Source organism: Camelina sativa, chromosome 12 (assembly GCF_030686135.1).
Source record: "Camelina sativa cultivar CO46 ecotype springtype chromosome 12, ASM3068613v1".
In the NCBI taxonomy this organism is placed as follows: Eukaryota; Viridiplantae; Streptophyta; class Magnoliopsida; order Brassicales; family Brassicaceae; genus Camelina; species Camelina sativa.
The window spans coordinates 18,572,447-18,643,666 of record NC_141891.1 but is presented as its reverse complement, the minus strand read 5'-3'; the positions used below and the strand labels follow the sequence as shown (position 1 = coordinate 18,643,666).

The 71,220-nt window shown below is 37.7% G+C and overlaps 6 protein-coding genes, 1 long non-coding RNA gene, 3 other non-coding genes and 1 pseudogene across 12 annotated transcripts in view; 5 read left to right on the top strand and 6 right to left on the bottom strand.

The window, feature by feature from the left end:
- The window catches only part of LOC104773047 (salicylate/benzoate carboxyl methyltransferase-like), a 2,613-nt pseudogene extending 221 nt beyond the window's left edge, over positions 1-2,392 (bottom strand). The window contains exons 1-3 of the transcript XR_015575252.1: positions 2,321-2,392; positions 1,504-2,122; positions 1-282 (exon numbers count right to left, since the gene is read on the bottom strand). The exon at positions 1-282 is cut by the window's left edge and continues 221 nt beyond it. The product of XR_015575252.1 is annotated as a salicylate/benzoate carboxyl methyltransferase-like (transcript). The remainder of the gene's footprint in view (positions 283-1,503; positions 2,123-2,320) is intronic.
- Positions 2,393-10,633: 8,241 nt separating this feature from the next.
- On the bottom strand, positions 10,634-14,447 carry LOC104773048 (salicylate/benzoate carboxyl methyltransferase). 2 transcript variants are annotated; one of them, XM_087479877.1, is made up of 4 exons: positions 13,982-14,447; positions 13,119-13,772; positions 12,605-12,674; positions 10,634-11,081 (listed from the first exon to the last, which is right to left on the bottom strand). In XM_087479877.1, exons 1-4 carry the CDS (start codon positions 14,045-14,047, stop codon positions 11,026-11,028), a joined length of 846 nt encoding a protein of 281 aa, XP_087336003.1. In that variant the 5' UTR covers positions 14,048-14,447; the 3' UTR covers positions 10,634-11,025. The 2 variants fall into 2 exon arrangements, with proteins under 2 accessions (XP_087336003.1, XP_010495898.2); XM_010497596.3 differs by lacking the exon at positions 12,605-12,674.
- A 9,993-nt stretch (positions 14,448-24,440) lies between these two features.
- On the bottom strand, positions 24,441-24,764 carry LOC104773053 (uncharacterized). Its single transcript, XM_010497602.2, has one exon. It carries the CDS (start codon positions 24,762-24,764, stop codon positions 24,441-24,443), a length of 324 nt encoding a protein of 107 aa, XP_010495904.2.
- Positions 24,765-26,999: 2,235 nt separating this feature from the next.
- LOC147930716 (uncharacterized) lies at positions 27,000-31,615 on the bottom strand. The gene is made up of 2 exons (XR_015574390.1): positions 29,207-31,615; positions 27,000-27,440 (listed from the first exon to the last, which is right to left on the bottom strand). It is a non-coding gene; the product is annotated as an uncharacterized LOC147930716 (long non-coding RNA).
- A 161-nt stretch (positions 31,616-31,776) lies between these two features.
- LOC147930714 (uncharacterized) lies at positions 31,777-35,793 on the bottom strand. The gene is made up of 4 exons (XM_087476996.1): positions 35,661-35,793; positions 33,028-33,121; positions 32,426-32,744; positions 31,777-32,304 (listed from the first exon to the last, which is right to left on the bottom strand). Exons 1-4 carry the CDS (start codon positions 35,791-35,793, stop codon positions 31,777-31,779), a joined length of 1,074 nt encoding a protein of 357 aa, XP_087333122.1.
- Positions 33,232-33,336, top strand: LOC147930715 (small nucleolar RNA R71). Its single transcript, XR_015576784.1, has one exon. It is a non-coding gene; the product is annotated as a small nucleolar RNA R71 (small nucleolar RNA).
- A 2,201-nt stretch (positions 35,794-37,994) lies between the features above and the next one.
- LOC104773054 (uncharacterized) lies at positions 37,995-38,516 on the bottom strand. Its single transcript, XM_010497603.2, has one exon. It carries the CDS (start codon positions 38,514-38,516, stop codon positions 37,995-37,997), a length of 522 nt encoding a protein of 173 aa, XP_010495905.2.
- A 919-nt stretch (positions 38,517-39,435) lies between these two features.
- On the top strand, positions 39,436-39,540 carry LOC147930713 (small nucleolar RNA R71). Its single transcript, XR_015576776.1, has one exon. It is a non-coding gene; the product is annotated as a small nucleolar RNA R71 (small nucleolar RNA).
- A 12,108-nt stretch (positions 39,541-51,648) lies between these two features.
- Positions 51,649-54,157, top strand: LOC104773049 (nitrilase 2). Its single transcript, XM_010497597.3, has 5 exons — positions 51,649-51,988; positions 52,075-52,254; positions 52,896-53,189; positions 53,274-53,555; positions 53,650-54,157. Exons 1-5 carry the CDS (start codon positions 51,856-51,858, stop codon positions 53,778-53,780), a joined length of 1,020 nt encoding a protein of 339 aa, XP_010495899.1. The 5' UTR covers positions 51,649-51,855; the 3' UTR covers positions 53,781-54,157.
- Positions 54,158-54,266: 109 nt separating this feature from the next.
- Positions 54,267-55,305, top strand: LOC104773055 (retrovirus-related Pol polyprotein from transposon RE1). The gene is given in 1 exon segment (XM_087477590.1): positions 54,267-55,305. A coding segment is annotated over 1 exon segment (885 nt). The 5' UTR covers positions 54,267-54,284; the 3' UTR covers positions 55,170-55,305.
- A 5,737-nt stretch (positions 55,306-61,042) lies between these two features.
- On the top strand, positions 61,043-61,148 carry LOC147930712 (small nucleolar RNA R71). The gene has a single exon (XR_015576774.1). It is a non-coding gene; the product is annotated as a small nucleolar RNA R71 (small nucleolar RNA).
- Positions 61,149-71,220: the final 10,072 nt, after the last annotated feature.

Sequence of the window (71,220 nt, the reverse complement as noted above, 5' to 3'; positions counted from 1 at the left end):
ATCGATAATGGCATCTCCAAAATGAGCAACAAGCATCGGTTCGATGATGGATCTTACCATGTTAGCCCTCTTTTTAACGAGCTCAAATACACGTGATTGGTCCTCATCTTCATCTTTCACTTCACTATGACCAGTTTTGGATGAGAAGAGAAGTCCAAATATTGTCTCAAAATTGTTGATCTCGAATGAGCCCTCATTTTCGATAACTTCCTTCACCTCGCTTTCATCAGGATTGTAGAACGGAAAGTTGAAAGATTCCACATCTGATTCCTTCACAACTCCCTGCACACTCCAATTTTTCGTCAAGAAGCATATTATAACTACGATCAGGCCTTTAAACTAACCATGAAATATGGTGCATTCACCCAAAAATCTTTGCTTTAGAAAAAAAATAAAAAAATAAAAAGCTAAGTTGACATGTATAAAATTTTCATGCCCATAAATTAATTACAACGTTAACTAAATTAATCTATACTAATATTTTTACAGCAGTTTTTGCTCAAAAATATTTTTTGGAAAGTTTTTACATTTAATGAATTGACTTTAATATTAGTTACCAAAACTTCAAAATTAATTCTAGGTAAGATTTAGAAAATAAGCAAATCTTTCTACATCATTCAAACATAAAATATGATTCCTTACATTTTTATAATAAAAATTTATTTGAATTTTAAATTTAAATTATCTTGAATTATTCTATAATACATTTAGTTAATAAAAATTGTGATTTTTTTCTGCATATGATGTATTACAAAAATTTTTTTAAAAACATATATTACTCAATAGATGAATAAAAAATACAGGTACAATATCCCATATCGTCTAAAAAAAATTGGGCAATGGTTTAGAATCATATTATAAAAGAGAACAAAATGATTTCGAATACAAATGAGTAGAAAGCTTGATTTATCAGACATTCAAACTTTAAAAACTTTTCTTTGGTTTATTCCGGTTCTTTATTTTAAATATTTTAAAAAGGTTAAATATGATAAATATTATACCGTAGATACACAATAAATATTAAAAATTAAGATAATATAGTGTGAGTTAAAATATCTCGGGACAGGGTGATATAGCAGGACGGGTTTTATCGATATTTATATAGATTAAAAAATATCATTAATTCGATGTTACACGGATAAAACATCATTTCATTATTTTGTTAATACTGTTGGTATCAGAAAATAGATATACCTAATTAAATTGATTAAATAAATATTATGTAAAAAAATATATTGTGATATTATATGGTTTATTTAACAATTATTATATAATTATAACATATTTAACCAACAAATACAATTTATAATTTAAATATTTTAGTTATAAATAATTTTGTTCCGCGGTGTATCGCGGGTCCTAATCTAGTTTTTCTTATAATATTGACTAATTTTAGTCGTGATGAGTGATGACTTAAATTTTGTAATTAATATAACTGGCTAATAGTTTGATTCAAACAAAAAAAATAGAAAGAGATTTAAGAAGTGTAATTATAGTGAGTACCTCAGACACCAAATCGAGGAGAGAATCAGATACCAACGACCAATCTTTGAAACAGTTCTCGGATAAAGGGTCCGAAATTTTTCTACCCGCCAAAGTGAGAACCATACGTGCATTAGGCATTGTCTCTTCCGCACGCATTCTTAGAAACATTGAGAAATCATTCTTGAACTGATTCAAATAACTCTCGTACAAACTTGGAAGGCATGGACTTTTTAGATACACGTTCGCCTTATTTTCCTCAAGCCCATCAGGAACTTTAGAAAGCCAATGAAGACTAAAAGATGAATGGACTAAATGAAGAGTCTTGCTCGGGAAAAGCTTTTTATAGAATGAGCCTGGGATTCCTGACACGAAGCACTTTCCTTGAACATTCTTCTTCAGCTTATCGTGGAAGGAAGGGACCAACTTGAAATTTGCATTGAAGTCGTTGTCCGGAAGATCGTTCAGACAACATTCGATCTCTGGTGGGTTTTGACCTTTTTGCTGGTATGTAGCTATGATTGTGTTAACGATTTCGGACATAACCAAGAACGTGTTTTCTCCAGAAGAACATCCCAAGTCAGCTACTTTGATGTACGTTTTTCACCACCACGGGTTTTGCATCAGAAGCAATACCTTTCTAAAAAGTTAAAAAGTGAAATCTAATTATATATTCTTTTCAAAAGCATGAATTAACAAAATAAAGAAACAAAAAATAAACATTTGATGCCAGAAAAAAGAGAGACAAAACGGAGTTGTTATTCAAATCATCTAACAAGAACCTAGAATTATTTGCCAAAGTTTAAATATGGTTCATATGTTAAAAAGAAGTACTTACCTGCACCTCAGAATTATTTGCATAACTGTGTTCTCCATCTCCACCCTTCATGCTAACAACACCCATGTCGAGTACTTCTTAATGTGATTAGATGCTGAAAATGGACACAAGGGGTACAAATATATATATAAACACAAAGGGGTGCAAAGTAAGACCTTCAGGAAGACATGAATTATTGAAGAAGACATCATGGTAATCGTTGAATAAACAAAATATTGTACGGGTCTGGTTTTTCTATATTTTATGTGTGCAGTATCCCATGTGTTTTTTGTTTGATAATTATTTTCTTTATCTTACTGTCAAATAGAATATGTAGTAGGTGTTATGAATATTCTATATTGTATGGATGCCCATTATCCACCCATTAGTAGATCTGGTGTATAACCTAAACCCTAATATTGTATCATTATATATGTTATATCTTATGGGATAGATAATTATACAAGAGAACAATTCCCTAAACCTCTTGTTATAACACGTTATCAGCACGATAACCAAACTAATGATGCGTGGTGACCTGATATAGTGAAATTAAAATTTAATGGGAATTGACCGTTAACTACTAGCTTGACTGAAAAGCACATGGACATTAGGGTACAAATATGTATAAGGGTAAATTTCATGTTACATCCACCTCTAATGTTTTTTTTCCAGATTTTGGTAAAGTCAACAGTACATCACTCTGGTTGACTAGAGTTAAGAAAAAAAAAACTATTAAATAAAATAATAATAATAATAATAATAATAATATTAATAATAATAATAATAATAATAATAATAATAATAATAATAATAATAATAATAATAATAATAATAATAATAATAATAATAATAAAAAGAATGTTAAAAGGAGTTAAAAGTAGTTTATTTTCCATGCATCTTTCTTTTTGTTTTCACATTTTTTTATTTTCGTTTAAAAAAAAAAGATTTTATTTTTGGAATTTTGATTATAATTTATATTTTCAATCTTTTAAGATTCATTTTCCTATTCTACTTTAAATCATGTTTTCTGAGACGATTTCGAATTAACACTATTAAGTAAGTATGTGTACGTTCACACTAGGTTTGAACCCGCGGTACACCGCGGGTAATTTTTTTTATTGTATTTTGATTGTCATTTTTTTTTGGGAACACCATATTGTGTTTTAATATATTTTCTTATTTTTATTGTATTTTTATTTATTTTTATTGTATAGTGCTGTTTCTTCTTTGTAGGTCGGTATATTTTGTAGTTCGTATAGTAAATAAGGATATAATCTATAACCTAATTAATTCCAAAAGAAATATACAGTATATAAAATAAGTTCATAGTTTTAGTATTGGTTTAATAATTCAAACCAGTCATGCTAGCTTCGCCCTACAGCGGATTTAAGAAATTTAACCCCAGAAAACCATCCTAGTGTAATATATAGTATGTCTGCATCTGCTCTACTTATGTAAAATCTTAATGTTATTTGTAAAAAAAATTCAAAATACATGACCCACTTTAAAAAGAAGCATATATTTTGATCTATATCCGATTAAAGATAAGATCTAAAATAAAATAAACAACATGTTTAAGAAAAATAGAAAAAAGTATATTAAGGTTTAAAATTTCTTTAAATGTATGATTTTTGACTATTATTTCAACACTTATACATATTTTTAGTTTAAGATTAAATAATTATACATATTATTTAACAATAATACTTGTAATTTAATTTGGTATCATACTTGTAAGTTTAATTTAAAAGATAAATCGATTAAATATGATCCAGCTACAGAAAGCAATTTTTCTACATCAGTTACATAGTCATATAATTTGTATGATTATAATAAAATTTATTATATTTTGAGTTGGGGCAAAACAAAAATCAGCCGAACAAAGACATAAATAATTGTTCCTTTGTCTCTTTCCTCCTCCACCTCCTCTGTTCCTCGGTTCCTCCTCTGTGAGGACCATGACCTTCAAAATTGGTCCCTTACCAATCTTTTTTCGTTTCTACACCCAGGCCGTTTCTTACCACCTACTTCAACTGGATCAACCAATCACGTTTTCTTCACCAAATCCTGTAATTAACAATTCTATGTGGTTGCCTCCGATTTTGTCTCATATCATCACGAATAGTTACCTGAATAGAAGGCAGAGCCGGCCCAAAGGCCAAGCCAATGAAGCATCAGCTTGCGGCCTTATATATTATATAGTAAATTCGGCCTTATTTTCATAAAAGCTTCGTTGGTCTAGTGGCGTTAGGAGTGTTAATGTGTCTCACCCATCATGAGTTTGAACTCCTGTACAAGCTTATTTTCTTTTATTTTCAGCCCATTTTTTTCCTTTGATTGTGGCCTCCAAAAAGTTAGCGACGGCTCTGATGGAAGGGCTACTCTCATCAATCTCCAAGGCTGGTTATTCCGCAGATTCTAGTAACAATTGTGTAAGAACTCTTAAATTGATTTGATTCTCTTATTTTGGTGGAAAAAAGTTTTTTTGGATATTATTGATTATGCTATTTAATCGATATAACTATAATCTCTGTCAATACAATTTTGTTTTTTTTTCCTTTCAAAATTGCATTCTACGTCCCCATCATAAACTAAATAGCAAACATTGCCCATGAGATCTCTCTCCACTTCAGTCACCGAAGATGCATTTGAGCCATCTTCTTCTCGAGGATCCGAGCCTTCCAAATCTGTGAGCTCTCTCACTGCTTGATGCTTAAGATCCCAATTCTTTGATATGTACCTGTTCTTCATCGAATTGGAATTTCACATGGATCGATTGCTCATAGTATATTTGTTGGGCAATAACTGGTAGTGACACAACATGAGTTAGGATATAGTATAAATAAAATAAAAAGCTTACAAATATACATTGTCAAAAAAAAAAAAAAAAAAGCTTACAAATATACGTCTGATGGTTTCTCTATATTGAATTTAGACATTTTTAGATGGCTATATTGGAAGACTTAACTCCCAAACGAACATGCAGGTTGATGAGTTAAAAGAGATGATATCATTTGCCTGTCAAGGAATGCTGCTACTTTGGCTGGTTCTCTCACTCTACACGTCTTTCAAGTTCATATAGATCTGCCAACTCTCACATAGAAGGATAAAGAGGTCAGAGTTGCTTCTAACCTCTAAATCTCAACATTTCATATTGATCAGATGTTACATTCAAATATTAAATTCATATTGAATTGGATGACTTCTCTTCTTGAATTTTTGGAACCAGTTCATCAGATCCTTTTTCAGAGAAGAGTGAAATTTGTACCCTGAAAATGACATAACAGTAGGTTAGGTTTATGAACATGAATACTGCTGAATGTGTATGTATACAACAATATAAGATCTTTATACTTACCTTGGCATCATCGAGTATCATGTCAAATGTTTGACCAAGCATTGTTGTATATGTCTCCCAAGTATGAAGAACCATGAATTCCACTTTCTATGAAGTCTTAAAAAGCTTCACATCTCGTAGTATGCAGTCATTGCGAGGTATGTGTTTCAAAGCTTGTATTTAAAAATGGTGAATGTGTGATGATTGGGTCTATGCGTTTCATGATGATATTTATAGGTGATTCATATATTAGTGTTTAGGTTAGAAGCAATAAATGATAGATTTTTTGTGCAAGCACAAAATTCTTTGATACGTTTAACAAAAGGTTTATTTGCATAATTAGCATTGACTTTTTGGTATCAAAGTAGCTATGTTCGATGTTTATTTTTGTTTTTTTGGTAAGTGTATTGTAGCAAAGATGGTAAGTGTACGCTGATTATAAGGTGACTGGAGAATTATTAGTCGAAAACTCGAAATTTCAGTGATTTGCATTGTGTGATTTGGGCAGATATTAACATATAAACGTATGCCATAATTACCGTTCATTTATGGATAGTTTTAGGCTATATTCTTCGATTGGTAACAAACTAACAACTATTACATTTTTGTCTGTTTTGCAGGATTTATCCATATACGCAAGGCCCAACACGCATACAAAATATTTTAACAATAGTAAGGCCCAATTTTAAATCAATATCCATGCAGCTGGATAGATTGTCGGATTATTCAGTGGGTAGTCGGATAAACACGCGGACCCTACAGCTAAAATCGAATTTTTAGTTTTTTAAGTCAATTTTGTCCTGCTCAATTTCAATTAAGTGTCTCCTTTAGTAATAATTGAGTGGCAATTTGAGTAAATAGATTAGGGATTTTGGACGTTCTCCTATTTGTACTTCTCTTTTAATTATAAGAAGATAATAGTTTTGCTTATATGTAAAAATGGTGCAAAATGCAATACCTTCCGGAAGACATTAGTTATTGAGGAAGAAATCATAGAATCGTTGAATAAAAATAAAAATTGTAGGGGTGTCTGGTTTTTATATATTTTCTGTCTGCAGTATTCCATGTGTTCAAATAAAAACTATTTTCTCTATCGTGCCGACAAAAGGAATATATAGTTTATTTGAACTGCAACCAGACTAACGAGTACTTAATAACCAAAATAGATCGATAAATCAGATCTTAAACACAATTTTTATTAACACGATAGATCAGATCTCCAAAATGTTTAATCATTTTAATTTAAACTAAAAAAAGTACCAAAATTATCCAGATTAGCTCATCAACAACAAGTTACTATACTCATACTCATTTATACCCTCTATAAAGTTGTTTATCTGAAGATTGTGTAAACTTTTTCTAACACCTAATAAAAGATGGTAATATATATATATATATATATATTATACGTAAATTTTGGATTTGTTTGTTATAAAATAATAGCAGAAGATTTATTTATTCTATACATTTTATAAAATTATATATTTAATTTACTTAATTTTATTTTGATTTTGACCCGTAGTTGATACTACTATTTTTGTTTGGATGCAATATCAAATTCATTAATTATAAATTTGATAAAGTCTATAATTAAAATCCAACAAAACATATATTGACCCGCGATCTGATATTACAAACTAATGTGATCGTGTTTAGAGATCTTAATATATCAAATTTACAATAGTGATTGGTGTTAATATTAACACCATTGCAGTTATTGGTATAACATATTACTATATATTAACTTTATATGTGAAAATGACAATTAGATTATGTATATGTATATTGTCAATATTATACATTTAGTATTGTTTATATAGTGAATATTGTGTATAAAAATAAATTTTAGCCAATTAAATAGTTTGTTATTGTTTCCTAAGATTTCTGAAAAAAATAAATAGAATCTGTTAAATAATTTCATTAAATAATTTTGTAAATATCTTTTTATCATTTTGTAAATAAATATAACCTTTTATTTTGTTAGTTATTAGATTAATTAAAATAAAATATCATTTTTTGTAAAATGTCACATCAAAACTGGTTAAAATTCTAACAAGATTGCTTAAATATAAGTATATAGATATACATATATATATGTCACTATGAAACGATTTAGATATACAAATATATATGTACTTATTAAAATTAAGTTTTATAATTGTTTAAAATAGTTTGTTATTGTTTCATACGATTTCTGAAACAATAAGTAGAATCTGTTAAATAATTGTATTCAATAATTTCGAAAATATTATTTTATTATGTTATAAACTAATATAAGTTTTTCTTTTGATAGTTATTGAATTAATTAAAATGTAATGGCATTTTTGTAATATGTTATACATAATAGTAGGGATAAACTTGACAACATTGCTTAAATAAGTATTTATATATACATTTTTTAATTACATTTAGCAAATAAATCTTGAAGTTGTCACCTATTTACAAGACTGCCATTAGCATTAATTATTAATTTGTTTTTCATTTAATTAATTAATATTAAGTTTCTATTTTTGAAAACAAGATTTCCCATCCTAAATAAATTTCCAAAACAATTGGAACAACTCCCTTTAACATTAAGTATTAATTTTATAATTGATTTAATTAATATTAAGTTTCCAATTTTACAAAACAATATTTTCTCCATACACAAATTTTCTAAACAATCGGTCTAACCAAGAAACGACGAATTGACTTTCGATCTTGGAGGAGGATCCGTGGCAGAGATTTTTTATCTCAACGCATTGATTTCCCCCTAAAATAAATGTTCAAAATCAAATATAAAATATATCATTCAAAAAAACTAACGGTATGATTTTAAAAGGTAACAAACATATTTACCGTTCAATTTGATATCTTATTCAAAGAATAATAATTAAATATAAAATATATTGCTTGCTCACAGATTTATTTTTATTTTTTATTACGTATTTAAAAATAATTTTTACTTTCACGGGTTTCATATGATGAGTTTTTGCGTATTAAAAATCTTTGAATATGTTGCATGACCCGTCTAGCATAGCGGGTTTGGAATATAGAACCAACACTAAAACTCTTAGTTTATCTCATATATACTATAGATTTGTAATCATAGTTTTGAAAATTAACTTATAAATTATTTAGTATATAAACTACAAAATATTACACATACTATAACACATTCTTAATATTTCAAAAAAAAAAATACACATAAAAATATACACTAAGATACTATATAGGTATATACATCTGTTTAATTCTAGAGAACAAAACAAATCTAGAATTATATATTCTATCTAATAACAAATTTAATGTAATTAGGTTATAAACTTTATAAAACGTAAAAAGAAGAAGAAAAAAAGTCTAAACAAAATCCTAAATTAATTAGACAAAAAGTTATTTAATTGAAAATTTGAAAACTAAATAAATTAAAAATTATTATTTAAAATACAATAATTTATAACTTAGTCCCGCGGTGTACCGCGGGTGAAATCCTACTATAAAGATATATCTATGAAGTATATATTTATTTATTTACGTAGAAAAATTGCAAAAGTAACCCTTCAGATAATTAAAATGCAGTTGATGTAATACCACTTTTAGAATAAACTAGGATTTAAAATTTTATTACGAATTACAATTCATTATATTAAATTAGTATCAATTATTTTTATATATAATAATCGAATAATATTTAATTATAATTATACTTTTAACTGGAATTTTCTTCTCCTAATTTCACGATCAATCTCATTTGTTTTCAAACAAATTTAATAACACAAACAAAACATGAGTGTTAAAAAGATGTCAATGATAGTTAGTAGTTACAGACGCAATTAATTAAAATTACATACTTATTGATCAACTACCACCAAATGCGTTTTTACAATTATCAATAAGTCAAACTATTCAGTATGCAACATCATATTCAGATTGAAATAGAATAATTAATATGCAACAGCATATTCAGATTGAAATAGAATAATTAATATGATCTGGCCGGATGAATATTATATTTCCTAACAAATACTATCATATTGCAACTAAACTAACAAACCTTTCCTAAAAACATTGTTATTTGTTGTCTTTCCGTATTAATGAACATGCATTTATATATATGTGGTTGTAATTGAAATGTAGATTAAAGGGAAATAGTTTTCTTAATCGTCCCAAAAATTAGTTACATCCAACTTAATTGTTAGTATAGGATCACACGGCCAACATACGAACATAGTGGGAAAATAATAATAATAATAATCATCATAACAAAAGCTACTCATATGAAAATAGAAAATTCGCTGGAATATGAAGAAATCGATTTTTTTATTCTTTCATTTTCTGGTCAGTGTATTTGGCTTGTACTGTGTTTTGTTTGTAAACTCGTTTTGTGTTGACTGTACGAAAGGGAATAGGGTTTGAGTTTGACAGCATATTATGTGGAGAAGAATCCTAAACTCTTTTTTCTTTTAGTCAAATTGTTTATATTTTGTTAAAACTGTATGACTTTAAAGATTTGGTCTCACGGTAAAAAAAACAAAAACTTAAAAACATAGTGTCACGGAAGAGAAACGGGATATTCATCTTGAAGAGCAGATGCTATCAATAGCTCCCTATAGGATGGAAACCTTTCAATGGCGCCATCCTGGAAAGCTGGGCCGTTACTCAGAGAATAACTAAACTCCTTGATCATAGACTCCATCATCATCATAATTCGTCATGTAATGTTATCTACATATCTCATCTAAGACTAGGTAATTAAAGAAGAAGAACCACACCAAGTAACGGAATGAGAAGGTGATAAGTCACTTTTAAATCATTATCCGATGTCTTCTAGCACCAGAGTACAACATTAAAACGGTCAACTACTCTTCGGTGCGAGACTTCATTAGACTTTTTTTTTTCTTTTCCCTTTTTAGTTTTTACCACTAATTATTTTGTAAGAAGATAAGATTATGGGATTCTAAAGGATTTGCAATAAGACTTGTTTGTGTTTTTGTGTACTTTGAGTTCATATTAAATGGATGTAAATGGATCATTATATTATTGTCTTATTATAATCTCCTCAACTATTGACAGACACAGATCGAAGGTCCATCACTTCCTAGTCAGCGAAACAAAGAAATTAACGGTTGGCTTGTTGCACAAAGTATCGTAACGTTGGCATCCATGATATGTATACTTATCAAATAGCTGTTCGATAATGGCATCTCCAAAATGAGCAACAAGCATCGGTTCCATGATGGATCTTATCATGTTAGCCCTCTTTTTAACGGCTTCTAATCGACATGATTGGTCCACATCTTCATCTTTCACTCCAGTTTGGTATGAAAAGAAAAGTCCAAATATTGTCTCGAAGTTGTTGATCTCGAATGAGCCTTCGTTTTCGATTATGTCCTTCACCTCGCTTGCATCAGGATTGTAGAACGGCACGTTGAAAGATTCCACATCTGATTCCTTCACAATTCCCTGCACACTCAAAACGTTTTCCAAAATCTTATTACAACGATGATCAGGGCTTTAATCTAACCATGAAGGTATTCACCCAAAACCTTTTGATTTAGAAAGAAAAATATACAAAACTAATTGATATGTACTTTCTCTGTTTCACAAATAGTATTATTCTAACATTTTTCACATATTAAAAAAGTGTATATATAAATCACTCTTATGTCTTTTGATATTACCCTAAATTTATTTCTCTTTCTAATTAATAAGATGGAATAATGAGTTTAAACGATATTTTGTTAGTAAAATTTGTGTTGGAAATACACATCTATATACTTATTTAAGCAACCCTTTAAACAAATAACCTTAATCTATGTAAAATATTACACAAAATGCCACTGTATTTTAATATAAAATATAATAACAGAATCTTAATATTAATTTGTTGTAATCTGAAAATGATTATCCAAAAAAATAGTAATTATTAATTTATTAGATTATAAGAAATCATTAATAAAATAATTCGAAATTATTTTATAAAATAATAATAAAATTATTTCGAAATTATGTAATAAAATAATTAAACAGATTATATTTATTGTTTCAGAAATCTTAGGAAACAATAACAAACAATTTAAAAAATTATAAAACTTAAATTTATTTATAAAACTACGATTAAATATTTACATATCTAAATCATTTAATAATAACAAATATATATATGAAAATTAGGATACAACATTGTTTATATTTTTAAAATATATCTATATACTTATTTAAGCTATGTTATTAAAAATTTAACCAGTTCTGATGTGACATATTACGAAAATGCTACTATATTTTAATTATTCTAATAACTAACAAAAGAAAAGTTTAGATTTGTTTACAAAATAATAAAACTCTATTTATTGTTTCATAAATCTTAGGAAATAATAACAAACTATTTAATTGGCTAAAACTTAATTGTTTATACACAATATTCACTATATAAACAATACTAAGTGTGTAATATTGATAATATACATAACCTAATTGTAATTTTCACCTATAAAATTAATATACAACATGTTATACCAATAACTTCAATTTATAAATTTGGTATATTAAGATCTCTAAACACGATCACATCAATTTGTAATACCAAATCACGGGTCAATACATGTTTTGTTGGATTTGTTTGTCTTTACCGAATGTATAATTAACGAATTTGATATTACACCAAACCAAAATAGTAGTACCAACTACGGGTCGAAATCAGAATATGACCTTAAGTAAATTAAATATATGATTTTATAAAATGTATAGAATTAATAAATTTTCTACTATTATTTTGTAACAAACAAATCCAAATTTACATAAATATTTCCTCATGCTGGTAACATTATTCTACAAAATATTAACGTGTATTTATGAGTCGGATAATAAAACGGGTAATGAGACGGGTAACGAGATGCTCAAAAATTAAATTAATATCTGTTACTCGATCATTATTCATGGATAATATAATTATTATACCCTTCACTCGACCCTAAAGCTGCGGGTACCTTTTTTCGGGACGGATACAAACCGAAAAACGGGTCCAATAGAAGTATCAGTAGTAGTTTCCAGGCCTACCTATTAGTAGTTTAATATGAATCAAAATTCACCATATAGTACTATATTATATAACATGTAAATGAATGATACAACATAAACATAATATTAACAAATAATAAAATAAATAAAAATTCTCCGCGCTACTAGCGCGGGTTATTATCTAGTTATAAATTTAAAATGACACTTTGTGGAAGGGAGAGATTATAAAAGTATCATGCCCATAAATTTAATACAACATAAAATAAATTTAGTTTTTTCTTATAACACTACCCAAATTTAGTGGCGACTTGAATTGCTTAATTTATATCTGGCATAAAAACAGTAGTTGAATAACCAATATGTATATATAAATATATATGTAGTTATTATTATTATTACTAAAATTATAGAGTAGAAGGAGATTAGTTAACCTACTCTGATCTAGAAGAAATTATGGTTACCAAAAAGAATTAAGAAATGTACCTCAGACACCAAATCGAGGAGAGAGTCAGATACCAACGACCAACCTTGGAAACAATTATTGGATAAAGGGTCCAAAGTTTTTCTGCCCAATAAGGTGAGAGCCATACGTGCATTAGGCATTGTCTCTTCGGCACGCATTCTTAGAAACATTGAGAAATCATTCTTGAACTGATTCAAATAACTCTCGTACAAACTTGGAAGGCATGGACTTCTGAGATAAACGTTCGTCTTATTTTCCTCAAGCCCATCAGGAACTTTGGAAAGCCAATGTAGACTAAAAGATGAATGGACAAAATGAAGAGACTTGCTTGGGAAAAGCCTTTTGTAGAATGAGCCTGGGAGTCCTGAGACGAAGCACTTTCCTTGAACATTCGTTTCCAGCTTCTCGTGGAAGGAAGGGACCAACTTGAAAATTGCATTGAAGTCGTTGTCCGGAAGATCGTTCAGACAACAATCGATCTCCGGTGGGTTTTGACCTTTTTGTTGGTACGTTGCTATGATTGTGTTAACGATTTCGGACATAACCAAGATTGTGTTTTTTCCGGAAGAACATCCCAAGTCAGCTACTTTGATGCACCCCGGAAAATCCATTTTCACTATCATTTCTTTTACGTTTTTCACCACCACCGGTTTTGCATCAGAAGCAATACCTTTCTAAAAAGTTAAAACAAAAAGTGAAATCTAATTATATATGTAAAGAAAAGCTTAAATCAAAAGATAGAAAAAAAAAAAAACAAACAAACAAAATACACATTTGATATCAGAAAAAGAGAGACAAAGGAGTTGTTATTCAGATCATCTATAGTACATATTTTCCAAAGTTTAAATATGGTTCATATGTTATAGAAAAGTACTAAGCTTACCTGCACCTCAGAATTATTTGCATAACTGTGTTCTCCATCTCCACCCTTCATGCTAACAACACTCATGTCGACTACTACTTGATGCGATTAGATGCTGAAAATGGACGCTGGGGGTACAATTATATTAACACAAAAGGGGCGCAAAGTATGATCGTCTCGAAGACATGAATTATTGAAGAAGAACAAAATAAATAAATAAATTTGTAGGGGCCTCTAGCTTTTATATATATATATATATTAATATATATAAAGTCAGTTCATCCGGTTCTTTTCTTTATCCTGCCGACAAAAGGAGTAGATAGTTTCTTTGATTTGTAACCATGCTTAGGGCATCTCCACTAATGAATACTCATCAAAGTATTCTCAATAAAAAAAAATTAATATAGAGAAGAAAGAGAATAAAAAAAGAAGAGAATCAATACTTAGGGGCTGTTATTGAATAATGGATTTTAAAAGAATTTGATGTATTTTGGAATCCAGTGTTATTCAATTAGGTATTTAAAAAAGTACATTAAAATCTGCTGTTATTGGATTATGGATTTATTTGATGGATTTTAGAATTCTTTAAAAACATTGTTATTCAATGTCCATTGGATTTGGTGTTATTTTAGATTTCAACGTATTTCACTTCAAAAAGATGAACAAACACAATCCCACATATTTTTCAAGTATTTCAATCTCTTTATCTTTCTCTCTTTTTTCAAAATTGATTCAAGAGATTAATCTAAGAATTAAGAAATAAAATATAGTTATGGCCAAAAGACCACTGTGATCTTTTATTTTAGGGTTTGACACAGTTTGCAGATCCTCAGATCTGATTCTGCCTATCAAATTAACTGTTTACACAATTTCACTGGTTTTTCTTATATCTCTGGTTTCATTTTGATTGAAAATGTTTGTTCCTCTTGTTTTTGTTTCATTTGATTGAAGAACATGGGAGAAATCACATAGAAAGAAAACCCTAAAAGATTGATTTTCAATCTCAGATCCAAAAAATCAAAACTCTTAACAGCTGAATCAAACAACAAGAGTCTCCAGTAGAGATCCACCACCATAAATCAAGAAGAAACCCCAATCAGATCTCCAACTCAGATCGACAAAACCAGAAAATATTGCCGGACATATTTTTGTTTTATTTGATATAATTATGAGTAATTTATTTTATTTTTATCTAACTTCAAAAATAATAAAATCTAATGACTTTCAAATCCATTAGTAATGTCATTCAAATCCACTAATAATGACAACAATATCACGTTAAATGAATTAGAAAAGTTTTGAATTCTAAAATCCACTAATAATTGAAATCTATTAAAATCCTTGTTCAATAACACCCCCTTAGAGTTTTCCGCAAAAATCGTTTCTGTTACTGTTGCAAACACACCACCATTTTTTATTGGTCCATCTTTATTAAAAAAATTAAAAATATAACTATACAATTAAAATATTATTATTTTTATGTTTTTGAGTAACCTTTCCCATTTCTACCGCTCGAGATAACCTTATAAATCTTAATATAGTATAATATACCAGTAAAACCCATCTTCAAGTCAGCTCCTATTACGTAAGGTAACATGGTCGAATGAGAGTAAATTTCAATTAAAAAATCGCAAAAATAGACAGTTAACTATTTAGTTTGACTAAAAGCAAATGTTTAGTCATTTTTTAAATTAAAAACAAAATTAGATCTAAATTATCCATAAACCCTACAAACTCGTTTAGATCTTTAAATAAACGACACTTAACACATATCGGAATTGATTTAAAGTTTACATAATGTGTTAAGAGTCGTTTATTTAAAGATTATGTAAACTTTTTCAAACATCTAATAAAAAAAGTTAAAGAAAAAATTATCTAAAGGTTGTGTTACTGTTCACAAACGGAAAAAATAAAAAACTCTCTTTCTTGGAGATATCATCACTAAATCCTAATTCTCGTCTTTATCCTCCGGACGCTTATCAGCGATTCTCTATCTTTCTCTCACTCTCTCTCGCTCTCTTCATCGTTGTAGTGTTTGTTTTTGTCCATAGTCGTGTTCGTTTTCGTCTACAGTCGTGCTTGTTTTCGTGTTCCGGTATGTGTCGAATCTTTATTTTTGAGTGATTCGGTTTATTGAGGGTTTTTATTGATAGTTTACGGATGATTGTCGTCGTCGTTGATTTACATATGGTGGTTGATTTTTTAGATATATTCGATTCGATAGCTAAGTTACTGTATGCTTTACGACTGATTTATTATTTATTAATGCATCTGTGGCTGAGTTTGTTTTATGTTGCGGCTGAGTTATTTTACGATTTACGGCTGAGTTATGTTTATCAATTTATTGATGACTGAGTTTGTTTTATGTTTCGGCTGAGTTATTGTATGTTTAAGGCTGAGCTATGGTTATCGCACCTGAGTTATTTTATGATTTACGGCTGAGTTATCTCTTATCAATGTATTGATGATTGAGTTTTTTTATGTTTCGGCTGAGTTATTGTATGTTTACGGCTGAGTTATGGTTAACAATGTATTTGCGGCTGGGTTATTTTATGCTTTACAGCTGAGTTATGGTTATCGCAGCTGAGTTATTTTTACGATTTACGGCTGATTTATGGTTATCAATGTATTTGTGGCTGAGTTTGTTTTATGTTGTGGCTGATTTATTTTATGCTTTACTGCTGAATTATATTTATCAGATCAGATGGCTAAGGTTATTTCTAAAGAACAAGCAAGAGATTACCCCCAAGACTTTATGCAGAAGAAAAGTCTATTCTGGAGAATAAAAACATTGATAACAATTTCAAGATGGGAGATTTCCCTGGGATTAGAGAATCAATAGGACCTGATGCGTGGGATGAAATGAAGAAGGTACCTATTGGAATAATTGCTAAGCTAGCTGATAGCCAATTTGTGTGGTCTGGTAAGACTGTACATTTCCTACTATGTAGAAAATTAAGAATACATAAGAAGGAAATTTGATGTCTCGTTGGTGGTCAACCTATCAAGTTCGGTTTGGATGAATTTGGTCATAACACAGGGTTACACACAGACCCAATGCCTACAGAAAAGTTTGAACCTGAAGCTGACTACAAAAATTTCTTCAAAGTTTCATGGCAAACTTTTCAGTCAGTGTGTGGCCCTTGTGGTGGTCTTTGAGGACATTGTGTGGCCTTTATGGCGGGCTCTTTAGCCAATTGAGTGGCCTTTGTGGCAAGCTGTTTAGCCAATGTTGCCTGTTTAGGCGGTCATTCGGGATGTGTGGCCTGTTTAGGCGATCCTTCGGGATGTATGGTCTTTGTGACGGTCCTTCCGGATGTGTGGCATATTTAGGAGGTCCTTCAAGATGTGTGGTCTTCGTGACGGTCTTTCGGGATGTGTGGCCTTGTTGGTCGTCGTTGTTAAGACAATTGTTTGGCCTTGGTGGCAGTCCTCTTTAGCACATTTGTTTGGCCTTGGTGGCGGTCTGTTTAGACATTTGTTTGGCCTTGGTGGTGGTCCTATTTAGGACATATATTGGCCTTAGTGGTGGCCCTTGTGGCATATTGATGATCCTTGTGAGGTTATGAGGTATTCTAGTGAGGGAAGATGTGGTTGGTAGGACATTGTGATGTTTACGCGAGCCACGGGAGGGAGACATAGTTAGGAGATAGGACTTAGACGTGTTCAGAATTGTTTGCTCTAAGGATAGTTGGTCCTGAATGACTCTTTGGGGAGCTTTAGTCCTCCTAGTACCGTATATGTTCTGAGACTTTGTGGCTTGAGAGTATGAGATGTATATCGACTTTGGATGATGATCCGGAAGCATGTTGTAGGGTGGCAACCCGAGAGACGAATATTGGACTTCCTTTATATATATATATGGTATGCGGGCTTAGGCCTGATGATGAGCCAATACTATGGCATGCAGGCTAAGGCCTGATGATGAGCCAATATAAACTCAAGGTTGTGACCTATGAGTAAGGAGAGGCCAAAAGCAAATAATTTCTGGAATGTGAGTCTATCGCCTAGAGGTAACCTTCGTGAATCGGTCGAAGGAAGTGCAGGTCGTGGAGATGGTTGCACGGGAGTCCTTGGTTGATATTTGTTCAAGATTCGAGGATGAATCTATATTAGTAGAGGAGAATTGTAACATCCGCGAACTAAAAAATCCAGTTTGGGGTGAGTGTCGATCGACATCATAGGGGTGTCGGTCGACATCAACACTCTTGGTTTGACCGGTTTTGTTTAAAATGTCGGTCTAATGCGGCTTGGGTTTTGGAAAACCCTAGGGGTCGTGTTTGAAAGGAGGAACTCGACGCCCTTGAGAGTGTTAGGCTGTTTTTACCTTTGGCAAGTGAGAAAAGTCCCATAAAGTTTCTTGAGAGGTTTATGTGATTTTCTATGGATTTCTAAGTTGGTTTTGGTGTTTTTTGAACGTGGAGAAGAAGATCTGAGCGTGGATGTCGAGTAGAAGTCATTTGAAGGCTTGGATCTTGCTGTTCTTCGTCAGTTCAATCAAAACAAGAGATGAGTGCATGATCATGGCTAATCTAAGCTTGAGATTCTCTGTTTTGTGTTTCTATGAGTTGTGTGATTGATTCGCTTGAATGTTGGTGTGATTTCTGTGTCTATGTGTCTTGATTTCGCTCCTATTGATGCCTTGGTCGAGTGAGAGGTGTTTTGGGATGGAGATTCATGGTGGATATCGCAGGAAAATGATGCTTGGCATCAATGTCAGTCGACACCAATGCGAGGGCTCTAATGAGTGTTGGTCGACACCATGTGGAGGTATTGGTCGACACAACTAGAGTTTCCGTGGGATGTCGAGCAAGTGTCGGTCGACACCAGATTTCCAATGTTGATCGGCACCAGGAGGATGTCGGTTGACACCTACCTTTACCAGGTGGCAGTGTCGATCGACATCATGAGGGTGTTCGTCGACACCAACCTTTAGCAGCACCTGAAATTGCTTGTTGCCTGGTTTGATTGTGTTATTTATTTGTGTGTTGTTGGAGTTCTCAATTGCTTGTGTGTGTAGCCCAGTAGATGGAGGATTGCCTCACTGAGTATTTGTGATAATACTCATGCATCTCAATTGTTGTTCATGGTGCAGGTAAAGGAAAAGTGTGAACGTAGAATCAAGGCAATGAAGAGGAGAATGTTCTAGTGGCTTGATTGGTTAATGTTTGGCTTCGGTTAGGTTGCTAGAGTTTAATCGTTAAAATGTTGTTAGGCTGTTGCTTTAATGCTTATTGACTTTATTGGATGATTTATTACTGATTATGTTGAAATGATAATTGGTTTATCGGTTTAGTATCTCTAGTTCAATATTGTTATTTATTTCCATTATTGTATAAAATCACTAGTTAATTATTATATTAAAAAAATGGTCTAGTCGTTTCACAAACACAAAAATACAATCTATCTAAAATTAGAGAATTTAAATATTAATCAAAATATAGTAAAAAAAATAAAAAAAAATAGAACATATATTTTTCTTAATAGTTATTAAACCGCAGGTTAAAATTTAGTAATAATATAATTGTGAATCACATGAAACCGCCAATTCTTTTGCTCTTTGTGTTTGTTCATCACAATTCACAAAGAGAAACACTCACAAATTGTAATTGTTTGAAGCCTGATTTTCTCTTCTTTAATTGGGATGTTACTTTACGTCCACTTTAATGGTGTTCATTGAGTTTTCATTTTCTTTAAACAAATCAATTCCACCATTTTTTTAAAAACACTTCATGGAGCCATCATTATATATAATGATCTCTTCCACAAGCCGAAATCAATTCCATGAACAGTTAATATAATCAATTCCACTATAGTGATTTCTTATCCTCACAAGATGGCGTACGTTTAACTACGGCGAATTAAACAAATCTAGAATGTTTCTCATATCAAATATTGATTCTAGTTTATGACTTCTATTCGTAAAATATAATTCTTCAGATGATCCAGAGACTAGATATGATTTAGTCTAACCATTAACACTTTTTTTATAAAAGAAGAAAGACTAACTCTTATTCATGTTTAGTTGGCCTTGTGGATTCCAAGTCTTCAATTTGATTTTCTCCTCCGTTTGACCAATCACTTAAATTGATTCTTTTGATGGGAAAGAATACAAATCACTTAAATTCTTCTTTAATGATTTATTTTTAGTGGCCTTATCCTCTCTTTTTTGTGGCAGTTACGTTTCTCTTCTTGTCTTTCAAGTTTTAATTGTGATTTTCTTTTCTTTCACATCAGGAACTCGAGTTCTCTCTTTAGTAGCCAAGGCCCATAAAGTATATATATATATATGCTGCACCACATTCACCTTTTTACCATTATTGCTATATGCATATATATAAACCAGTAATGACGGATGTAGTCCTGGGCAAATAACCGAAATCGAACGGACCGAACCGAAACCGAACCGAAATTTCGGTTCCGGTTCGGGTATGGATAGTGGTCAATAACCGATTGGATAATGTTTTAATTATCCATGGATATCGGTTATAATCCGAACCGAACCGATATCCATTCGGTTATCCGAATCAAACCGAACTAATATTAAAAACATGTTTTAGCCGAGAGTCGAACCCGAGTCCCATGCAAATTTGAGCGTATGAAGTAGCCACTACACCACGTCAAGCTTTTGACGTTTTAGTACGTATTAATATAGATAATGTAATAAAAATTAAACTAAAAAACTAAACTCCATCATATATATTAAGACCAAAATAGCAAAATATTTTAAATAAACCCAGTATCTAGAAGTTTTTAGATATATTTGTTAAATTATAATCAAATTTTATTTAAAGAATATTTTTTTAAAATATATTACACTGTTTCGGATATCCGGAACCGAACCGAAAATAACCGAAACCGAACCGAACCCGAACCGAAATAGTAAATTAACCGAATGGATCCTAAACCTCTATATCCAAACTACCCGGAACTGAATGGATATATCCGGAACCGAACCGAATACCCGAATGCCCAGGACTAGACGGATGTATATAATTTATCCCTTCAAGGATGCTCTAACATAAATTGGCACTGAACACCATCAACAATGAAAATTATGGTCTTCAGCTTTTTTTTTTTCTCTCAATATGTAACTTTGTCATTCCACTGATTGGAACACTCAGTGATGTGATTGGAACACTTAGGGTCCGAATGGTAATGGTGTATTTAATTGTGCGAAACAAAAAAATTGATAGTACGGTACGGTTCAACTGCGGTTTATGTAGGAGAAATATATTTACGGGGCAAGTGCGGTTTATACCGAATTAGCGGTACAAAACAATTTTTGATTGGTGAAAAAAATAATTGCGGTTCATAAGTAAAGTTATATATATATATATTGTTACTATAATATTTGTATGAGTAGATTAGTAAAAATATAAATAATTAATATAACTGTAAATTTCTATATTTTTGTGTTAATATAAAAAATATTTAGAACCATAAATACCCAGAATTATTTAAATTAAAATTTAGTTTCTTATATAAATATTTTTTATGCCCAACTAAAAATATTTCATAATTATTAACATTTTGGTTATTTATTTTTTATTTATAATTTAATAGAGAAAGAAGAAAAGAAGAATGTTTTTTAAGTGGTATAATGTTATATACAGATATGTTTCGTTATTTACGATGTTGGATTAATTTTTTTTTCAGGATGCAGTACTTGCCTATTTGTTTTGCCACAAAAAAAAAAAGATAAAGCATATCTGTATTAAAAATTATTAAAAAGACATTATAGTATTGTTGCAGTTTCAAATCCGCTAGGTAAAAGGCATTGTTGATCATAAAGGCGGTCCAAGGCAAAAAATGTTGTGTAAAACTGCGAATCACTTTTTTTCTTTTTGTGAAAAACGCAAGTTAATATTTTTGTGCATGAATGGTGACCTTTATGCGGTATTCACAAAAACACCTTCAAAAACCGCTTTTATGATATCTCCATTCACAACCTTAGTATTGTGATAATGTGTAACTTTATCACAACAACAGTGTTATAGCTCTTTGGGAAGGCCAAGGATTATACCGCCTCGCCATAAATCAATATGACAGGATTTGTCTACATAGTCAGATTCGTTGGTGCCTGCAAAACCCTTTCTATATATTATACTAGGAAAGTCCCACACGATATGTGGATAAAAATAATATAGCGAAATATGCAATATTTTGGAATTAGAGGAAATTCGGTGAACAGTTTAGAGCCGTTAAGGTTGCAAGAGGCGAGTTTATGGCGGTACTTTAAAGAGAGAGGGGAGTGGATATTCAGATTGTAGGAAAGTCAATGCTAGTAGATTTGATTATCAGTCCCGTGGATTCGTATGATGTTATTTTTGGTTTTATCGTTAGTTTCAACTTTTTTAAGAATCTAATCTCTTCGTATACGTATTTCATTTTCTCTCATCCTTTAATGGTTAGGTAGATGATATAAGAAAAAAAAAATTCATTATCATTGTTTTGTTTTTTGTTTTTTATTTTTTGGTTTAGAAAAATAAATTTCAATCGCAATCGCCCGCAACCGCAAATGCTTACGGGAAGCAGCTTTTGGAAATCAATGGTTTAGAGCGGTTGGGAGCGATTGGAAATGGTTTGTGTGATTGACATCAATCTCTAGCAACCGTTACCACCAGCAAAGTTTGCGGGAAGTAGTGAAAAAACAAATAAACACCTAAGTGGACAATATACATCGCATGTAGTCAGATTTTAAGATAGTTTTTTTTTTGTAAGAAGTAGGAGACTTACAATTTATTCAAATAAGAAAAAAAATAGGCTCGAATGTTTCGTGGGTACACAGCCCCATTTACATCCCCTAACAAATCCAAACGAACATCATCAGGACAATACTTCCATCTCCTTGAAAGTGAGCCGGTACCCCCTGCCTCTCACTGAGAATGTAATGATTCTGATCTCACCATCGGTTTTGAGCCTCGGGTGGTCCTCAAAATAGTTCAGTTTCAGCGTGGCAAATAAATGTACCGTCTTCTCTCCGTAAACCTCCAAGTTGGTCATCATAAGCTTGCTTAGGTAGCACATATCAAAGAAGAACTCAACAATTCTGGCGATCCCCAACTTCTTCATCGTTTCGTGGTGGGGATAACGAGTTCCTACAAAGCTCATCTTGGAGAGTATCTTGAGAAATTTTGCTGGACACCCTTCTTCCTTTCTCTTTGACCTCCTTGAAGCCATTCTGGTCCTCTCAAGCTGCTTTTCGTCCTTCTTTGTGCTCTCCCCATCAGTATGCATATTCTCTTGTTCCACCACCCTCTCAGCTACCTCTTTAGCCTTTTCAGAAGCAGGCCTTTTTCTTTCGAAATCACTCCTCTGTTGCGTGAATAGGTGGATCGGTCCTCGTCGTCCCTCCCTTTTCCTGCATCTGAATCGACCTCTATAGGATCAGTGATTGTTCTCTCTGACGTGAACAGCTACTTACGCCTTGGTGTTCGACAAACCGCATATTCACCTGGATTTAGTGATTCTACCGGACCTGCTATCCGAAGGGATGCTCGAGTAGGGTTCCATGTGATGGGTCGGTGACTGGAGTCGTGCACCGGATGGCAAAGAATGCAAAGGGGCTCCTTGTTCTTCAATTTCTTGAGCAGGGCTTCTGTCTTCTCCAGTTTGAGGCGTAGCTGAGCCAAAGGCAGAGCCCTTCTTCTTGTAGGTTCTGATCTTGGGAGCCATGGAAAATCCTTGAAACTGATATGAAAGAACTAAAGCTTGGAATTAATAGGGTTAGTACCCAAAAAAACAAAACTCGAGTTTGCGAAAGAGATTTTTGGAGAATAAGGAAAAAACGGTGGAACGGGAAGGAAACTTAGCAAATTCAAGTTATTGGAGAGGGTATGCTTGGGTTTCCCTTAAATAGAAGTGAAGGTGGCTAGGGCTTCCCTCGAGCATGGGATAAGGGTTTGAAAATTTGGATTTCAAACCCACCCGAGTAAGCACACGATCAGGCGCGTCGAGTACACCCTCGGATTCCACCTCGTGTTGCTTTTTTGTTTTATTTTTTGTTTTGTTTTTGTTATCCTAAAAATCAAAAATAACAAATAAAAGAGATGAAATCACAAAAAGTTTAAACAAAAACAAAAATTAAAAGATACCTTTGAGACTTTCTCCCAAGTGAGCTTGTTTAAAGTCACTAAGCTTGACTGTTCATGCTTTTTAAGCATTTGGTTGGTGATAGAGAGGCATTGAGGACCGCTCTAGTGCATTCAGCTTGCTCAGATGCTGTTTCACCCCTATCTCATAGTTTATCAGCAAATGCAACATTCCTCTCTCTTTTCTTTAACAAATCCCTTGAGCATACCATCATATATTTCTGAAACTGCTTGGTATCACCTGAAAATACTTGAACGGAGAAGTCCTGGCCATTGATAGTTGGCTTCTTTACTTCTTCATTGATATCAGACTTCATCTTGAAGTTTTCTCCAAGCTCAATGTTGATTTGTCCTCTCTTGACATCGATCACAACACCAACTGTTGGTCAAAATGGTCTTCCATGGATCAATGGACCTTCAGACTCCTCATCCGTTTCTAGAACCACAAAGTCAGTAGGGATCTCCAATTTTCCAACCCTAATAGGCAAGTTCTCAAGAAGAACATGGGGATTCCTAACGATTCCGTCAGCTAGGATCAAGTAAAAATTGAAGGGCTTGAAATCATTGAATCCTAGTTTCTTAGCTATAGAGAGAGGCATAACACTGACCGAAGCTCCTATATCGCACAAATTGTTGGTGAAGATTTGAAAACCAAGTGAACAAGGTAGTGTGAAGGAACCGGGATCCTCAAACTTCTTTTCGACTTTCATCTATGCTTCTGAGCATACGCCACTTATCAAAATCGCATTTCTAATTCCTTTAATGGCTTCCCTTGCTGTTTCTTTCCATTGAATGGTTTGTCGGTTGATCTCTTCCTTAAGGACATGTGGAGGTAAGAGTTTAGGTGCAGAGATTTTCAGCGATGACATGCGATCTGCAAGCTCTTCTAACTGGAGATCAAAAGTAGCTTTGTATCTCGCTTCCAATTCCCCTTTCTAGGTTGCAAGAAGTGGAGATGGTGTTGTTACCCGAGTATCCACACGATGGTTCTTGAACTCCTCCTATTCTGGACTGGTCGCACGAAGACATACTTGGGGGTCTACTCGATCCAGCTGATCAAATGTCTGTTTGGATGACTCATCGGGTGAGTTGAGGTGTTTCTCCTGGAGCTCATTATGATCCTTCCCATCTTGAATCTCATTTTCCACAGTGATGTGTGGATGTACAGTCTGGACACAGATGGTATGTGCGGTTGCATAATCCTTTGGGTTCTGAACTGCTTTTCCTGGTAGCTGACTAGGCTTTGGGGCAGTTGGAGCGGCACCTTGTCCTTCTAGATACCTCTACTTTGTGTTCAATGTGTCGTACCTAACATTGAGGTCATTGTACTGGGAGTCGATTTTGATTTTGATATTCATCTCTGCAACCCGTTTGGCCGTATCCATTGCAATGTTGGCTTGTCCCTGGATGATTTGTTGAAGTAATCCTATCAAGTCAAGCTCACGAGGTTGGTTGTGTTGTCCTTGTTGTGGCTGGAATCTAGGTGGAGCCATAGGCTATTGATAACCTCCAGAGTATTGCTGTTTTGGAGAATAGCCTTGGTTGTATTGGACAAAAGGCATTTGTGTAGCTTGGTTGTGCTGAGTTGCTGAAAGGTAGATCTGATCTTGAGGATTTGCAACATTGGGGTTTTTGTACGAGGATTGGAGTTTGGTTTGAGCTGGTTATATCCTTTGTTGTGACCTCCTTGATTTTTGATGTAGTTGACATCTTCAATCTGGACATTCTCCCCATTCAGAAGGGAAATTTCATAAAACAATCAATCTAAAGCATCCTAATCGATTAAGAACACCTACTAGCCTATCCCATCCTTAGAAACTTTAGTTCACTACTCAGATCTCATGACAATCGACATAAACTCAGAAACGAATAAGAATTGCATAACAAAAATGTTGGAAATGAAAGTAATCGATGTATTAAAAAGAAGCAAATGTAATACAAAATCAAACGTAGAAGAAATGTAAAACATAAATTAAGAAATCGTAACAAAGCTTTTTGAAATGTAAAATTGTCTCTCTGGTTGTGTATGGTGGCTCTCGCTCACTCTCCATATATGTTCTCGAAAATGGATAAACAGATTTCACCAGGTCTATTGATAAACAGATTTTCACCAGGGTATCAATTCCCTATGCAGTTGTAGTACAAAGGGTTATCAATCCAAATGGTTGTTTATGCTAGCAGGAAGGATGCAATCAGAACAATGCAAGTCAAGCCAAGTAATAGTAGGGTTTTATCTAACAATTCTAAAATAATAAAAGAAAAGAATATAAACAAAGAAACCACTCTACCTAAGCACTCGATGCAAGCATTCGAGTACATGATCAGGTGGAGTGATCGAGTAAGCAAATGAAGTATGAACAACTCGAGAGATTACTCGATACAGGTTATCGTGTACCTGATCGGGTAAGGGATCGAGTGATGAATGAAAATGCAAGCAATTAAGATATGAAAGCTTCTAAGGATGGGGTAATCGAATCTTAAGCATTCCTGACCAATACATATGTCTTACATGCCTCAAGCAAATATTTCCTAGACAATGAATCTCTAAAATCTTGTTAAAACACTCTCGTGATAGAAACAATCAACCTTGATCACTCCCCTACCCAACTCTCGTTGGAGAAACATGACCAAGCAGGCATTAAGATCCGATTCATTATTATCAGTAAACCCCTTACTCATCTAATCTCTTAGGCTAAGTGAGTAAACCTCTAGCATTGGTTGATTCAAGCATCTCATCTACACCTCTCGGTGGTAAAACACCTTAGATCTAATCTCACTCTCTCGGTTTGTTGACAGCATTAAGAACACCAATCTAGAAGGAAATCTATTAAACAAATACAATCAACTAAGACATCCTAACCAATCAGGAACACAAAATAATCTATCCCATCCCTAGAAACTTTACTACACTACTCGGAAATCATAGCAAGGAACATAACAGCATATATGAACGAAAATTGCATTATAATAAACGGTAGAGTAGAGAAGTAAGAATACAAGATAGAAATCTAAAGAAAATGATAAAGAGTTATGAAAATATATATAAACAAAAGAGAAAAGTGTTTTGAGTCGCTCAGTTCTCTCATAGAAGCTCTCGCTCTCTGGTTTGAGGGCCTGCGGCGTGCTCGTTTGCGAGGAAGGAGAGGAGGGGTTTATATATAGAAACCCCTTTGACCTAGCTTCCCAGTCCTGCCCGAAGGTTTACTCGATGGGGTACACGAGGATAAGGTCGGGTTATTCCTCGGGTATATCTTCGGGTTGTTCTTCCAGCTCTTGGATCCTCCTCGATCGTGTTTGGGTTCAGACTCGTTCTTTTAGCTCGATGGCTCCTTCGGGTACATGCTCGGGTTTGTCCTTGTTTTTCCTCATTTTAGGCTCTTAAGCATCTGTCATCCAAAATATGCAAATGCAAAAATGCAATACCCTTAATATTCTAAAAGTGAATTTCTACAATTAATGACCTAAAAATGCTAAGTTAAGGGTATGAACAATGCAAAATATGGACAAAAAAGGATGCTAAAAACATGCAAATTAGAGAGTTATCAGACCCCCAAACTTAAATCTTGCTAGTCTTCTAGCAAGGAAGTAGGAGGGTGCGGCTTAAAAACGGAGACTCATAACCTTTATATGCTAAGCAAAGGGTTCAAGCTATAGTCCTTAAAGATAGTTTAATGGTGCTAAGATCAATCAACATACTTACAAATATTTTTCTATACTTATTACCATGCATCGATCTAGTTCAACCTCCAACTAAAAGTAAAGAACATCTCTTTCACATTCAATAAAGTGTTTGGCGAATTCTTGCAAATGGAAGGTGCATCAAGCTCAATCGGTTTCAAGGATGAGGCTTTTTAGTAAGGTGGTTTCAAACAAATTTTTTGGGTGGTTTTCTCTCAAAAAAAGGAATGCTAGACAGTTGTGAAAACTGTCTAAGACTGAGAACAATTTGGGCATACAAAACTTAATTCTTGATGATCTACCCTTTCCTCATTCACCTTTTTTTTTTTTTTTTACCAAACCCCCTAGAATTAAACTAACAACATCCTTGATTTTTAACTTTTTTTTTTTACTCCCTAATGTTTAAACTTTAAACTTCTAGCTCTCTTTTTTTTTTTCTTTTTTTTCTTTGCTAAACTCCTAATATATATATATATATATATATATATATATATATTTTTTTTTTTTTCTTTCTAGGAGACTATATCAGGATCTTTTCTTTTTTTTTTTTTACTTAGAGACTTAGAGCTAATTGATTCTAACCTTAAGGACTTCTCTTTTTTTTTATTCCACAACCCAACCCCAAATAAACATGCTAACCACCTATCTTTCAAAACCGATTCTGTTAGCTAGTTCAAATTCTAACTTAGCTAAATCAAGAGCCAGTTCTTTGTCGTTCTCAATACTCTGAAGGTTTCACAACCTATAGCACAATGAAAAGGCCTCACTCAACAATTCACAACAAGGTTTGAAAGAAAGGTTTGGGTTCATGGGTAGGAAAAATGAATCGGGTTAAACGAAAAAGATTGGTAAAAATGGAGTGCTAACCCGAATTTAGAGTTACCATGAGCAAGTATTTAAGTTCCATAAGCAAGACAATTAAAGTTCAAATGAAATCCAATAATATAGAGATGTTCCAATGTTCAAGCAAGTGGAGGAAGTATTCAAAAGATACAAGGTTCTAAGCAAAGATTTTTCATTTTTTTCCAAAGATTGATCTAGCAACAATGAACTGTGATTAAGGGCTATAGCTTCAATCCTAAGGTTTGATTTTAAACAAGGCAGTTTTAATCATTGTCCCCTAAGATACATATGCAACAATCCTATATAAAACAAACTAGACTCAATCCTAATATGTAAATGCAACTACATGAACATTCTTTTTTATTATTATTATTTTGTAAATTTTTCAAATTTTTTGGGTTTTTCCAATGCACATAGATGCAGACTCAAATGAATAAAACTAGCATGCAAAAATTTGAAATAAGAAAATAAAAAAATAAAACACAATGTTAAGAATATTCTAGGACGCTCCCCCAAACTTAAATTACACAGTCTCTGTGTAAATAAAAGTTGGAAAAAGAATCCAAGAATCACAGAAAATAAAAGAAAACTAAATGCAATGTTATTTACAAAGATTGGATGAAAGTGGTACCTTATGGGTTGGTGAAGAAGGAGGTTGCAGCAGCCTCCATACCCGCCAACGTGTAGCCACGGTCGTCTCCGGCTTCAGCAGGTGTCGGGGTTTGCTTGTCAGAGAACTCGGTGATATGTACAGACGACTTACTCGGACCAGCATCTAAGGGGTTGATCGAGGGGGGCATCGCGTAGCTCATCGGGTAGGGCATTGGGTAGTATGACGGGTATGGTGGAAGAGGTCCAGAATGATCACTCGTATAGCCACTCGCAGGGTGCATCTCATACAGCATCGTGTATGGCATTTAGTAAGGCGGAGGGAAGAGTCCTGAGTAGTCACCCGATTGCTTGCTTGATGGGTGCATCGGATAAGGCATCATGTACCCCATCGGGTTAGGCGTCGGATAGGCGTCTGAATGGCTTCTCCGCGATGCTTCAGGTCGTGTGATTTTCTCCTCAGCTTGGGGCTCCAAGGATGATGCTCTGTAAGTTTCTGGAGGTAGCAGTCCTCGAGTTCCTCCTAGTGGTCCGCTTCTCCCCATCCATGTTGGTGCGTATGCCGAGGTAGGGGCTGAGGCACAGCTTGCCTTGTCTTGCAGCTCCTTGATCTGACCTCCCATAGTCTTCACCGAACCGGTAAAATCGTTCACCTTTCTCACCAAAAACTTGTTCATCCTCTTCATCCATCCGATCCTCTTGTGGGCTTCCCTCACTCCAACCGGTTGCTTTTGAGAGCAAACATACTCCTCAAAGTCAAAATCTTCCGAGCTATCTCCCTGTCTTTGCCCGGTTTCCTCTCTCTCTCAGCTTCGGATTCCTCCTCCGGATTGTACAGCTCCTCCAAAGGCGGTGCAAAGTCGATGTTGTCTCCCAGCCGGACCTTGGTGCACACTACATTGGGTAGGATCATTTGAGCGGCTCCGGTGGTTGGATGGACGAACTTGAATAGCATCATATCGTTAGACCTCTCATAGGCCAAAAATCTCGTCAGCACGAGGTAGTCGATGTCCAGCCATCTCGGATCGTGTACCCCTCCCTTTAAGGGAACATCGCAAGCCACTAAAATCGGTGTGACTAGTCCTCCAATGGAGATCTCTCCGCCTCTTTCTCTTCTCTTCATATTCCATGACTTGAGGTAGAGGAACTGATCGAGCAGCACAAAAGACCATGCTAGTATCCGCAACATCTCCAATTAGCGGTGTACCATCCCTAGAATTGTCCAAAACTCCACACAATGCAATGTCCAACAGCTGGAGCTTGTGATCATTCACATTCCCAGTCTCCTTTCTAGCAAAAAGAGTGCATGCGAGGGACTTGTGAAAATACCTCAAGACAGGGCTCCTTATTTGAGCGCATTTGGAGCTTGTGAACTTGTAGGGGAGCTTGTGTCCTATTGTCAGCGATAGGGACCTCGGTTCCTCCTTGCTAACCTCCATTCCTTCTCCACTCCCAGCTTTGAAACCATAGAGCTTCTCCATCTCCTTGAAAGTGAGCCAGTACTCCTTGTTTCTCACGGAGAAGGTGATGAATCCGATCCCCCCATCGGGTAGTAGGGTCGGGTGGTCCTCAAAGTAGTGCAGCCGAAGTGTGGAGAGAAAGTGGATCGTCTCCTCCTCATAAGCTTCAAGGTGAGCTCACATCATATGGCCCAGGTGGCACATGTCGAATAGGAACTCGACATCTCTAGCGATGCCCAACTGCTTTATCGTCTCTCGGTGAGGGTAACATGTATTAACGAAGCTCATCTTCCAGAAAACTTTGAAGAGTTTTTACGGAGTCTCCACCTCCTTCTGCTTCAGCCTCCGCGAGGCTTGGCATGTTCTTTCTCTCTGCTCCTTCTCTTGCTCATGGTTCTCCTCCTCTGTGTCTCGATCCTCTTCCTCAGCTGCTCTCTCAACTACTCTCTCAGCCTTCTCAGAAGCTGGCCTCTTTCCTCTTGCAACCGCAGCTCTGCTCCTTGACCAAGATGTTTGGATCTCCCCTTGCTCTCCTCCACCAGCATCAGAATCGACCTCCATAGGGTCGGTAACAGTTCTCTCGGACGCAGACAGGTCCCTACGTCGAGGAGTTCGGCAAACAGCACTCGCCATCGGACTTGGTGAGCGAACTCGATGGTCTACACGATCGGTTGCTCGAGAACCGGATTGGGTGGCGGATCGGGTTGAGCATTGGGTTGGGGAAGCAAAACGTCCATCCAGCGGTTGGGAATGCGGAACATTTCCTCTTCTTTGGGATTCTCGAGGTTTGACGGCATCACCTCCGGTTGTAGCAGCAGCGGAGGTTGATCTTCTTCCCTTCCTTTGGTAGGTTTTCGTGTGTGGTTCTATTGTCGAATCCTTGAGAAGAAAAAGGCTAAACTTCAAGATTAATAGGTTTAGTTGCCAAAAAAAATCAAAGATCACTCGAGTTTTTGAGAGAGAATAGAAAGTAGAAAAAACAAAAAAAATCTACGGTAGAGAGACTTATCGGTGCTGCTGAGGGAGAAGGGTTCGAAACCCTTAAATAAGGTAGGGTTAGTGGTATGGGTATCACCGAGAGTGGGCTTTGTTTGCGGAATTCGGACGTTTGAATATAAGCGGATCCCTTGGCTCATGCGGTGGCTAAGAATGGTCGTCCTAATATAAGCGGATCCCTTGGCTCCACATCCATTTCCAAAACCACGAAGTCGGTTGGTACGTCTACTGACACTACTTTGACCGGCAAATCTTCCAAAACTCCGCTTGGCAACCTCGTAGTTCGATCTCCCAGAAGTAGTTGGATGTCGGTAGGCTTGAATTTCTCTAATCCGAGACGTTTGGCTACAGTTAGTGGCATCAGGCTGACTGATGCCCCCAAATCGCAAAGACATCTTCCGAACATCAATGGTCCGATCGAGCAAGTTAAAGTAAACGATCTCGGGTCACTCAGTTTCTTAGGTGCAACAGTCCTCTGGATTATGGCGCTGCACTCATGATTGAGTATGACCATCCCTTGTACTTGCTTGATTCGCTCCATCACTGCATCCTTCAGGAATTTCTGGTAAGGAGGTATCAAGGTGAAAGCGTCCATTAGTGGCATGCGAAGTTCGAGTTCTTGCATTTGTTTCTCGAACAATGCCTTGTACTTCTCCATAAGTTCCTTGCAAAATCATCCAGGGAATGGCAAAGGTGGCTTGTAAGGTGGGGGAATAATTCTCATTTCTTTCTGTTTCTCTCCTCCCGGTTTGTCTACAGGAGGCGGGGGCTGCTGGAGGGTCAACCCGATCATCTATCCGAGTAGTCTGGTCGGGTGAAGGGTCAGGTTTTTCTGGGGAGTGTCTTGGTGGTTCAGCAGAAGTGGTCGGTTCACGGATATCCTCCCCATCTAAATCATTGCTGTCCTCAGTGATGTTCAGTGGTGCTGTTCGAGGTGGTAATTGTCGGCCACTCCGTAGGGCGACCGCGTTTGAAGACTCTATAGGACTTTTTGAGATGGAAGCCGAGTTATCTGTAAGCACCTGAATTCGAGATCCCAAGGCATCAAACTTGTTGTGTAGTTCTTGGATATTGGCTGATAGACGGCAGGCGAGATCGTCGAATCTTGTATTAATGTGTATCGTGTTGGTCTTATGAGTCGATAGGACTGTGTGCATTAGGGATAGCAAATCCAGCTATGAGGAACTAGACTGGGGTATCGTGCTGTGTATCGGGTTTCGGTAGGACAGCTTCGGATTCAGCGTGTAATTGTTGTACCCTTTGTTGTAACCTCATTGGTTGTTGATGTAGTTAAAACTAATTTTTCTTTGATATTGCATGAACATGCTGCTGTTGGCTAAGTAGTTTATCGAGCTTGTCATTGAGAGCTTTCATGTCCCTCTTGTACATGGCATCTTCCTCTCCAGTAGATCGCACATTGCGATCGTACTCCTCATTGTAGTTCCCATCAGACTGAGCCAAGTTTTCTACTAGGTCCCAACCTTCATCAACATCCTTGTTGAGAAAGTTAACATTGCTTGCGGTGTCCAGCAACATCTGTATCTTGGGGACCATTCCTCTGTAAAGTGTACTCAGCAATGAAGCATTGCTGAAGCCATGATGAGGAAATCTGTTGGTATCCCTTGAAACGTTCCCAAGCTTCACTAAACGTCTCATTGTTCTTCTGAACAAAGCCGGAAATGTCATTTCTCAGCCTTGCGGTTCTGGAGTTGGAGAAGAATTTGGCCATGAATGCCTTCTTGCACGCTTCCAAGTGGTGATGGACTCCTTGGGGAGTGATTTCTCCCAGATGTGTGCTTTGTCTCCCAAAGAGAATGGGAAAAGCCGGAGTTTGAATCCATCCTCACTAACTCCATTTATCTTGGTGAGGCTACAGAGCCTATCAAATTCATCCAGATGATCCAATGGGTCCTCCACTGGCAGTCCATGAAACTTGTTACTCTGTATCATCAGGATGAGACTACTCTTGATCTCAAAATTGTTGTTCTAGACAGCAGGTGGCACAATGCCATTCCTTTGAGTATGAGTAGATGGAGCATCTCCTGTTCCTATGTTGGTCCTTTCTTGAGGAGCTGGTAGACCGTTCTGATTGTTCATTGTCTCCTTAATGATTGCTGGTTGCGGCTGTTGAACTTGTTGTTGTCTGAGTAGCCTTGGTCTGTCGATGTTATCTATGAAAGGACTCAGGTTGTGGCTACCTCTGGATCGTGTTTGCATGCACAAGTACATGACCGAGTGTGTACACGAGGGTCAACCCGATCCAGGTGATCGAGTGACGGGTCGGGTGGGTGCTCGGGTTATACCTGAGATTCAAAACAAACAAGAACGAAAGCGAACAAGTCAGATTCCGAACCAATATAAATAAAAGAACTTGATCTAGCAAGTGCTGAAATCCGAAATGTAGCAAAATAAATTCAACCAAATGGCAACGGCGTCAAATTGGTAAACAAGTTTTCACCAGGGTATCAATTCCCTATGCAGTTGTAGTACAAAGGGTTATCAATCCAAATGATTTTTTATGCTAACAGGAAGGATGCAATCAGAACAATGCTAGACAGTTGTGAAAACTGTCTAAGACTGAGAACAATTTGGGCATACAAAACTTAATTCTTGATGATCTACCCTTTCCTCATTCACCCTTTTTTTTTTTTACCAAACCCCCTAGAATTAAACTACCAACATCCTTAATTTTTAACTCTTTTTTTTTACTCCCTAATGTTTAAACTTTAAACTTCTAGCTCTCTTTTTTTTTTTTTTTTCTTTCTTTGCTAAACTCCTAATATGTATATATATATATATATATTTTTTTTTTTTTTTCTTTCTAGGAGACTATATCAAGATCTTTTCTCTTTTTTTTTTTTTACTTAGAGACTTAGAGCTAATTGCTTCTAACCTTAAGGACTTCTCTTTTTTTTTATTCCACAACCCAACCCCAAATAAACATGCTAACCACCTATCTTTCAAAACCGATTCTATTAGCTAGTTCAAATTCTAACTTAGCTAAATCAAAGCCAGTTCTTTGTCGTTCTCAATACTCTCAAGGTTTCACAACCTATAGCACAATGAAAAGGCCTCACTCAACAATTCACAACAAGGTTTGAAAGAAAGGTTTGGGTTCATGGATAGGAAAAATGAATCGGGTTAAACGAAAAAGATTGGTAAAAATGGAGTGCTAACCCGAATTTAGAGTTACCATGAGCAAGTATTCAAGTTCCATAAGCAAGACAATTAAAGTTCAAATGAAATCCAATAATATAGAGATGTTCCAATGTTCAAGCAAGTGGAGGAAGTATTCAAAAGATACAAGGTTCTAAGCAAAGATTTTTTATTTTTTTCCAAAGATTGATCTAGCAACAATGAATTGTGATTAAGGGCTATAGCTTCAATCCTAAGGTTTGATTTTAAACAAGGTAGTTTTAATCATTGTCCCTTAAGATACATATGCAACAATCCTGTATGAAACAAACTAGACTCAATCCTAATATGTAAATGCAACTACATGAACATTCTTTTTTATTATTATTATTTTGTAAATTTTTCAAATTTTTTGGGTTTTTCCAATGCACATAGATGCAGACTCAAATGAATAAAACTAGCATGCAAAAATTTGAAATAAGAAAATAAAAAAATAAAACACAATGTTAAGAATATTCTAGGACGCTCCCCCAAACTTAAATTACACTGTCTCTGTGTAAATAAAAGTTGGAAAAAGAATCCAAGAATCACACAAAATAAAAGAAAACTAAATGCAATGTTATTTACAAAGATTGGATGAAAGTGGTACCTTATGGGTTGGTGAAGAAGGAGGTGCAGCAGCCTCCATACTCGCCAACGTGTAGCCACGGTCGTCTCCGGCTTCAGCAGGTGTCGGGGTTTGCTCGTCAGAGAACTCGGTGATATGCACAGACGACTTACTCGGACCAGCATCTGAGGGGTTGTTCGAGGGGGGCATCGCGTAGCTCATCGGGTAGGGCATCGGGTAGTACGACGGGTATGGTGGAAGAGGTCCAGAATGATCACTCGTATAGCCACTCACAGGGTGCATCTCATACAGCATCGTGTATGGCATTTGGTAAGGCGGAGGGAGGAGTCCTGAGTAGTCACCCGATTGCTTGCTTGATGGGTGCATCAGATAAGGCATCATGTACCCCATCGGGTTAAGCGTCGGATAGGCGTCTGAATGGCTTCTCCGCGATGCTTCAGGTCGTGTGATTTTCTCCTCAGCTTGGGGCTCCTAGGATGATGCTCTGTAAGGTTCTGGAGGTAGCAGTCCTCGAGTTCCTCCTAGCGGTCCGCTTCTCCCCATCCATGTTGGTGCGTATGCCGAGGTAGGGGCTGAGGCACAGCTTGCCTTGTCTTGCAGCTCCTTGATATGAACTCCCATAGTCTTCACCGAACCGGTAAAATCCTTCACCTTTCTCACTAAAAACTTGTTCATCCTCTTCATCCATCCGATCCTCTTGTGGGCTTCCCTCACTCCAACCGGTTGCTTTTGAGAGCAAACATACTCCTCAAAGTCAAAATCTTCCAAGCTATCTCCCTGTATTTGCCCGGTTTCCTCTCTCTTCTCAGCTTCGGATTCCTCCTCCGGATTGTACAGCTCCTCCAAAGGCGGTGCAAAGTCGATGTTGTCTCCCAGCCGGACCTTGGTGCACACTACATTGGGTAGGATCATTTGAGCGGCTCTAGCGGTTGGATGGAGGAACTTGAATAGCATCATGTCGTTAGACCTCTCATAGGCCAAAAATCTCGTCAGCACGAGGTAGTCGATGTCCAGCCATCTCGGATCGTGTACCCCTCCCTTTAAGGGCACATCGCAAGCCACTAAAATCGGTGTGACTAGTCCTCCAATGGAGATCTCTCCGCCTCTTTCTCTTCTCTTCATATTCCATGACTTGAGGTAGAGGAACTGATCGAGTAGCACAAAAGACCATGCTAGTATCCGCAACATCTCCAATTAGCGGTGTACCATCCCTAGAATTGTCCAAAACTCCACACAATGCAATGTCCAACAGCTGGAGCTTGTGATCATTCACATTCCCAGTCTCCTTTCTAGCAAAAAGAGTGCATGCGAGGGACTTATGAAAATACCTAAAGACAGGGCTCCTTATTTGATCGGGTTTGGAGCTTGTGAACTTGTAGGGGAGCTTGTGTCCTATTGTCAGCCATAGGGACCTCGGTTCCTCCTTGCTAACCTCCATTCCTTCTCCACTCCCAGCTTTGAAACCATAGAGCTTCTCCATCTCCTTGAAAGTGAGCCAGTACTCCTTGTTTCTCACGGAGAAGGTGATGAATCCGATCCCCCCATCGGGTAGTAGGGTCGGGTGGTCCTCAAAGTAGTGCAGCCGAAGTGTGGAGAGAAAGTGGATCGTCTCCTCCTCATAAGCTTCAAGGTGAGCTCACATCATATGGCCCAGATGGCACATGTCGAATAGGAACTCGGCATCTCTAGCGATGTCCAACTGCTTTATCGTCTCTCGGTGAGGGTAACATGTACCAATGAAGCTCATCTTCCAGAAAACTTTGAAGAGTTTTTGCGGAGTCTCCACCTCCTTCTGCTTCAGCCTCCGCGAGGCTTGGCGTGTTCTTTCTCTCTGCTCCTTCTCTCGCTCATGGTTCTCCTCCTCTGTGTCTCGATCCTCTTCCTCAGCTACTCTCTCAACTACCCTCTCAGCCTTCTTAGAAGCTGGCCTCTTTCCTCTTGCAACCGCAGCTCTGCTCCTTGACCGAGATGTTTTGATCTCCCCTTGCTCTCCTCCACCAGCATCAGAATCGACATCCATAGGGTCGGTAACAGTTCTCTCGGACGCAGACAGGTCCCTACGTCGAGGAGTTCGGCGAACAGCACTCGCCATCGGACTTGGTGAGCGAACTCGATGGTCTACACGATCAGTTGCTCGAGAACCGGATCGGGTGGCGGATCGGGTTGAGCATCGGTTGGGGAAGCAAAACGTCCAGCCAGCGATTGGGAATGCGGAACGTTTCCTCTTCTTTGGGATTCTCGAGGTTCGACGGCATCACCTCCGGTTGTAGCAGCGGCGGAGGTTGATCTTCTTCCCTTCCTTTGGTAGGTTTTCGTGTGTGGTTCCATTGTCGAATCCTTGAGAAGAAAAAGGCTAAACTTCAAGATTAATAGGGTTAGTTGCCAAAAAAAATCAAAGATCACTCGAGTTTTTGAGAGAGAATAGAAAGTAGAAAAAACAAAAAAAAATCTAGGGTATAGAGACTTATCGGTGCTGCTGAGGGAGAAGGGTTCGAAACCCTTAAATAAGGTAGGGTTAGTGGTACGGGTATCACCGAGAGTGGGCTTTGTTTGCGGAATTCGGACGTTTGAATATAAGCGGATCCCTTGGCTCATGCGGTGGCTAAGAATGGTCGTCCTAATATAAGCGGATCCCTTGGCTCCACATCCATTTCCAAAACCACGAAGTCGGTTGGTACGTCTACTGACACTACTTTGACCGGCAAATCTTCCAAAACTCCGCTTGGCAACCTCGTAGTTCGATCTCCCAGAAGTAGTTTGATGTCGGTAGGCTTGAATTTCTCGAATCCGAGACGTTTGGCTACAGTTAGTGGCATCAGGCTGACTGATGCCCCCAAATCGCAAAGACATCTTCCGAACATCAATGGTCCGATCGAGCAAGTTAAAGTAAACGATCTCGGGTCACTCAGTTTCTTAGGTGCAACAGTCCTCTGGATTATGGCGCTGCACTCATGATTGAGTATGACCATCCCTTGTACTTGCTTGATTTGCTCCATCACTGCATCCTTCAGAAATTTCTGGTAAGGAGGTATCAAGGTGAAAGCGTCCATTAGTGGCATGCGAAGTTCGAGTTCTTGCATTTGTTTCTCGAACAATGCCTTGTACTTCTCCATAAGTTCCTTGCAAAATCATCTAGGGAATGGCAAAGGTGGCTTGTAAGGTGGGGGAATAAATCTCATTTCTTTCTGTTTCTCTCTTCCCGGTTTTTCTGCAGGAGGCGGGGCTGCTGGAGGGTCAACCCGATCATCTATCCGAGTAGTCTGGTCGGGTTTTTCTGAGAGTGGCTTGGTGGTTCAGCAGAAGTGGTCGGTTCACGGATATCCTCCCCATCTAAATCATTGCTGTCCTCAGTGATGTTTAGTGGTGCTGTTCGAGGTGGTAATTGTCGGCCACTCCGTAGGGCGACCGCGTTTGCAGACTCTGTAGGACTTTTTGAGATGGAAGCCGAGTTATCTGTAAGCACCTGAATTCGAGATCCCAAGGCATCAAACTTGTTGTGTAGTTCTTGGATATTGGCTGATAGACGGCAGGCGAGATCGTCGAATCTTGTATTAATGTGTATCGTGTTGGTCTTCTGAGTCGATAGGACTGTGTGCATTAGGGATAGCAAATCCAGCTATGAGGAACTAGACTAGGGTATCGTTCTGTGTATCGGGTTTCGGTAGGACAGCTTCGGATTCGGCGTGTAATTGTTGTACCCTTTGTTGTAACCTCATTGGTTGTTGATGTAGTTAAAACTGATTTTTCTCTGATATTGCATGAACATGCTGCTGTTGGCTGAGTAGTTTATCGAGCTTGTCATTGAGAGCTTTCATGTCCCTTTTGTACATGGCATCTTCCTCTCCAGTAGATCGCACATTGCGATCGTACTCCTCATTGTAGTTCCCATCAGACTGAGCCAAGTTTTCTACTAGGTCCCAACCTTCATCAACATCCTTGTTGAGAAAGTTAACATTGCTTGCGGTGTCCAGCAACATCCGTATCTTGGAGACCATTCCTCTGTAAAGTGTACTCAGCAATGAAGCATTGCTGAAGCCATGATGAGGACATCTGTTGGTATCCCTTGAAACATTCCCAAGCTTCACTAAACGTCTCATTGTTCTTCTGAACAAAGCCGGAAATGTCATTTCTCAGCCTTGCGGTTCTGGAGTTGGAGAAGAATTTGGCCATAAATGCCTTCTTGCACGCTTCCAAGTGGTGATGGACTCCTTGGGGAGTGATTTCTCCCAGATGTGTGCTTTGTCTCCCAAAGAGAATGGGAAAAGCCGGAGTTTGAATCCATCCTCACTAACTCCATTTATCTTGGTGAGGCTATAGAGCCTATCAAATTCATCTAGATGATCCCATGGGTCCTCCACTGGCAGTCCATGAAACTTGTTACTCTGTATCATCAGGATGAGACTACTCTTGATCTCAAAATTGTTGTTCTGGACAGCAGGTGGCACAATGCCATTCCTTTGAGTATGAGTAAATGGAGCATCTCCTGTTCCTATGTTGGTCCTTGCTTGAGGAGCTGGTGGACCGTTCTGATTGTTCATTGTCTCCTCAATGATTGCTGGTTGCGGTTGTTGAACTTGTTGTTGTCTGAGTAGCCTTGGTCTGTCAATGTTATCTATGAAAGGACTCAGGTTGTGGCTACCTCTGGATCGTATTTGCATGCACAAGTACATGACCGAGTGTGTACACGAGGGTCAACCCAATCCAGGTGATCGAGTGACGGGTCGGGTGGGTGCTCGGGTTATACCTGTGATTCAAAACAAACAAGAACGAAAGCGAACAAGTTAGATTCCAAACCAATATAAATAAAAGAACTTGATCTAGCAAGTGCTGAAATCCGAAATGTAGCAAAATAAATTCAACCAAATGGCAACGGCGCCAAATTGATAAACAAGTTTTCACCAGGGTATCAATTCCCTACGTAGTTGTAGTACAAAGGGTTATCAATCCAAATGGTTTTTTATGCTAACAGGAAGGATGCAATCAGAACAATGCAAGCCAAGCCAAGTAATAGTGGGATTTTATCTAACAATCCTAAAATAAAAAAAGAAAATAATATAAACAAAGAAACCACTCGACCTAAGCACTCGATGCAAGCATTCGAGTACAGGATCGGGTGGAGTGATCGACTAAGCAAATGAAGTATGAACAACTCGAGGGGTTACTCGTTACAGGTTATCGTGTACCTTATCGGGTACGAGATCGAGTGATGAATAAAAATGCAAGCAATTAAGATACGAAAGCTTCTAAGGATGGGGTAATCAAATCCTAAGCATTCCTGACCAGTACAGATGTCTTACATGCCTCAAGCAAATATTTCCTTGACAATGAATCTCTAAAATCTTGTTAAAACACTTTCGTGATAGAAACGATCAACCTTGATCACTCCCCTACCCAACTCTCGTTGGAGAAACATGACCAAACAGGCATTAAGATCTGATTAATTATTGTCAGTAAACCCCTTACTCATCTAATCTCTTAGGCTAAGTGAGTAAACCTCTAGCATTGGTTGATTCAAGCATCTCATCTACACCTCTCGGTAGTAAAACACCTTAGATCTAATCTCACCCTCTCGGTTTGTTGACAGCATTAAGAACACCAATCTAGAAGGAAATCTATTAAACAAATACAATCAACTAAGACATCCTAACCGATCAAGAAAACAAAATCATCTATCCCATTCCTAGAAACTTTACTACACTACTCGGAAATCATAGCAAGGAACATAACAGCATATATGAACGAAAATTGCATTATAATAAACGATAGAGTAGAGAAGTAAGAATACAAGATAGAAATCTAAAGAAAATGATAAAGAGTTATGAAAATAAATATAAACAAAAGAGAAAAGTGTTTTGAGTCGCTCAGTTCTCTCACAGAAGCTCTCGCTCTATGGTTTGAGGGTCTGGCGTGCTCGTTTTCGAGAAAGGAGAGGAGTGATTTATATATGGAAACCCCTTTGACCTAGCTTCCCAGTCCTGCCCGAGGGTCTACTCGATGGGGTACACGAGGATAAGGTCAGGTTACTCCTCGGGTATATCTTTTGGTTGTTCTTCCAGCTCTTGGATCCTCCTCGATCGTGTTGGGGTTCGGACTCGTTCTTCCAGCTCGATGGCTCCTTCGGGTACATGCTCGGGTTTGTCCTTGTTTTCTTCATTTTAGGCTCTTAAGCACATGTTTTCATCCAAAATATGCAAATGCAAAAATGCAATACCCTAAATGGCCTAAAAATGAATTCCTACAATTAATGACCTAAAAATGCTAAGTTAAGAGTATAAACAATGCAAAATATAGAAAAAAATTGATGCTAAAAACATGCAAATTAGAGAGTTATCATCTATATATGGAAACCGCTTGACCTAGTCGCACCAGCTGTCATCTGAGGCGCCTACACGAGGCTAGGGTCGAGCTCCACTTTGGGTTGGGCATCGGATGGTTCCTCTTATGCTCGGCTTCACTAATTCAGGTTGAAGCCTTGAGCTGTTCTTCTGCATTATCACACCTTCGGGTTAGGGCTCGGGTTACTCCTCTATTACCCCTTTCCTCCTCTCCTATGTGGTAATAGCTAAAACTTGTCACTCCTCATTCTTGCCATTTTCAAGCTCCAAAATACTTGTTTTTATCCAAAATGAAACAATGCAGCAATGCAACACCCTAAACAACCTAAATGCAAATATCTAAAGTAAGGGACCTAAAAACACTAAGGACAGACTCTAAACAATGTAAAACATGACTAAAAAGATGCCTAAGAAAGGGTAAAATAGAGAGACATCAATAACCATAGCACCATTGGTGATACCTTTCTCCCATGGAGTCTTCGGCCATTGAAAGGAGGAGATCGACACAAAGCTTGGCTTTGGCAGGACATAGACGGTGAGATAATGGACATGGGTTTTATAGTTTTATAAGTTTGGTAAAAGCTTATGGACTTGGGCCATTTAGGAATGAGTGGGCCGACATTGGAAACTAAGTCCACTGGGAAAAATCCTAGTTTTTCAAGCGGATACCAAGGAGAGGATTGGGTATGACGGCTGCCCGAGATTTGCAGTGCAGGGAACATTTCGGATGATTGAAAGATCGGCGGGAATAGACAGTGGTCGTGGTTTGATTCAATATTGGAAACTAGGTCGGGAAAACGCTAGTTTCACAAACGATTGCCAAGGTAAGGGTTGAGTGTGATGGCTGCCCGAGATTGACAAGGAGAGATTTGCGGTGCAGGGAGATCTCCAGTGAGTTAAAGATCAGCACGAACAGACTGTGGTCATGAATTGGTTCAACTTTGGAAACTATGCCCACTAGGTAAAATTCTAGTTTTTTAAACAAAAGCCAAAATGAGGAAAGAGTTTGTCGGCTGCCCAAGTTTTGTAAAGAGATTTGCTGAGCAAAGAGCATCTCCGGTGGGTGAAAGATTCACAGGAGCAAAGGATGGACGTGGTTTGGTTTGGAGGCAGAGTTCAAAAAAATTCAAGATGGATTAAAAAAGAGGAAAAATTTGCAAAAGGACAAACTAAGAGAAGCAGATCTAAAACGAAAAGAAATTGAAACGATGAGATCATGACGAAAAACAGCTTCACCATTACCGGAAAGCTCGGTTGGGAGAGACTTCTCTATAATTGTGTCTGAGAGTGTTTTAAAAAATTGTCAGAGGTGGTTTTGAGTTTAAAACAAAAAAATAACCAATTCTTTGTTTTCCTAATTACAAAGGTCTGATTTTAATGAAATTTTCGGGTTAAGATTCCAAACGAAAGAAAAAAAATGTTCAATAAAAAATAGGGTCAATTTGCCAACTAGCCAAATTTAAACATATAATTAAGAATGTAGCATACTATTTAAAAAAATTAAGTGAATAATATGAGGGATAGGAAAAATTAGCTTTGATGGTTTGGTGGCAATGGTGGCTGGAGAGTGGGTGGCCGAAATTGGTGGCCGGTGACCGCTAGTGGCGGCGGCCGGTGGCCAGAGGTGGCAGCGGTCGGTGTCCGGAGGTGGCGACGGCCAGTGGTCAGCAGTGGTGGTGGCTGGAGGAAATATAAACCTTAAAGGTTAGTTTATTGTGAACCCTAAGTGATGTGAGCGCCGAGCGGCTAAGCGTTACGGACGGAGGTTGGAGTCGTGGGACGCTCAGGAAAACAGTGACTTTCCTCGGACCAAAAAAACACGGTGAAAATGGGACGAGGATGGACGATGGAAACCCGATTTGAGGGCAAACAAACGAGTATAACGCGGTTTCGGTTGAATAGCTGCGAGGCAGCGGTTGGTCGGACGGAGGAACGCGGTAGTGGATGAACGGTACGGTGGAATCTAACGGTGGCTAGCGAACCGAGTAAGAAACTTGACCTCGGTTCACTAGAGAAAGATGGGATCGAAGGGGAACACAACTAACGATCGGATGAATGCGTTGCGGTAGAGACCATATGGATCGAACGGTGGTGTACACGAGTGATGGGTAGCATCGTACGCCGGCTAGAAGAAGAGCGATCCCGGATCAGTTCTTCTAGGGTTTCTTTCAAGCCCAGTCTTGGACTATGTTGCGAGAAAGAGATTTGAGACAAGAAGCAAATATTCACTCTTTGAAAAATTATGATTTCATTCAAGTCTAAAGAATTTAAGCAAGTGGCGTTGGAAGCTTAAATAGTGTAAGGGTTTAGAGGGAACTCGGGACACACGGACTCGCTATGGTTCGCACACGTTTGCCCTTGACGTGTCTCCACAGACGGTGAACACGTCGCCCTCTATGTGGTTTAAACAAGGCCACACACGTCACACTATTCCAACGTTCACAAGGGAAGGATCTAGACAAAGTTCAAAACCAAAGTTTAAAGGAAAATGACAGAAAAGAAAGGCTGCATTCTAAGGCTGAGTGCGGAAGCCACGTCACTGATGTTAAACGCGGTGTTGCATGCATCCTTGGGTTAAAAGCGGCGTTGTGCATCAGGACTCGTCGCCTCGTTAAAACCTTCTTTGGTAAACCTCATGGGAAAAACCCAAAGTAAGGAAAAAGAGTATGAGTCATGATCCTGATGTCTTTGGCGCCCTCATCCTTCGGTAAGGACGAAGGCCGTGCGGACGGTATTGCCGATGGTTGCCTTGGCCGAGTCGATCTCTTGGTCTTCTTGGACGAAAGCTTGGACGAAGTGGTTCATCTTGTGTCTTGAAGTCCTGGATGAGCTCTTGGTCAGAGTGGTTGCACCGGGAATGATCCTAGGCATGCTTGCTCCGAGTTGTCCCGCGGGTGGATGTTCGAGAGGTGTCCGGGTCCGGCTCGAGCGATCCTGGACGCGTGTCCGATCCCGTGCTCACATCACTAAAGGTGATGGTAATGAAGAGGTGGGAGTGGTGATGGTGATGAAGAGGTGGGAGTGGTGATGGTGGTGATAGGGAGTATGGGTGGTGGTTGCAAGGAAGTAAAGATAATGGTTAAGAGAAGTGTAAAATGATATATAATACTCCCTCCGTTTCAAAATATAAGATGTTTTAGAGAAATTTTTTGTTTCATAATATAGGATGTTTCAAGTTTCTATGCAACTTTTAGATTAGTTTAGTATTTTATATGATGCAGTATTGTTTCTGATTGGTTGAACTTCTTAAAAGTAAAAATTTCTTAATCTGCGTACTTTAGTTAAAACATCCTATATTTTGAAACGGAGGAAGTATAATTTATATAGAGTTTATTATCTTTTAGTGGTTAGAGTAGTTACTGAGTGAATTATAATTTTTTTTAGGTTATTTATGCCAATTTCCCTAAAACATATCAGCCCATAAGCCAAATTTTAGTAAACCAAAACAAAATATATGACGAAAGCCTGTATAGTCTTCACCGTTTCCGACCGGCGTCGGTTTTTTCAGCGTCGGGCGGCCCTCCCTACCCTCTAGACTTCCCATCTTTTTCTTTTGTTAAGTTTTTAGATAGTCAATAATGGCAAATCGTGGTTTTTAAATTTACGTCTTTAGCCTCCTCGCAACGATGGTGTTACATAGTCTAAGTCTGGTGGCTTCAATTCAGGCTTTGATGTTGTTCATGGCTCCATTGTTGGATTGGGAAAAGCATCGAATCATCCAGTTTTCACTAATCGATCCGAACAATGCAGTTTCAAGCCATCCCCAAATTTGTTTCTTCTTTGTAATTTCGGTTCGGTGGAATCGTGATGTCCTTCCTTGTAGAAGGTTTGTTTCCGGTGAGTTAATCTTTTCCGGTGGAATGTCCGATTATCAATCAGTGAGTGTCTCCCTACCTATAGGTATGGAATTTACATTTGGGGTTTTGATCCTGGAATCAACAATTTAATCACGGTGGCTGAAGGAATTAGTCTTCCTATGGATCGAATCTGGAATTTCATTCATATCATGATGGGACTTCACATTTTATCCGGCTTGAATCTGATCTTTTCTGCACCAACTGGGGATGAGCGGGTTTATCTTGATTTTGTGGATGGTCTCCTTGTTGAGTTTGTGGTTTTAACACAAGCTGTTTTTCAAGATAGCGAGAGATACACTGTGGAATCAATTGACAAAAATGGTATGGGCACTTGTACTAATAGACTAATACGACCTAATTTAATGATCAGAAGACAGAACTTATGTTCTCTCATCAACAATCTCCTTATGGAGTTTCAAGTCGACAATGTGAGTAAAAGAAAGACAGTCACGTGTGTAAACAAGTCAAAACACAAATGTGTCCAGAATCCTCTTGGTCTTATACTAGGTGGAGACGAAGATGAAGGACTTTCAAGTAGTCTTAGGAGACAACGGAGACGTCATACATTATGGATTTTTCAAGTAGTCTTAGAAGACAATGGATTTTTCTAAATGAACATAGAGAATCTTTGCCGGAATTATCAATTATATCGATCTCAAGAAGGCAACACGATCTAGAATCATTTCCAATAACATTATATCTAATTTTCTTAGTTAAAGTAATGTCAATGACATTTTGGAGGTTAAGCACCAAGCTGATAGCCAATAAAAAGTATGTGAAAAGGGATTTAACAGATTTTATATGTTGCCTATAAAACTAAATAACAGCAGGGTCACTTCCACTCTTTCACTAAAATTGTATCAATTTCAAGTATTTGTGTACAATGGTTGTATAGGAATGTTTCTGTATTTTGTAAACATGATATTAATATAATTGATTTGTGGAATAAAAAAATGATTAAAGCCTGTAACTGTGAATTACATGAAACCGTCAATTCTTTTTCCCTTCTCAAATGGTGTTCGTTCATCACAACTCACAAAAAGAAACAACTCATAAATTGTAATTTTCTAAAGCGTGATTTTATCTTCTTTAATTGGGATGTTATTTTACGTCCACTATAAACAAATCAATTTCACTATTTCTTTTTTACTGTTCATGGAGCCATCACGGTTATCATTATGAAACAAATGACGGTTACATCAATAAGCTAATCAAGTCCATGAACAGCTAATATAATCAATTCCACTATGTCTTATCCTCACAAGATGTCGTACGTTTAACTACTGTGAATTAAACAAATCTAGAATGGTTCTCGTATCAAATATAGATTTTAAATTATGATTTCTATTCATAAAATATAACTCTTAAGCTGATCTAGATATTACTTAGTCTAACCATAAACACTTTTTTTATAAAAGAAGAAAAACTAACTAATATTATTCATGTTTATTTGACCTTGTCGATTCCAAGTCTTCAATTTGATATTCTCCTCCTTTTGACCAATCACTTACATCGATTCTTTTGAATACAAATCCTTCTTCTTTAATGTTTTCTTTTACTGGCCGTATGCTCTCTTTTTATGGCAGTTACATTTATCTTCGTGTCTTAACTGTGATTTTCTCAGATTTTTAAAAATACTTATTTTTTTAATGTTATTTTTCAAAAATACTTTTTTATGGTATGCATTTTTAAAAATATTTTTTTTAATATATAAAATAATTAAATTCTAAATATTAAACCTCAAATACTAAACTCTATCTCCTAAAAACTATACCTTAAATATAAAATAGAAAACTCAAACTTAAAAAAAGTTCTAGAATTTAATTTAACATCTTATAATTATGAAAAGATGATAAAAATAAAAATATTCAAAAAATGTATTTTTGAAAAGGAATATCTCAAAAAAAATATTTATAACAAATTCTTTTTTCTTTTATTTCACGTCAGGAACTCGTGTCCCCTTTTGTAGTCAAAGGCACACATGAGTATATATATATGCTGCACACATGCACCTCTTTTTACCATTTTTATATAAACCAATAATAACAGATGTATCTATATATAAAGAGTTAACTTTTCTATATTTTCTTTCATCCACATCAGCAATGCTATATTTTTATTTATTAAAAAACTATGTTAAATATATATTCATTGCATATTTATTACTTATAATTAATAATAGAAAAAATAAATTAAGTAAAATTAATTAAATTTAAAAATAGTAAAAACAATAATATAAATTGTTTTATTCAATAATAAAATAATAACTATATAAATGAATTAAGTAACATAAATGAAAATTTTCTAAAAGTAAAAATAATACTATGAATTTGTTTTAGTAATAATTTTCTTTTTCAAATTTTAATCAAAAATGATCATATTCCAAAATTTAGAATGGGTTAATGAGTTTTTAAATAGAAGTAAGATTTTAATGCATGGTAGAGTAAAAACAAAAAGTTATGTAATTGTACTTATACATTTCTAAACATAAAGATAAAATTGAAGTGAAACATTAGTTTCTAATTAGAAACATATACTACAAAGATTTATCATTAAATTTCACTTAAAAAAATTAATTACTCAACTCAACTTAAAAGTTTTGGTCAATAATGAAGACATTGCAAGGGTCACAGTTTTTTTGGGAAAACTATGAAAAATACTCTTGAAAAAATAATCAATCTAAAAATACAAAATCAATGGTCACAAAATATAGAAAAAATGATATATAAGCCGTTACAAAAAGTGACATGTGATTTGTGGCGTATATCTCATAAGACATATTATCAACTGAAACAATTCTATAATATGAAAAAAAAAAGTAAAATATAAAACAAGCTTGAGATTTCATTAATTTTATCAAAAGCTTTTAACCCAAAACATTTGAAGAACCAACATATTTAAAGTATACTATTTTTTTTTGAGAAGACGAAGCTAAGGTTGTATCACAAAATTAACATCTAAAAATAGCATATGAGGTTTTAGAAAAATATATTACTTGGATTAGTGAACGGATATTCATTGTCGGGTTTAACCGTTTCACCATCTAAGCATGCTTGACTTGGTCGGAAATTCTATTATGGTAGGTGATGCACTTGGATAGCCCATTGTAGCGACATAGCACTAAAAATGTTTATGAAACTTTGTATATTTAGTCAGAACTGGCCTATGAGCAGAATTAGTTGGTACATTTAATGTGGGATATCAATATATTTAAATAATCTCTATAATTAGGTCAACCATCGATATTCGACATTAGAACTTTTAAAAATAAGTTTTCATTGGATATGAATATAGATTGAAATCTTCTAGGGGTAAAAGGTCAGAAGATTATTAATTCTTCCACTTAGATTTTTAAATTATTTTTTGTTACCATGTGATATATTGTTGATTTGCCAAAAAATATTATTGCGACAATAGACAATATATGTTATATATAGATTAGTAAAATAAGTATGGCTTTTATATAGATTTATCTTTTAAACTTCAAATGACTATATTTATTTAATGATTTTTATTAATAAATAAATATTATTTTCAACAATATATATGTTGTATATCACTTGGTAAAGTAAATTTAGTATTTATATAGATTTATACTGAAAATTTTGAATGGTTGTATTTGAACTCAAAAAATTTTATTGATAGAAACTATTTTAAATTAAAATCCGCGCGTGTGCGGCTACAAATTTTAGTTATATATATATATAATTTTGTAACTTACGAAGTTAGAAAGAAGGATTATCAAGACAAATTATCAAGACATATATATCAAATTCACATTAATTACTGAAGTTTCATTTGTAAACTCTTTTGCTCCAGTTTGGGCAACCAACCTTGGAGTCACTTTTTAATTTATTTTAATGTTAAAGTTGAAAAAAAAAAATCGAAATAGTTTTGTATTACCGTAAATGTTGAAAATTACGGTATTCAGTTGATTTACTTTCCTTCAACGATGCTCTAAAAAGATAAATTATGGTCTTCAGATGATTTTTTTTGGTAGTAATGTGTAATTTTATGAGTGGTGAGGCCAAAGATTTTGCTGTTGTTGGTTTGATTTTGATTTAATCTAACCATAAAAGAAAGTGTGGATTCAATCATCGCTATACATCGATCATAATAAAATAAAACAGATTATGGTTAGTCTTTTTGTTCTTTATAAAAGAGTGTTTATGGTATTAAATCATATCTATATCTATATCATCTTGAGACTTATATTTTATTTCATCTTTGTAACTGCGATTTTAGTGATTCGTCAAAACGAGGAAAAAAATCAAAGAGTGTTTGTGGTACTAGATTATGCATAAGGATTTCTCTTCCATGTCTTTGACTTGACTAAAATCAAAGAGTGTTTATGGTTAGATTAATCACTAAAATAGCAGTTACAAATCCTTCTTCATTGGTTTAGAAAAAACAGAAAAAACAAAAAAAAAAAATCTTTCTTCTTTAATGTTTTATTTTACTGGCCTTAATCTCTCTTTTAATGGCAATTATGTTTCTTTTTCTGTCTTAATTGTAATTTTCTTTTATATTCTATCCGGTTTTTTTACTTGTCATTCTAGAGGAAATTTTTTGTTTCATTTTATTTGTTGTTTTATGTTTACGATGCAATTTTATCAATCAAATTTTCTGTCTTATCCTTCACTTTTAACTTATTAATTACTTAAAACAAATAAAAAATATATTAATGAAGGATAAAATAAAAAATTAAATGGTTTTCTTAATATGTGTGAAATTATCTAAAATGACAAATAATATAAAATAGAGGGAATATTACAAAAAGAACACCTTTTCTCTTTTCCCACAGAAGTACATCCTTACATTAATAATGGTTTATTATGTGCATACATGCACCTCTTTACGTGGTTATAATTTTCAACCACTATTGCAATATGCACATATATATATGTAGAGGAGAGCCCACCACCAGATCCACACAAAGACAAGGCCCAAGCCCAATCACTCTGTTTGATTCAACACAAACAAACAAAGAAGCAACGGTCGAAACAGAGTAAGGAATGTACGGAGAATGCGACAATGGTTCCTCTCCACAACAAATTCAGCGTTCTAGAATCCTCTTCTGGTGACTCATCAGTCACAGCTGTCGATCAAGATAAAGTTTACTTGTCATAGGATTTTAGAGTGTTCCAAAAGTGTATATAAAAGAGTCTGTAAAAACCTAATTATTCAATCAAGTAAAGTATCAGTTTTACAAAACATCTCCGCCGTTTTCAAGTTCTTTCAATATATATAAACCAATAATTAAAAATGTACATAATGTTAGGAAAAAGCATTATACATACAGTTATGATCATAGCATGTAACCCCACATTAAATTTAGACTATCATACTTTTTATATATATCATTTCACATTAACTAGACTTATCATAAGGTGTAGTACTCAAAAACTTTTGAAATGTTTTACCGTGTATAGTTGAAAATTATGGTCTTGAGTCTATTTACATTCCTTCAAGGATGCTCTGACATAAATTGGCACTGCCGACAATGAGATAGTAATGTGTAATTTCTTTTTTCTATTTTTTTTATAAATCCTATTGGCTGATCCGGTCAGCCTCGGTAGAAACGCACCGAAATGCTTCAAAGTGGACTTTTCCCTAAAGGGTCATCACAATGTCTGTCCCGAATTTAGAATGCTTTCCGACTAATGCTAGAGGATAGTCAGGCTGCCTGTATTTCTGACTACCAGATAAACCAATTGGGTCAAGGCCCAACTGACAGACTTCCCACACAACTACGATTTTATTTCCAGAGTGGATCAAACCTGGGTTAGTTCCTTTCAACCTTTCCCCAATTCTCCGTTACCATTGGACCACTGCTGTGCGGTGTAACTTTTTTCTCATAAGTTCATAGTTTTAAATTTAGTTGTGATGACTATATAGTATTAGTAAATAATATATATATATATATATATATATATTTCTTATTATATCATCCCAAAAAAAAAGATAATTATATTCAAATTGTGGGATAGGATCATACGAAAAATAGTAAAAAGAAAACGAAAAAGGGAAAAAATAAAAAGAGTAGATCGTACGAAAATAGAAAAAAACCGTGCATAGAATATGTCAATATGGTATGTTTTTTCTCTGGCCAGTGTATGAGGTGGAGAATCCACATAATCTTATCTTCTCTCACATATTAACCAATAGTAAAATAAGAAAAGAAAAAAAAAAGTCTATATAATTGCCTCTCAAGTCTCGCAGCGTCACCACACCAACGTAAAACAAAAGCTTGAGTTGATATGTCTAGTACGGAAGAAATCATGTCAACTTTGAAAAACGCAACTAAGTTTAACGGTGTTGCCTCACCCTCCAGTGTACGAGCTACCATTGTCCAAGCCTCCACCGTGTACAACGATACACCCGCCACTCTAGGTAATTGTCTAGCTAGCCATCTCCTTGATTTCCATGCTTTAGCTATGTTAAATTTATGTAACGCTCTAAGTGCTTGAAATTTATAGAAAAGGCCAAGAAGTATATCGTAGAGGCAGCGAGCAAAGGATCGGAGCTGGTGGTGTTCCCGGAGGCGTTTATTGGCGGATATCCTCGCGGTTTTAGGTTCGGTATGGCTGTGGGCGTTTTCAACGAAGAAGGCCGTGATGAGTTCCGCAAGTACCATGCTTCTGCCATTCAAGTTCCTGGTAACCGTTGACTAACTTTTCTTTTTTTTCTTTTTTTCGCAAAGTTAAGTTTAAAATGATTCATTAATACATAGCCTTTTCCAATCAACAAATATGATAAACGTTAATTTTTCTGTGCTTAGTTATCCAAGTACTCACACAACCACCCGATCTTAAGATCTACCCCTATATGGTCCCGAAAAATACGAATATTCAGACCTTGAATATTCAGATATTCATTGATTCATCCTCGATTCGTTATATATCCGACTATTCCTTGTATTGGATGGTATCTGTCACTTGCAAATTGGGTTACCGTTCTCAATTAATTTTTCTTTATCCGTGGCCAAAGGGTAAGCTAAGGGGTCATATACCAATATATGGATTCATATATTTTACATCATACATGTTTTAAAGTTTACATTATCTTCAAATTGAACTATTAGGATTTTTGCACTACCCCTAGTGAATTTATTATAGATACAGTAGTAACCAATTTATTGTAGTTAACACCGCTTTTTTATTTACTTTAATATATATGCATAAAACCGGATCCTTTGCGAAGCATGGTATTTTTTGTTATACTTTTAAAATGTATAAAGATTTATTAATATGATACTCTCCCTCTTTTCCTTTGTTTTGGTTTTGTGATGAACCTGCAGGCCCTGAAGTAGAAACATTAGCAGACTTGGCAGGGAAGAACAATGTGTACTTGGTAATGGGAGCGATAGAGAAGGATGGGTATACACTCTATTGCACAGCTCTTTTCTTCAGTCCACAAGGTCAGTTCTTGGGTAAGCACCGTAAACTCATGCCCACAACTTTGGAACGTTGCATATGGGGTCAAGGGGACGGATCAACCATCCCCGTTTACGACACTCCCATTGGCAAGCTAGGTGCTGCTATTTGCTGGGAGAATAGGATGCCCCTCTACAGAACTGCATTGTATGCCAAAGGTAAGCTTTTAATTCAGTGTAGTGCGCCACATCTAGCCTTTTGAAACAAGATTCCCTAAAAAATATTTGATTTTTGGGCTGTAGGCATTGAGATTTATTGTGCACCTACTGCTGATGGTTATAAGGAATGGCAATCGTCCATGCTTCACATTGCGATGGAAGGTGGATGTTTCGTGTTGTCAGCATGCCAATTCTGTCAGCGTAAAGATTTCCCTGAGCATCCTGATTACTTGTTTACCGACTTGGACAACAACAAAGAACATGATGCTATTGTCTCCCAAGGCGGAAGTGTCATTATTTCACCTTTGGGACAGGTTCTCGCCGGACCAAACTTTGAATCAGAGGGTCTCATCACAGCTGATCTTGGTAGAAATATATATACTTTTCTTTAATTTTCATCTTAGGCTATATCAAATTTCTTGAGCTAACCATATCGTTAACGTTATTTGTTTTCATCCAGATCTTGGTGAGATAGCTAGAGCCAAGTTATACTTTGACGTGGTCGGACATTACTCCAAGCCAGATGTTCTCAGCTTGACCGTTAATGAGCACCCGAAGAAACCAGTTATATTTGTGTCAAAGGTGGAGTAACCAGTTAATATTTGTGTCAAAGGTGGAGAAAGCAGAGGATACTCAAACAAATAATAAAACATTATGTGATTCCTCAGTTAATGTTAGTCATATGAAGGAGTCAAGTTCAAATTTTATGCTAAATTCTGTTTATCTTTTTTTTTTTTCAATAATGGAAAGGACCAATTGGATAGGGTAAGATCTATGTTTGAGAAACCAATCGGTTCTCTTCTCCTGTATTTCAAGATTGTGCCTGCTATTTATTAGTGCAGATATGATTTACTTCAATCTGTACAGTCATTATCTTATAAAGATCTTGGTTTATCTTATGTTTGTGATAACTACAAACTCTTGTATAAATATGTTGGTCATGTGAATAATAAAATCATCTTCCACAACTTTCTACATGGTATCAGAGCACTGATCCGAAAGCCTAATATCTCTAAAATCTTTCATCGATTTTTTTTTTTTTTTTTTTGTTCATCATTGTTCTTGTTTCTCTCTGCAATCTCTGTCAAGTTCATCATGACATCCGAAATTTCTTCTACCTCTTCTGAATCTTCTCCTGTTTTTAACATCTCTGAGCCTGCTAAAACCTTGATCTCTCTTAACATGGCCAACATCACCAAACTCACGCCAAACAACTTCATCACTTGGCGCCTGCAAATCCGATCTCTCCTTGAGGCTCATGATCTTCATGTCTTCATCAGCGATGAAGACAATACACCTGCTGAAACAATCACCACTGCTACTGCTGAAACTCAACCAAATCCAAACCTTGCAGCCTGGAAACGTCAAGACAAGCTCCTCTTCAGCGCTGTCCTTGGTTCCCTCTCCCTCTCTGTTCAACCGATTGTTGCTCGTACTACAACAACATGGGATCTCTAGCAGACTCTCTCTAGCACTTATGGGAAATCATCTCGTGGTCACATCCGTCAGATCAGGGACCAGCTCAAGGATATTTCCAAAGGAAACAAGTATATCCATGATTATATGCGCGACATCATTGACAAGTCTGACAAACTTGCTTTACTTGATGCCCCTCTTCCTCATGAAGATCTTCTTGACTACATCACTTCTGGCCTTGGAGAAGACTACAGAGTCGTTATCGAGATGATTCAAGGTCGTGACACGCCAATCTCAATCCCTGAACTTCATGAAAAGATCATCAACCGGGAGAATGCACTCAAGGCTTCTGGAAAATCTGATCTCTCTGCTCCGGTAACAGTGAATGCTACTCAGTTCTCCCCTCGACCGTCTCATCCGTCTTTACGTGGTGGCTACAACCCTTCTCGGGGTGGATTTCGTCCTTCCCGACCATATCTCGGGAAGTGTCAAATCTGTGGCGTCCAGGGACATGGTGCTCGCCGTTGCCCACAATTCAGATCACCTTCTCCAGCTCCTTCGTAATCACCACAATACTCTGCTCCCTATCGTGGTCCTGCTCCCTGGTCTGCACCCCACTTACCGCTTCCAACGCCTCAATGGCAACAACAACAACCTCAGGCTCATCACACCACAAGTTCTCTGCATCTTGATCTCTCTCCATGGCTCCTTGACAGTGCTGCTTCTCATCATATTGCTAGTGATCTATCCAATCTCTCACTCCATGCTCCGTACACTGGTGGCGAGAATGTCATGGTTGGCAATGGCTCCAATCTCCCCATAACTCACTCTGGTTTTATCTCTCTACCCTCTCAACATAGGACTCTTAAGCTTACTGATATTCTCTGTGTTCCTGTGATGAAAAAGAATTTAATCTCTGCCAACAAACTTTGTCAAACTAACAATGTGATGATTCAACTGTGTCCTTTTACGTTTCAGGTGAAGGATCTACGCACGGGGACAACACTTCTTAGTGGCAAGGCCAATGAGGGTGTCTATGAGTGGCCGATCACCGTCCTAAACACTCTCTCAACCTCTGTTTCTGCTTTTAGTTGCTCCAAGGTGTCTCCTTCCTCATGGCATTCTAGATTAGGCCATCCGAGTCTTCAAACCTTACATCATATTATTTCTAAGTTTTCTTTACCTACTTCTACTTCATTGTCATCTCATTTGTTTTGCAACTCTTGTTCTATCAATAAAAGTCATAAGTTACCTTTCTATACTTCTTCTTTAAAATCACAAGCTCCTCTTGACATACTTTTTCTGATGTTTGGACCTCTCTTGTGGTCTCTATTGATGGTTACAAGTACTATGTGATCTTTGTGGATCATTACCCAAGATACACATGGTTGTACCCTCTCAAACAAAAGTCACAGGTTGCTTAATTTTTTACCATATTCAAAGCTCTTGTAGAGAACCGTTTCAACACAAAAATTACCATGCTTTTTTTGGATAATGGAGGAGAGTTCCTTGCTCTCAAGCATTTTTTGGCAACACATGGAATTTCCCATTTCACATCTCCTCCCCACACTCCTGAGCATAATGGCATGGCTGAGAGAAAACATCGCCACATTGTTGAAACAGGTCTCTCTCTTCTCACTCATGCTTCCATCCCAAACACTTACTGGACATACTCCTTTGCTACTGCCGTTTATCTTATTAACCGTCAAACAACTCCAAACCTATCTCAGTTTTCTCCTTATCGCTTACTCTTTAGGACTGAACCAAACTACACCAAACTTAGAACCTTTGGCTGTCTGTGTTATCCATGGATTCGCCCATATGGTCACAACAAATTCAGTCCAAAATCCACACCTTGTGTCTTTCTAGGATACTCTCTCACTCAGAGTGCCTACCTTTACTTAGATGTCTCTACCTCTCGTATTTATGTCTCTCGTCACGTTCAGTTTGTCGAGTGATACTAGGATTTTTGTGTGTCTATCCTAGCAGGTTCAATTAACCTTATGCAATTGTAATACTTAAGGTGTCAATCCAATTGGGAAACTTTACTAACAATTGAGATGCAATCAAGCAATCACAACTTAAGCCGGTTCAAAACGAGTGTTTTTCTAACAATCCTAGAATGGTCAAAATACAAAACGGAAACGAATCCAAGAATCATAAACAAAAATGTATGACAAGTACCGAACAAGAATAAGTGAAACCGAAAATGATTCTAAGCATGAACAAACGAAACAGTTCCAGGAATGTAATAAAAATCAGAAAGAAAGAAGTCCTAAGGATGGGGTAATTGATGTCGGTGGAGTATCCTAGTCTACAGAGTGTTTAACATACCACAAGCAAACTATCCGTAAACAATGAACATCACAACTTAGCTAATCCAATCTCTTGGCAAAAGCTACTCAGACTCAACCACTTCCATACCTAGCTCTCGCTAGAGAAACGTGGTTGAGCATGCATGACAAACAAGTTCATTCACGTCAACAAACATCCTAGACAACTAATCTCTTAGGCTAGGAACGTAAGTCTCTGGCACTAGTTGGTCAGACATTTCATCAAACACCTTTTGGGTGTGGAAATGTCTCGAACCTAGTTCCAATTGATCAGAGAGAAACTAGCAATTCTAACTCTAGTCCAGAAGGGAATCATACAAATCAAGCTTAAACACCCTACATCCTAAGATCCTCCACCTAATCTATCCCATCCTCAAGAACTACCACACTACTCAGATCCGAAAATCATTGTCAAGGATGCAAACATAGAGACATTGAAACAAGCATTATTAGGTAGATAAAAATAAGATGAACAACTTTGTAGAAGGAATCAAATGCAAAATCTGAATAAATCTCAAAGATATCGGAATACAAGTCTCAGAACGTATTTTTGTGGCTAGCTTAAAACTTTCTAGGAAAGAAAACAATATGAGATAAAAGATAATATGTCTCAGCAAAGACTTAACAAAATGTATATATAGTAGTCCAACATGGAAAGCCCTAAAACTTAAAACGACAAGGTAAAGCGTCGGTTCGGTAATCTCCTGAAGCGTGTGAAACCAAACGTCTTTCTTCCCGACATGTGCGATCGAGTCTGTGCGCGTCGAATGGAATGCAATGTCATCATGGCTCAGACGGACGGCTGAGTAGCATGGCTCGATCAGACAAGCTGGAGTGCGAGGCGGGGGAGCATGGCTCGATCAAACAAGCTGGAGTGCGCGGCGGGGAAGCATGGCTCGATCAGACAAGCTGGCGTGCGTGGTGGGGGAGCATGGCTCGATCAAACAAGCTGGAGTGCGTAGCGGGGGAGCATGGCTCGATCAAAAAAGCTGGAGTGCATGGCGGGGGAGCATGGCTCGAGCGTGGTGTATACGCATCCACTAAAACGATGATAAATCTTGAACCACACCTCCGATTGGCTTGAAATAAACGGTGTTGGAAATATATTGAAATTCCCTATAACTTTGATGAAGACGTTGAAAGCTAAATCCCACTCTAGTAGAACGGCTCGAACGGATGGCTCGGTTGATGCTTCCCGGAGATGGTTCGGTTGACGCTTCCTGGAAGTGTTGTGAGATTGGCTCGAGAGACGGTTCCGGGAGTGTTGTGCAGCGGATGGGTCGAGTGATGCGCTTCCAATGTCTCCTAAATACCTGAAATACTCCGAAATGCACAAGGTATGCAAGGATGATGCAAGAACTACCTAAACATGCAAAGTGTATAGAAAGGACTAGAAAATGATGCAAACCAATGAGTTATCCTAGCTAAATGCATGATAAATATATGCTAAGGAGAGGCAAAATATAGACAGATCAACTCCCCCAAATTTACTCTTTGCTTGCCCTCAAGCAAACAATCAAGAACAGAGTATGGAAGAGCAGGGGCGGATGCAGATAAATAATTAGTATGGGGCACTAGTACGACTAATAATTAAATTAGTGGGTATATAAATAAATATTACACTATTTATTCAAGGAAAAACAAAAAAATAGAGTGGGGCACGTGCCACACCCACGGTCAACGTGCGTCCGCCACTGTGGAAGAGATGTGTGAAGATGGGGTCTCAGAACCTAAAATATGCTAAATAAAATAGTTAAAATCAAGGTCCTTTTTTTTAGTTCTATGATGCATGGTGAAGGAACTCTATATTTTTTTCTACACATGCAATCATATCAATCATTTCCTTTAACATTTATTAACAGAGAACCGTGAATCGAGCTAAGCAATGTCGTTGAACTCATTTGACTAGGGTAAAAAGTTAGAGACTTAGATGGTCTCCTTCTTCTTCATTATCCCAAACCTCCTCCTTAATTTCCTTGGAGGAGGACTTCTCATTGTACCTTAGAGCTTCTTGATTTGCCCACTCATCTCTTTCACCATAGCTGTTAACTCTTTCACTGAATCCCTTAGAATCTGAGTATTGTGGAGTTCATACAAACTGTCAAGCGCGGGAGGACTTGACTCTTGCGGTTGGTGAGGTTTAGAAAGCAGGTCTTGACGCTTAGGGAGGGTAACGACTGCACTCGATTTGGAGAATGGTCGAGTGACACTTTGAGTTTTCTCTTTGGTTACCAAAACCTCAGTTTCTGCCTCATTCACACTCTCAAAGATGTCAAACCCAACTTTATGATCTTTCTCTTCAATCACGAAGGTCTGCCCATCAATAGTTGGTTTCTTCTTAGAACTCTTGATGTCAAACTTCATCTTGAAGTTTTTACCCAGATTGAGATCAATCATCCCTTTCTTGACATCAATGACTGCTCCAGCTGTAGCTAAGAAAGATCTTCCCAGGATTAGTGGATCTTTAGGCTCTTCATCCATTCCCAGCACCACAAAATCAGTAGGAATCTCAGCTTGTCCAATTTTGATGGGCAAGTTCTCTAGTAGACCATGAGGCAATCTAGTAATCCTATCAGCCAATATTAAGCGGAGGTTGCATGACTTGTATTCGTTGAATCCTAGCCTTTGAGCTACAGAGAGTGGCATGAGGCTTACTGAAGCACCAAGGTCACATAGGCACTTTTTGAAGGTCAATGGACCTAGAGAACAAGGCAAGGTGAAAGAACCAGGGTCCTCTAGCTTCTTTGGGATAATCATCTTCTGAATAACAGCTTTGCATTCATGAATAACCCCACCTATGTCATGTACTACCCTCTCATCTTCCAAAACCTTAGCTTGAGCTCCTTTAGCTATCTCCTCCTTCTCTTTGGTCCTTTCTGTTACCAAATCAGTTAAAAACTTTTGATATTGAGGCACAAGTGCAAATGCATCAAGCAAAGGCATCCTAAGTTCAATCTCCTTGACTTGGTTTTCGAACAGAGCTTTGTGCTTCTCAGTAAGCTGCTTCTAAAACCTCACTGGAAATGGTAGAGGTGGCTTGTATGGTGGAGGAATGAATCTCACAGGTTTATCCTTGGGAGCAGTGGGTTTTTAGTAGCTTCAGGATCATATTGCTTGGCTGAATTAATTGGATCCTTGAGCACCTCGACAGGATCCTTTATCTGAACTTCATATTGAAGGAATTCCTCTCCATCTAAACTCTCAGTGTCCTCAGTGAGCCATACATCTACAGCTTGGGTGGTGATGGCATGCATAGTAGCATAGTCCCTGGGGTTTTGAACTGCTTTTCCAGGTAGTTGGCCAGTTGTTGGGGTAGAAGTAGAAACAGTCTTGCCTTCCATATACTTCATCTTGGAGTTAAGAGCTTCAAACTTGACATTCAGATCATTGTAAGAACATTCCATCCGCTGACTGAGTTCAGCAAACTTCTTAGCAGTATCCAGAGAACCACTAGCTTGACCTTGAAGAAGTTGTTGCAGCATGTGCTTCATTTCTTGATCTGGAGCTTGAGTAGGTTGAACTTGTTGAGGTGAAAATCCTGGTGGTAGTCCAGAAGGAGCGTGAGAACTTTGCTGGAACTGTTGCTTAGGCACGAATCCTTGATTGTAATGAACAAAAGGTTTTTGCGGACCTTGTTGTTGCTGCTGAGGAGGGTACACATGATCTTGTGGATTTGCAACATTGGTGCTCCGGTAAGACAAATTGGGGTTCGTCTTGTAGGGGTTATAACCCTTGTTGTATCCACCTTGATTCTGGACGTAGTTGATTGCTTCAGACTGCTCACACTTCCCATCCTGAACTTGAAAAGGGTCATCCTCAAATATGAAATGGACAGTCTGTTGCTGACTTAGCAAGAAGCGGTCAAGCTTGTCATTGACATTCTTAAGGTCCCTCTTGTACTTCTCCTCAGACCCAGCGTCGCCGCGAACTGTGCGGTCATAGTCCTCATTGTAGTTGCCGTCAGACTGAGTGAGATTCTCAACCAGTTGCCATCCTTCCTCAACGTCTTTGTTCAAGAAATTACCGTTAGAAGCAGTGTCAAGCAGCATACGTATCTTTGGTAGTACACCACGGTAGAGAGTGCTCAGCAAAGACTCATTCCTGAAACCATGGTGTGGACACTGGCTGTGGTAACCCTTGAAACGCTCCCAGGCTTCACAGAATGATTCTGAGCTCTTCTGAGTAAAGCTAGAAATCTCATTCCTAAGATGTGCTGTTCTGGAGTTGGAGAAGAACTTGGCCAAGAACACTTTCTTGCAACCATCCCAGGTGGTGATTGATCCCTTGGGAAGGTTTTTCTCCCATTGATGAGCCTTGTCTCCAAGGAGAATGGGAAGAGGCGCAACTTGTAACCATCCTCACTCACGTCGTTGATCTTGGTGAGACTGCACAGACAGTCGAACTTGTCCAAGTGGTCGAGTGGATCCTCCATAGGTAACCCGTGGAACTTGTTTCCTTGGATCATGGAGATCAGACAACTTTGATTACGAAGTTGTTGTTCTACACGGTGGAAGGGACGATTCCAGCACACTGAGTATGAGTGTTTGGTGCATTCCCAACACCAATGTTTCGCGGTCCCGGATGTGGTTCATTCTGTTTTTCCATAGTGACTGGTACGGCATGATCGTTGGAAGTACGAGCTTGTCGTGGGCATTGCAACCGATTGATTTCGTCGAATCCCAAATGGCAACGGCGCCAAATTGATACTAGGATTTTTGTGTGTCTATCCTAGCAGGTTCAATTAACCTTATGCAATTGTAATACTTAAGGTGTCAATCCAGTTGGGAAACTTTACTAACAATTGAGATGCAATCAAGCAATCACAAGTTAAGCCAATTCAAAAAGAGTATTTTTCTAACAATCCTAGAATGGTAAAAATACAAAATGGAAACGAATCACAAAATCATAAACGAAAATGTATGACAAGTACCAAACAAGAATAAGTGAAACCGAAAACGATTCTAAGCATGAACAAACGAAACAGTTCCAGGAATGTAATAAAAATAAGAAAGAAAGAAGTCCTAAGGATGGGGTAATTGATGTCGGTGGAGTATCCTAGTCTACAGAGTGTTTAGCATACCACAAGCAAACTATCCGTAAACAATGAACATCACAACTTAGCTAATCCAATCTCTTGGCAAAAGCTACTCAGACTCAACCACTTCCATACCTAGCTCTCGCTAGAGAAACGTGGTTGAGCATGCATGACAAACAAGTTCATTCACGTCAACAAACATCCTAGATAACTAATCTCTTAGGCTAGGAATGTAAGTCTCTGGCACTAGTTGGTCAGACATTTCATCAAACACCTTTTGGGTGTGGAAATGTCTCGAACCTAGTTCTAATTGATCAGAGAGAAACTAGCAATTCTAACTCTAGTCCATAAGGGAATCATACATATCAAGCTTAAACACCCTACATCTTAAGATCCTCCACCTAATATATCCCATCCTCAAGAACTACCACACTACTCAGATCCGAAAATCATCGTCAAGGATGCAAACACAGAAAACATTGAAACAAGTATTATTAGGTAGATAAAAATAAGATGAACAACTTTGTTGAAGGAGAAACCAACTATTGATGGCTCGATCAAACAAGCTGGAGTGTGTGGCGAGGGAGCATGGCTCGATCAGACAATCTGGAGTGCATGGCGGGGAAGCATGGCTCGATCAGACAAGTTGGAGTGCGTGGCGGGGGAGCATGGCTCGAGCGTGGTGTATACGCATCCACTAAAACGATGATAACTCTTGAACCACACCTCCGATTGGCTTGAAATAAACGGTGTTGGAAATATAACTCAATTCCCTACAACTTTGATGAAGACGTCGAAAACTAAATCCCACTCAAGTGGAACGGCTCGAACGGATGGCTCGGTTGATGCTTCCCGGAGATGGCTCGGTTGACTTTTCCTGGAAGTGTTGTGAGATTGGCTCGAGAGACGGTTCCAGGAGTGTTGTGCAGCGGATGAGTTGAGTAATGCGCTTCTAACGGCTCCTAAATACCTGAAATACTCCGAAATGCACAATGTATGCAAGGATGATGCAAAAACTACCTAAACATGCAAAGTGTATAGAAAGGACTAGGCCTGGGCAAAATACCCGACCCGAAATATCCGTATTGGAATCGAACCAAAAAACTCCGGTTTGGATCGGGTATGGATCTTCCCCAAAGTATTAGTTGGATCTTAATTGTAAATACTTTTGGGTATCGGGTAATACCCGATCCGAACCGATACCAAATTAGTACCCATATATATCCAAATCTATGTTGTTTATCAATTCAAATATGTAATCTGTGTTTATCAGTTGAGATTGCATTGAAGAAAAATAATCGTATTTATCAGTTCGTCTCCACTCTCCACTATCTATATGGCTATATCTGCGGAAGATTTGATTCTGTAGACTGTATATAGAATTGGTTTAGTTATTTTGGTATGATTTTTTAGTTATAACTTCATGAAATTTGATATAGTTATTCAATTTATATATAGGGTATTTTAGTTATATATGGGTATTTTGGTTCTAAATGGGTAAAAATACTTATATCGAACCGAACCCAAAAAATATCAGAAATATTTCGGTATTCTAATAAAATACCCGAACCGACCCGAACTCGAAAAAATCCGAACCAAACCCGAACCGAAATTTCCATAATACCTATATGATTATAGAAATTATAAATCCGAATTACCCGAACCGAACCCGAACCGATACCCGAATGCCCACCACTAGAAAGGACTTGAAAATGATGCAAACCAATGAGTTATCCTAGCTAAATGCATGATAAATATATGCTAAGGAGAGGCAAAATATAGACATATCATTGAGTCAGTCTTCCCTTTCCCTCTGCAAACAGTCTCTACTTCCTGTTCATCTCCTGAAACACCTACCTCCGACTCCTTCTCAGCTTCTGTCGTTCCTACCTTCGATCGGTCACTCACTGTTCCTGCGGTCCCGTCTTTAGATCCCTCACCTGCTGCCACCGTAATGCCGCCACATGATTCGTCACCTGCTTCCTCCCCTGCGGCTTCCTCCTCTGCGTCCTCAGTGGCAGAGGACTCTGTTTCAGCCTCTTCAAGCTCTCCACTGGCTCCTCTACCTCCCGAGAACACGCATCTTATGCAGACTAGAGCAAAGGACAACATTCGGAAGCCAAATCCTCGATATGGTCTCACTGCTGTTCTCAAAGAAGTTGAACCTGTAAGTCATGTGCAGGCTCTCAAGGATGAGAAGTGGAGGAACGCAATCCATGCTGAGGCTGATGCTTTCAAGGGGAACGATACGTTTGATTTGGTTGATCGCTCCCTTGTAAAGAATATTGTCGGGTCTAAATGGGTCTTCCGTATCAAACGCAAACCAGACGGCTCCATTGACAAGTATAAAGCCCGCCTCGTCGCAAAAGGTTTTCATCAACGACCCGGCCTCGACTATCATGATACCTTTAGTCTGGTTGTTAAGCATGCCACCATTCGTGCGGTTCTTGGCACTGCAGTTGGTCGTAATTGGCCGCTTCTTCAGCTAGACGTCAACAATACCTTCCTCCAAGGACCACTCAATGAGGAAGTGTAAATGCTACAGCCTCCGGGTCTTGTTGATAAAGACAAACCGCACCATGTTTGTCGTCTTAAGAAGGCGGTTTATGGCTTGAAGCAAGCGCCACGTGCTTGGTACAATGCTCTCAAAGATTTTTTGGTCAGCCTTGGTTTCAAAAACTCTCATGCTGATGCTTCTCTCTTTGTTCTTCGCACTGGCTCCTCATATATTTACATTCTTGTCTATGTTGATGATATAATCATCATTGGTTCTTCCATGACAGAGTTAAAGCAGGTGACTGACTTTCTTGGTGTCAAGTTCTCTCTTAAGGATCTTGGTCAGCTTTCTTACTTCCTTGGCATGGAAGCTTATCGCACAGCTGGTGGTCTCCATCTCACACAGAAAAAATACATTACAGACTTGCTCCAAAAGACTCTTATGGCCAAGGCTAAGCCTGTTCCAACACCGATGGTCTCCTTGCAGGTTCTTACTCTCTCGACTGGTGTTCCCTTGTCTGATGGCACTCAGTATCGCGCCACCGTTGGTAGTCTGCAGTATCTCCTCCTGACTCGGCCTGACATTGCTTTCGCCGTCAATCGCTTATCATAGTTCATGCATAATCCAACCAATGTCCATTGGGAGGCTGTTAAGCGAGTGTTACGTTACCTGGTTGGGACTGCAGATAAGGGCATCTTCTTCTCGGCTTCCACTCCTACTATCCTTCATGCATATTCTGACGCTGATTGGGCTGGCAGCCGTGATGATTACTTGTCTACCGGTGGTTATCTTGTGTACATTGGTCGACAGCCTGTGTCTTGGTCATAAAAAAACAGAGTGGTGTTTCTCGGTCGTCTACTGAGGTGGAGTATAGGGCCCTAACTGCTGCTTCTTCTGAGGTTAAGTGGGTCAATTCCTTTATGTCTGAACTTGGTATTCAGTCCACTGTCACTCCGGTTCTGTTTTGTGACAACAAAGGTGCCATTTACCTCTCTGCAAATCCGGTGTTTCACTCTCGCATGAAGCATTTGGCTCTTGACTATCATTTTGTTCGAGAGCAAGTCGAAGCAAAGCAACTGCAGGTCTCTCACATTAGTTCCGAAGACCAACTGGCGGATGCGTTAACAAAGCCTTGCCGCGTCATCGTTTTGAAACACTATGTCACAAGATTGGCCTCTGCAACCGACGTCTATCTTGCGGGGGCGTATTAGTGTAGATATGATTTACTTCAATCTGTACAGTCATTATCTTATAAAGATCTTGGCTTATCTTATGTTTGTGATAACTACAAACTCTTGTATAAATATGTTGGTCATGTGGGCATTCTCAAAAATGCCCCTTTTTCCATACTCCTTTTTAAAAATACCCCTTTATGTTGACCATTTTTAAAACTATCCCTCTTTATATACAAAATGACCAAATTAGCCTTTTTGAGTGACAGCAAGACTGTACAGTCATCAAAATCAAAAATATTTTCCCGCCAAAAAAATTTCCCGCCAAAATCGAAAATTTTTCCCGAAAAAATTATTTTTTCCTGCCAAGATCGAAAAAATTTCCCGCCAAAAATATTGAAATTTATACCTTTTAAAAACATTGTAAACGCTTTTAAAAAACTTTTAAAAGCGTTTACAAGGTTTTTAAAAGGTTTTTAAACACATTGTAAACGCTTTTAAAAAACTTTTAAAAGCGTTTACAAGGTTTTTAAAAAGTTTTTAAACACATTGTAAACGCTTTTAAAAACCGTGTAAATGCTTTTAAAAAGATGGTAAATGCTTTTAAAAGGTTTTTAAACACCTTGTAAACTTTTTAAAAGCATTTACAAGGTGTTTAAAAACCTTTTAAAACCTTTTTAAAAATCTTATAAAAACTTTTACAAGGTTTTTAAAAACATTGTAAAAGCGTTTACAAGGTGTTTAAAAACCTTTTAAAAATCTTTTTAAAAACCATTTGAAAACCATTTAAAAACTTTTTAAAAAACCTTTTAAAACCTTTTAAAACTTTTTAAAAATCTTGTAAAAGCGTTTACAAGTTGTTTAAAAAACCTTTTAAAACTCTTTAAAAAATCTTGTAAAAGCCTTTACAAGGTGTTTATAAGGCTTTTATAAGGTAGAAACCTTATAAAACCTTTTAAAAATCTTGTAAATTTTTTTTGGCGGGAAAATTTTTTTTGTCGAAATTTTTTATCAAAATTTTTTTGACAAAAAAAATTTTGGCGGGAAAATTTTTTCGAAAAATTTTTGGCGGGAAAATATGTCAGAAATTTTTTGGCGGGAAAATTTTGTTTTTCTTTTTATTGAATAAAATAATTTTCATCGAAGTGTAAAATGGTCATTAAAAATTAAAAGAGGGCAAAAATAAAAATGGCAAGAAAAGAGGGTATTTTTATAAAATGAGTATATCAAAAGGGGCATTTTTAACAAATTCTCATAATAAAATCATCTTCCATAACTTTCTACACTATTTTCAAGTTTGAAACAACCCTTCCCGTTTTTTTTTTTTTTTTTAATACCTTAATTTACTAGTGGTCCCATACCCACTAACATCCTAATATCAATCAATAACCGCGGATAATCAAATAAAACAAATTCCATTAAACCAAAAGAATCCAACATTCTAATCCAATAACCACGACCGCGACCAACAGCATCCTCACCCCTAACCATCTGTATCTGAAACGACCGACCTTTTTTTTTTTTTAAATAATAATATAATAAATAGAACTACAACTAGTGATCCCATACCCACTAGCCACCTAACCACAATCACAAACATCAGCGGAAATAACAACACCAACATAATATCCAATAATACTCCAATAACAACCAATAACCATAATCATCAACAATAATCAATCCAAACAACAAGAAACAAGGAACCAGCAACCTAGCAATGTTTCTAATGACCCAACTCTAGCAACCTAGCAATGCCAGACAACATCCAATCGAGTCCCTAGAACATCCTCCTCTTCATTGCCTTGATTCCACGATCACACTTTGCCTTTACCTGCACCACAAACACAAATTGAGATGCATGAGTATTTGATAAACACTCAGTGAGGCAATCCTCCCATCTACTGGGCTATACACACAAGCAATAAGATCTCTACATGCCACAAACAACAACCAATAAAACAAACCAGGCAATATACAAAGCATGCGACGTCCATCGTAACTGAACAAGGGGTGTCGACCGACACCAGATGGTGTCGATCGATACTGAACATCTGGTGTCGACCGACACCAAACTGGTGTCGACCGACACCCTGCCCGACACTCCCGGAAACCCTAGTTTGCATCGACCGACACCTCCACATGGCATCATTCGACACTCGCTAAAGTCCCGAGCCGTCCTCGCGTTGGTGTCGACCAACACCCCACTGGTGTCGACCGACACCGATGCCGAGCAGCGATTTCCCCTCGATCAGAAACTCCAAATCTCGCCTCCAAGCTTCTCCAATCCACTCCTTGCACTCCCAGAAGCCAAACCCAGCCCAGACAGCAACGAAAAATCATAGAGAACTCAAAGAAACAACCACATAAGCACCAAATCACATAGAATCTAGAGATCTTAGCTTAGATAAGCCATGGTCATGCACTCACCTCTTTGCAGGAAGTTTCTGACCAATAAGGACGAATTCCCTCACTCCTAGCAAGCTTTTAACACCTTCCCAGCCTTAGATCTCCCAAGAACAGCAAGAAAATCTCACAAAAACTCCCAGGAACTCAAGAACAAAGCTTTCCTCCTCTTTCTCTCTGTTTTTGACAAAAGCGGCCAAGAGAGGAGAAAAACTCGAGCTCCCTCCTTAAAAACCCGAGCTAGGGTTTTCCCTAAACCAACTCCGCAAACCGGACAATTAAAATTGAACCGACCAAACCGGCCACAACTGGTGTCGATCGATGCCTCACTAGAAGGTGTCGATCGACACCCTTACCAAAATACCAAAAATTGGTTTGCGGGTGTTACAATTCTCCCCCACCAAACTAGATTCGTCCTCGAATCTCAAACAACCATCAGTCAAGGACTCCCGTGCAACCGTCTCCACGGCCCGCACTCCTCCGACTGATCTACAGAAGGTCACCTCTACGCGATAGACTCACGCTCCAGGCGTCATTTGCTCTTGACTTTTTGGACTTTCCTTTACTCATAGGCCTAGACCTTGAGTTTCATCGGCTCATCATCAGACCTAAGTCTGCATGCCAATGTTGGCTCCTCATCAGGCCTAAGCCCGCATGCCATAATATATAAGGAAAAGCCCAAACTCGTCTCTCGGGTTGCCACCCTACGGCGCGCCCCCGGATCGTCATCCGAAGTCGATATACCAACCATACTCCCGAGCCACAAAGTCTCTGAATATAGCAGTACTAGGAGAACCTAAGTCCCCCAAGAGTCGCGAGCAAACGATTCTGAACACGTCTGAGTCCTATCCCTACCCAGGTTTCCTTCCCGTGGCTCGCGTAGAAACATCTCAATGTCCTACCAACCACATATCCCCTCACCGGGATACCTCATGACCACACAAGGATCATACACACGCCACAAGGGCCGCCACAAAGGCCATCAAAATGTCCTAACGAGGACCGCCACCAAGGCCAAAACAAATGTCCTAAAGAGGACCGCCACCAAGGCCACTCGTCCCGAAGGACCGTCACAAAGACCATCTGTCCCGAAGGACCGTCACAAAGACCGTCTGTCCCGAAGGACCGTCACAAAGACCATCTGTCCCGAAGGACCGTCACAAAGACCATCTGTCCCGAAGGACCGTCACAAAGACCATCTGTCCCGAAGGACCGTCACAAAGACCATCTGTCCCGAAGGACCGTCACAAAGACACTCTGGCTAAACAGCCCGCCACAAAGGCCAACAATTGGCTAAAAGCCCGCCACAAAGGCCACACAATTGGCTAAAAGCCCGCCACTAAGGCCACACACTGTCTAAAAAGACCGCCACACACATGCACCCTGACTCGAAAGTCCGCCACAAAGGCCACAAAGCCCCTCCGAGGCTTACCACCGCTAAAATGGACAAATTCTAACTCCCGTAAAACTTTCCATATTTAGCACCTTCCACTTTTGGAAACTTCCCACTTTTGGAAACTTCTTTTTTTTCAGGAAACTTAACTTCGCAACCCCGCCTCGCGGAAACTTTGTACCCCAACACCACCTCATCTTGTTACTGAGTCGCACAACCAACCACCCCAAGCGACCGAGTAACAAGAGAGATGGGCTGGAATACTCCATTCCCGCTCCAGCCACGGATTACAGATGGGACCAGGCTAAACAAGCTCAAGTCGCGGCTTGCTTCTCATACCACTTCTTGAACCTTGCCTTCATCCTTGCCTCAGGCTCCCAAGTCTGCTCCTCAACACCATCACAGTCCCACAGGACTCTCATCAAAGGAATCTTCTTCTTCCGAAGTTCCTTGATCCTCCTCTCGAGAACCCTCACTGGTCTCGCCTCCAAAGTCATGTTAGGCTGAAGATCCTCAGGAATCTTAGCCAACACCTCCTCTCCCTCACGGAGACACTTCCGCAACATAGACACATGGAAAACCTTATGGAATGCACGCATCACCTCAGGTAACTCCAATCTATATGCCACTGGTCCAACCCGCTCAATCACTCTGAATGGACCCATATACCTCGGACTCAACTTAGTCTCTGACAATGACCTGTTCGGACCCCGCAACATGGCCATCTTGAGGTACACTCTGTCTCCTATCTGAAACTCAAGATCTCTCCTCCTCTTATCAGCATAACTCCTCTGCCTATCCTGAGCCTCCTTCATGTTCAGCTTGAGAACCCGAATCTTCTCTGAGGTCTCCTGAACAAAACTAGCACCAAACATGCTCCTCTCCCCCACCTGAGTCCAGCATAATGGTGTACGACATGGTCTCCCATACAAAGCCTCATAAGGAGCCATCTTAATACTCCCCTGATAACTGTTGCTGTAAGCAAACTCTACCAGGTTCAGGTGATCTGCCCAATGGCCACCCCAATCCAACACACACATCCTCAGCAAATCCTCCAGCGTCTGGATCGTCCTCTCAGACTGTCCATCTGTCTGGGGATGATAAGCTGTACTCATATGCACCTTAGTGCCCATCTCTGCCTGAAATACCTTCCAGAACACCGAAGTGAACTTAGAATCCCTATCAGACACAATGCTCGCTGGCACCCCATGCAACCTGACAATCTCCCTCACATACTTCTTAGCCAAGACCGCTGCTCCATCAGTCTTCTTAATGGCCAGAAAATGTGCTGACTTAGTCAACCGGTCCACAATGACCCAAATAGCATCAAAGGTCCGTGACACTGGCAAACCCACCACAAAATCCATGGTGATCATATCCCACTTCCACTCAGGAATGGGTAAACTCTTCAGTAACCCGCCAGGAACCTGATGCTCAGCCTTCACTAGCTGACACACATCACACCTCGAAACCCAACTAGCCACATCCTTCTTCATCCCGACCCAATGATAGTACCTCTTGAGGTCACGGTACATCTTACTCGCTCCTGAATGAATGGATAACTTGCTCGCATGAGCCTCTCTCAGAATCTCCTGTCTCAACTCCTCATCCTTGGGCACACACACACGACCGTGCACCAAGATAGTACCATTATCTGAGACCTGATACTCTGAATCCACATCCTTAGAGGCATTCACCAGCCCCAAATCCTTCTCCTGAGCCAACCGCACTCTACTCAGAAGATCTGCTCTATCTACTGCTTCCAAACCCAGCGGTTCCTGT

Bases quoted from the DNA above. Each gene is read 5' to 3' on its own strand.
- LOC104773048 (XM_010497596.3), bottom strand. From the start codon at position 14,047: ATGAGTGTTGTTAGCATGAAGGGTGGAGATGGAGAACACAGTTATGCA. The intron at 13,773-13,981 runs GTAAGCTTAGTA...TTAACTTTTTAG, and splicing joins CAAATAATTCTGAGGTGCAG to AAAGGTATTGCTTCTGATGC. The intron at 11,082-13,118 runs GTACATTTCTTA...TTGAGTGTGCAG, and splicing joins TCCTCGATTTGGTGTCTGAG to GGAATTGTGAAGGAATCAGA.
- LOC104773053 (XM_010497602.2), bottom strand. From the start codon at position 24,764: ATGAAAGTCGAAAAGAAGTTTGAGGATCCCGGTTCCTTCACACTACCT.
- LOC147930714 (XM_087476996.1), bottom strand. From the start codon at position 35,793: ATGGGGTACATGATGCCTTATCTGATGCACCCATCAAGCAAGCAATCG. The intron at 33,122-35,660 runs GTGATCATTCTG...ATGTTGATGAAG, and splicing joins CCCTGTGAGTGGCTATACGA to GTTGGGACCTAGTAGAAAAC. The intron at 32,745-33,027 runs GTACAAGAGGGA...CATTAATACAAG, and splicing joins ACTGGAGAGGAAGATGCCAT to ATTCGACGATCTCGCCTGCC.
- LOC104773054 (XM_010497603.2), bottom strand. From the start codon at position 38,516: ATGGAGAAGTACAAGGCATTGTTCGAGAAACAAATGCAAGAACTCGAA.
- LOC104773049 (XM_010497597.3), top strand. From the start codon at position 51,856: ATGTCTAGTACGGAAGAAATCATGTCAACTTTGAAAAACGCAACTAAG. The intron at 53,190-53,273 runs GTAAGCTTTTAA...TTTGGGCTGTAG, and splicing joins AACTGCATTGTATGCCAAAG to GCATTGAGATTTATTGTGCA. The intron at 53,556-53,649 runs GTAGAAATATAT...GTTTTCATCCAG, and splicing joins TCTCATCACAGCTGATCTTG to ATCTTGGTGAGATAGCTAGA.